The sequence below is a fragment of the Struthio camelus genome, chromosome Z (assembly GCF_040807025.1).
Source record: "Struthio camelus isolate bStrCam1 chromosome Z, bStrCam1.hap1, whole genome shotgun sequence".
In the NCBI taxonomy this organism is placed as follows: domain Eukaryota; kingdom Metazoa; phylum Chordata; class Aves; order Struthioniformes; family Struthionidae; genus Struthio; species Struthio camelus.
Genome location: NC_090982.1, coordinates 46,453,603 through 46,523,687, shown reverse-complemented (window position 1 = coordinate 46,523,687; position 70,085 = coordinate 46,453,603).

The window sequence follows — 70,085 nt, the reverse complement described above, 5'->3', positions numbered from 1 at the left end:
CCACCCGGGGGCACTTGCTCCCACCATCGGGTCCCGAAAAATCCTCTAGGGTTAGGGTTAGGCTTAGGGTTAGGCTGGAGAAATAGGGACAGCCTGGAGGCGCCATTGCAGGGGCTCTGCAAAGGGGCTGCCAAGGCAAGGGCGGCCCTGCCAACACACCAGCCCTCGCACCACTTTCTCGTCTCGACCACCCGGGGGCACTTACTCCCACCATCGGGTCCCGGAAAACCTCTAGGGTTAGGGTTAGGGTTAGGGTTAGGCTTGAGAAATAGGGACAGCCTGGAGGCACCATTGCAGGGGCTCTGCAAAGGGGCTGCCAAGGCAAGGGCGGCCCTGCCAACACACCTGCCCTCGCACCACTTTCTCGTCTCGACCACCCGGGGGCACTTACTCCCACCATCGGGCCCCAGAAAATCCTCTAGGGTTAGGGTTAGGCTTAGGGTTAGGCTGGAGAAATCGGGACAGCCTGGAGGCGCCATTGCAGGGGCTCTGCAAAGGGGCTGCCAAGGCAAGGGCGGCCCTGCCAACACACCTGCCCTCGCACCACTTTCTCGTCTCGACCACCCGGGGGCACTTATTCCCACCATCGGGTCCCGGAAAATCCTCTAGGGTTAGGGTTAGGGTTAGGGTTAGGCTTGAGAAATAGGGACAGCCTGGAGGCGCCATTGCAGGGGCTCTGCAAAGGGGCTGCCAAGGCAAGGGCGGCCCTGCCAACACACCTGCCCTCGCACCACTTTCTCGTCTCAACCACCCGGGGGCACTTACTCCCACCATCGGGTCCCGGAAAATCCTCTAGGGTTAGGGTTAGGGTTAGGGTTAGGCTGGAGAAATCGGGACAGCCTGGAGGCGCCATTGCAGGGGCTCTGCAAAGGGGCTGCCAAGGCAAGGGCGGCCCTGCCAACACACCTGCCCTCGCACCACTTTCTCGTCTCGAACACCCGGGGGCACTTACTCCCACCATCGGGCCCCGAAAAATCCTCTAGGGTTAGGGTTAGGGTTAGGCTGGAGAAATCGGGACAGCCTGGAGGCGCCATTGCAGGGGCTCTGCAAAGGGGCTGCCAAGGCAAGGGCGGCCCTGCCAACACACCTGCCCTCGCACCACTTTCTCGTCACGACCACCCGGGGGCGCTTACTCCCACCATCGGGCCCCGGAAAATCCTCTAGGGTTAGGGATAGGGTTAGGCTTGAGAAATAGGGACAGCCTGGAGGCGCCATTGCAGGGACTCTGCAAAGGGGCTGCCAAGGCAAGGGCGGCCCTGCCAACACACCTGCCCTCGCACCACTTTCTCGTCTCGAACACCCGGGGGCACTTACTCCCACCATCGGGCCCCAGAAATCCTCTAGGGTTAGGGTTAGGGTTAGGGTTAGGCTGGAGAAATAGGGACAGCCTGGAGGCGCCATTGCAGGGGCTCTGCAAAGGGGCTGCCAAGGCAAGGGCGGCCCTGCCAACACACCTGCCCTCGCACCACTTTCTCGTCTCGACCACCCGGGGGCACTTACTCCCACCATTGGGCCCCGGAAATCCTCTAGGGTTAGGGTTAGGGTTAGGGTTAGGCTGGAGAAATCGGGACAGCCTGGAGGCGCCATTGCAGGGGCTCTGCAAAGGGGCTGCCAAGGCAAGGGCGGCCCTGCCAACACACCTGCCCTCGCACCACTTTCTCGTCTCGAACACCCGGGGGCACTTACTCCCACCATCGGGCCCCGGAAAATCCTCTAGGGTTAGGGTTAGGGTTAGGCTGGAGAAATCGGGACAGCCTGGAGGCGCCATTGCAGGGGCTCTGCAAAGGGGCTGCCAAGGCAAGGGCGGCCCTGCCAACACACCTGCCCTCGCACCACTTTCTCGTCACGACCACCCGGGGGCGCTTACTCCCACCATCGGGCCCCGGAAAATCCTCTAGGGTTAGGGTTAGGGTTAGGCTTGAGAAATCGGGACAGCCTGGAGGCACCATTGCAGGGGCTCTGCAAAGGGGCTGCCAAGGCAAGGGCGGCCCTGCCAACACACCAGCCCTCGCACCACTTTCTCGTCTCGACCACCCGGGGGCACTTACTCCCACCATCGGGCCCCAGAAAATCCTCTAGGGTTAGGGTTAGGCTTAGGGTTAGGCTGGAGAAATCGGGACAGCCTGGAGGCGCCATTGCAGGGGCTCTGCAAAGGGGCTGCCAAGGCAAGGGCGGCCCTGCCAACACACCTGCCCTCGCACCACTTTCTCGTCTCGACCACCCGGGGGCACTTATTCCCACCATCGGGTCCCGGAAAATCCTCTAGGGTTAGGGTTAGGGTTAGGGTTAGGCTTGAGAAGTAGGGACAGCCTGGAGGCGCCATTGCAGGGGCTCTGCAAAGGGGCTGCCAAGGCAAGGGCGGCCCTGCCAACACACCTGCCCTCGCACCACTTTCTCGTCTCGACCACCCGGGGGCACTTACTCCCACCATCGGGCCCCAGAAAATCCTCTAGGGTTAGGGTTAGGCTTAGGGTTAGGCTGGAGAAATCGGGACAGCCTGGAGGCGCCATTGCAGGGGCTCTGCAAAGGGGCTGCCAAGGCAAGGGCGGCCCTGCCAACACACCAGCCCTCGCACCACTTTCTCGTCTCGACCACCCGGGGGCACTTACTCCCACCATCGGGCCCCAGAAAATCCTCTAGGGTTAGGGTTAGGCTTAGGGTTAGGCTGGAGAAATCGGGACAGCCTGGAGGCGCCATTGCAGGGGCTCTGCAAAGGGGCTGCCAAGGCAAGGGCGGCCCTGCCAACACACCTGCCCTCGCACCACTTTCTCGTCTCGACCACCCGGGGGCACTTATTCCCACCATCGGGTCCCGGAAAATCCTCTAGGGTTAGGGTTAGGGTTAGGGTTAGGCTTGAGAAGTAGGGACAGCCTGGAGGCGCCATTGCAGGGGCTCTGCAAAGGGGCTGCCAAGGCAAGGGCGGCCCTGCCAACACACCTGCCCTCGCACCACTTTCTCGTCTCGACCACCCGGGGGCACTTACTCCCACCATCGGGCCCCAGAAAATCCTCTAGGGTTAGGGTTAGGCTTAGGGTTAGGCTGGAGAAATCGGGACAGCCTGGAGGCGCCATTGCAGGGGCTCTGCAAAGGGGCTGCCAAGGCAAGGGCGGCCCTGCCAACACACCTGCCCTCGCACCACTTTCTCGTCTCGACCACCCGGGGGCACTTATTCCCACCATCGGGTCCCGGAAAATCCTCTAGGGTTAGGGTTAGGGTTAGGGTTAGGCTTGAGAAATAGGGACAGCCTGGAGGCGCCATTGCAGGGGCTCTGCAAAGGGGCTGCCAAGGCAAGGGCGGCCCTGCCAACACACCTGCCCTCGCACCACTTTCTCGTCTCGACCACCCGGGGGCACTTACTCCCACCATCGGGTCCCGGAAAATCCTCTAGGGTTAGGGTTAGGGTTAGGGTTAGGCTGGAGAAATCGGGACAGCCTGGAGGCGCCATTGCAGGGGCTCTGCAAAGGGGCTGCCAAGGCAAGGGCGGCCCTGCCAACACACCTGCCCTCGCACCACTTTCTCGTCTCGAACACCCGGGGGCACTTACTCCCACCATCGGGCCCCGAAAAATCCTCTAGGGTTAGGGTTAGGGTTAGGCTGGAGAAATCGGGACAGCCTGGAGGCGCCATTGCAGGGGCTCTGCAAAGGGGCTGCCAAGGCAAGGGCGGCCCTGCCAACACACCTGCCCTCGCACCACTTTCTCGTCACGACCACCCGGGGGCGCTTACTCCCACCATCGGGCCCCGGAAAATCCTCTAGGGTTAGGGATAGGGTTAGGCTTGAGAAATAGGGACAGCCTGGAGGCGCCATTGCAGGGGCTCTGCAAAGGGGCTGCCAAGGCAAGGGCGGCCCTGCCAACACACCTGCCCTCGCACCACTTTCTCGTCTCGAACACCCGGGGGCACTTACTCCCACCATCGGGCCCCAGAAATCCTCTAGGGTTAGGGTTAGGGTTAGGGTTAGGCTGGAGAAATAGGGACAGCCTGGAGGCGCCATTGCAGGGGCTCTGCAAAGGGGCTGCCAAGGCAAGGGCGGCCCTGCCAACACACCTGCCCTCGCACCACTTTCTCGTCTCGACCACCCGGGGGCACTTACTCCCACCATTGGGCCCCGGAAATCCTCTAGGGTTAGGGTTAGGGTTAGGGTTAGGCTGGAGAAATCGGGACAGCCTGGAGGCGCCATTGCAGGGGCTCTGCAAAGGGGCTGCCAAGGCAAGGGCGGCCCTGCCAACACACCTGCCCTCGCACCACTTTCTCGTCTCGACCACCCGGGGGCACTTACTCCCACCATCGGGCCCCAGAAAATCCTCTAGGGTTAGGGTTAGGCTTAGGGTTAGGCTGGAGAAATCGGGACAGCCTGGAGGCGCCATTGCAGGGGCTCTGCAAAGGGGCTGCCAAGGCAAGGGCGGCCCTGCCAACACACCTGCCCTCGCACCACTTTCTCGTCTCGACCACCCGGGGGCACTTATTCCCACCATCGGGTCCCGGAAAATCCTCTAGGGTTAGGGTTAGGGTTAGGGTTAGGCTTGAGAAGTAGGGACAGCCTGGAGGCGCCATTGCAGGGGCTCTGCAAAGGGGCTGCCAAGGCAAGGGCGGCCCTGCCAACACACCTGCCCTCGCACCACTTTCTCGTCTCGACCACCCGGGGGCACTTACTCCCACCATCGGGCCCCAGAAAATCGTCTAGGGTTAGGGTTAGGCTTAGGGTTAGGCTGGAGAAATCGGGACAGCCTGGAGGCGCCATTGCAGGGGCTCTGCAAAGGGGCTGCCAAGGCAAGGGCGGCCCTGCCAACACACCAGCCCTCGCACCACTTTCTCGTCTCGACCACCCGGGGGCACTTACTCCCACCATCGGGCCCCAGAAAATCCTCTAGGGTTAGGGTTAGGCTTAGGGTTAGGCTGGAGAAATCGGGACAGCCTGGAGGCGCCATTGCAGGGGCTCTGCAAAGGGGCTGCCAAGGCAAGGGCGGCCCTGCCAACACACCTGCCCTCGCACCACTTTCTCGTCTCGACCACCCGGGGGCACTTATTCCCACCATCGGGTCCCGGAAAATCCTCTAGGGTTAGGGTTAGGGTTAGGGTTAGGCTTGAGAAGTAGGGACAGCCTGGAGGCGCCATTGCAGGGGCTCTGCAAAGGGGCTGCCAAGGCAAGGGCGGCCCTGCCAACACACCTGCCCTCGCACCACTTTCTCGTCTCGACCACCCGGGGGCACTTACTCCCACCATCGGGCCCCAGAAAATCCTCTAGGGTTAGGGTTAGGCTTAGGGTTAGGCTGGAGAAATCGGGACAGCCTGGAGGCGCCATTGCAGGGGCTCTGCAAAGGGGCTGCCAAGGCAAGGGCGGCCCTGCCAACACACCTGCCCTCGCACCACTTTCTCGTCTCGACCACCCGGGGGCACTTATTCCCACCATCGGGTCCCGGAAAATCCTCTAGGGTTAGGGTTAGGGTTAGGGTTAGGCTTGAGAAATAGGGACAGCCTGGAGGCGCCATTGCAGGGGCTCTGCAAAGGGGCTGCCAAGGCAAGGGCGGCCCTGCCAACACACCTGCCCTCGCACCACTTTCTCGTCTCGACCACCCGGGGGCACTTACTCCCACCATCGGGTCCCGGAAAATCCTCTAGGGTTAGGGTTAGGGTTAGGGTTAGGCTGGAGAAATCGGGACAGCCTGGAGGCGCCATTGCAGGGGCTCTGTAAAGGGGCTGCCAAGGCAAGGGCGGCCCTGCCAACACACCTGCCCTCGCACCACTTTCTCGTCTCGAACACCCGGGGGCACTTACTCCCACCATCGGGCCCCGAAAAATCCTCTAGGGTTAGGGTTAGGGTTAGGCTGGAGAAATCGGGACAGCCTGGAGGCGCCATTGCAGGGGCTCTGCAAAGGGGCTGCCAAGGCAAGGGCGGCCCTGCCAACACACCTGCCCTCGCACCACTTTCTCGTCACGACCACCCGGGGGCGCTTACTCCCACCATCGGGCCCCGGAAAATCCTCTAGGGTTAGGGATAGGGTTAGGCTTGAGAAATAGGGACAGCCTGGAGGCGCCATTGCAGGGGCTCTGCAAAGGGGCTGCCAAGGCAAGGGCGGCCCTGCCAACACACCTGCCCTCGCACCACTTTCTCGTCTCGAACACCCGGGGGCACTTACTCCCACCATCGGGCCCCAGAAATCCTCTAGGGTTAGGGTTAGGGTTAGGGTTAGGCTGGAGAAATAGGGACAGCCTGGAGGCGCCATTGCAGGGGCTCTGCAAAGGGGCTGCCAAGGCAAGGGCGGCCCTGCCAACACACCTGCCCTCGCACCACTTTCTCGTCTCGACCACCCGGGGGCACTTACTCCCACCATTGGGCCCCGGAAATCCTCTAGGGTTAGGGTTAGGGTTAGGGTTAGGCTTGAGAAATCGGGACAGCCTGGAGGCGCCATTGCAGGGGCTCTGCAAAGGGGCTGCCAAGGCAAGGGCGGCCCTGCCAACACACCTGCCCTCGCACCACTTTCTCGTCTCGAACACCCGGGGGCACTTACTCCCACCATCGGGCCCCGAAAAATCCTCTAGGGTTAGGGTTAGGGTTAGGCTGGAGAAATCGGGACAGCCTGGAGGCGCCATTGCAGGGGCTCTGCAAAGGGGCTGCCAAGGCAAGGGCGGCCCTGCCAACACACCTGCCCTCGCACCACTTTCTCGTCACGACCACCCGGGGGCGCTTACTCCCACCATCGGGCCCCGGAAAATCCTCTAGGGTTAGGGTTAGGGTTAGGCTTGAGAAATCGGGACAGCCTGGAGGCACCATTGCAGGGGCTCTGCAAAGGGGCTGCCAAGGCAAGGGCGGCCCTGCCAACACACCTGCCCTCGCACCACTTTCTCGTCTCGACCACCCGGGGGCACTTACTCCCACCATCGGGTCCCGGAAAATCCTCTAGGGTTAGGGTTAGGCTTAGGGTTAGGCTGGAGAAATCGGGACAGCCTGGAGGCGCCATTGCAGGGGCTCTGCAAAGGGGCTGCCAAGGCAAGGGCGGCCCTGCCAACACACCTGCCCTCGCACCACTTTCTCGTCTCGACCACCCGGGGGCACTTACTCCCACCATCGGGTCCCGGAAAACCTCTAGGGTTAGGGTTAGGGTTAGGGTTAGGCTGGAGAAATAGGGACAGCCTGGAGGCGCCATTGCAGGGGCTCTGCAAAGGGGCTGCCAAGGCAAGGGCGGCCCTGCCAACACACCTGCCCTCGCACCACTTTCTCGTCTCGACCACCCGGGGGCGCTTACTCCCACCATCGGGCCCCAGAAATCCTCTAGGGTTAGGGTTAGGGTTAGGCTGGAGAAATAGGGACAGCCTGGAGGCGCCATTGCAGGGGCTCTGCAAAGGGGCTGCCAAGGCAAGGGCGGCCCTGCCAACACACCTGCCCTCGCACCACTTTCTCGTCTCGACCACCCGGGGCCACTTACTCCCACCATCGGGCCCCGGAAAATCCTCTAGGGTTAGGGTTAGGCTTAGGGTTAGGCTGGAGAAATCGGGACAGCCTGGAGGCGCCATTGCAGGGGCTCTGCAAAGGGGCTGCCAAGGCAAGGGCGGCCCTGCCAACACACCTGCCCTCACACCACTTTCTCGTCTCAACCACCCGGGGGCGCTTACTCCCACCATCGGGTCCCGGAAAATCCTCTAGGGTTAGGGTTAGGCTTAGGGTTAGGCTTGAGAAATCGGGACAGCCTGGAGGCGCCATTGCAGGGGCTCTGCAAAGGGGCTGCCAAGGCAAGGGCGGCCCTGCCAACACACCTGCCCTCGCACCACTTTCTCGTCTCGAACACCCGGGAGCGCTAACTCCCACCATCGGGCCCCGGAAAATCCTCTAGGGTTAGGGTTAGGGTTAGGGTTAGGCTGGAGAAATCGGGACAGCCTGGAGGCACCATTGCAGGGGCTCTGCAAAGGGGCTGCCAAGGCAAGGGCGGCCCTGCCAACACACCTGCCCTCGCACCACTTTCTCGTCTCGACCACCCGGGGGCACTTACTCCCACCATCGGGTCCCGGAAAACCTCTAGGGTTAGGGTTAGGGTTAGGGTTAGGCTGGAGAAATAGGGACAGCCTGGAGGCACCATTGCAGGGGCTCTGCAAAGGGGCTGCCAAGGCAAGGGCGGCCCTGCCAACACACCTGCCCTCGCACCACTTTCTCGTCTCGAACACCCGGGGGCACTTACTCCCACCATCGGGCCCCAGAAAATCCTCTAGGGTTAGGGTTAGGCTTAGGGTTAGGCTGGAGAAATCGGGACAGCCTGGAGGCGCCATTGCAGGGGCTCTGCAAAGGGGCTGCCAAGGCAAGGGCGGCCCTGCCAACACACCTGCCCTCGCACCACTTTCTCGTCTCGACCACCCGGGGGCACTTACTCCCACCATCGGGTCCCGGAAAATCCTCTAGGGTTAGGGTTAGGGTTAGGGTTAGGCTGGAGAAATCGGGACAGCCTGGAGGCGCCATTGCAGGGGCTCTGCAAAGGGGCTGCCAAGGCAAGGGCGGCCCTGCCAACACACCTGCCCTCGCACCACTTTCTCGTCTCGAACACCCGGGGGCACTTACTCCCACCATCGGGCCCCGAAAAATCCTCTAGGGTTAGGGTTAGGGTTAGGCTGGAGAAATCGGGACAGCCTGGAGGCGCCATTGCAGGGGCTCTGCAAAGGGGCTGCCAAGGCAAGGGCGGCCCTGCCAACACACCTGCCCTCGCACCACTTTCTCGTCACGACCACCCGGGGGCGCTTACTCCCACCATCGGGCCCCGGAAAATCCTCTAGGGTTAGGGTTAGGGTTAGGCTTGAGAAATCGGGACAGCCTGGAGGCACCATTGCAGGGGCTCTGCAAAGGGGCTGCCAAGGCAAGGGCGGCCCTGCCAACACACCAGCCCTCGCACCACTTTCTCGTCTCGACCACCCGGGGGCACTTACTCCCACCATCGGGTCCCGGAAAACCTCTAGGGTTAGGGTTAGGGTTAGGGTTAGGCTTGAGAAGTAGGGACAGCCTGGAGGCACCATTGCAGGGGCTCTGCAAAGGGGCTGCCAAGGCAAGGGCGGCCCTGCCAACACACCTGCCCTCGCACCACTTTCTCGTCTCGACCACCCGGGGGCGCTTACTCCCACCATCGGGCCCCGGAAAATCCTCTAGGGTTAGGGTTAGGCTTAGGGTTAGGCTGGAGAAATCGGGACAGCCTGGAGGCGCCATTGCAGGGGCTCTGCAAAGGGGCTGCCAAGGCAAGGGCGGCCCTGCCAACACACCTGCCCTCGCACCACTTTCTCGTCTCGACCACCCGGGGGCACTTATTCCCACCATCGGGTCCCGGAAAATCCTCTAGGGTTAGGGTTAGGGTTAGGGTTAGGCTTGAGAAATAGGGACAGCCTGGAGGCGCCATTGCAGGGGCTCTGCAAAGGGGCTGCCAAGGCAAGGGCGGCCCTGCCAACACACCTGCCCTCGCACCACTTTCTCGTCTCGACCACCCGGGGGCACTTACTCCCACCATCGGGTCCCGGAAAATCCTCTAGGGTTAGGGTTAGGCTTAGGGTTAGGCTGGAGAAATCGGGACAGCCTGGAGGCGCCATTGCAGGGGCTCTGCAAAGGGGCTGCCAAGGCAAGGGCGGCCCTGCCAACACACCTGCCCTCGCACCACTTTCTCGTCTCGAACACCCGGGGGCACTTACTCCCACCATCGGGCCCCGAAAAATCCTCTAGGGTTAGGGTTAGGGTTAGGCTGGAGAAATCGGGACAGCCTGGAGGCGCCATTGCAGGGGCTCTGCAAAGGGGCTGCCAAGGCAAGGGCGGCCCTGCCAACACACCTGCCCTCGCACCACTTTCTCGTCACGACCACCCGGGGGCGCTTACTCCCACCATCGGGCCCCGGAAAATCCTCTAGGGTTAGGGATAGGGTTAGGCTTGAGAAATAGGGACAGCCTGGAGGCGCCATTGCAGGGGCTCTGCAAAGGGGCTGCCAAGGCAAGGGCGGCCCTGCCAACACACCTGCCCTCGCACCACTTTCTCGTCTCGAACACCCGGGGGCACTTACTCCCACCATCGGGCCCCAGAAATCCTCTAGGGTTAGGGTTAGGGTTAGGGTTAGGCTGGAGAAATAGGGACAGCCTGGAGGCGCCATTGCAGGGGCTCTGCAAAGGGGCTGCCAAGGCAAGGGCGGCCCTGCCAACACACCTGCCCTCGCACCACTTTCTCGTCTCGACCACCCGGGGGCACTTACTCCCACCATTGGGCCCCGGAAATCCTCTAGGGTTAGGGTTAGGGTTAGGGTTAGGCTTGAGAAATCGGGACAGCCTGGAGGCGCCATTGCAGGGGCTCTGCAAAGGGGCTGCCAAGGCAAGGGCGGCCCTGCCAACACACCTGCCCTCGCACCACTTTCTCGTCTCGAACACCCGGGGGCACTTACTCCCACCATCGGGCCCCGAAAAATCCTCTAGGGTTAGGGTTAGGGTTAGGCTGGAGAAATCGGGACAGCCTGGAGGCGCCATTGCAGGGGCTCTGCAAAGGGGCTGCCAAGGCAAGGGCGGCCCTGCCAACACACCTGCCCTCGCACCACTTTCTCGTCACGACCACCCGGGGGCGCTTACTCCCACCATCGGGCCCCGGAAAATCCTCTAGGGTTAGGGTTAGGGTTAGGCTTGAGAAATCGGGACAGCCTGGAGGCACCATTGCAGGGGCTCTGCAAAGGGGCTGCCAAGGCAAGGGCGGCCCTGCCAACACACCTGCCCTCGCACCACTTTCTCGTCTCGACCACCCGGGGGCACTTACTCCCACCATCGGGTCCCGGAAAATCCTCTAGGGTTAGGGTTAGGCTTAGGGTTAGGCTGGAGAAATCGGGACAGCCTGGAGGCGCCATTGCAGGGGCTCTGCAAAGGGGCTGCCAAGGCAAGGGCGGCCCTGCCAACACACCTGCCCTCGCACCACTTTCTCGTCTCGACCACCCGGGGGCACTTACTCCCACCATCGGGTCCCGGAAAACCTCTAGGGTTAGGATTAGGGTTAGGGTTAGGCTGGAGAAATAGGGACAGCCTGGAGGCGCCATTGCAGGGGCTCTGCAAAGGGGCTGCCAAGGCAAGGGCGGCCCTGCCAACACACCTGCCCTCGCACCACTTTCTCGTCTCGACCACCCGGGGGTACTTACTCCCACCATCGGGCCCCAGAAATCCTCTAGGGTTAGGGTTAGGGTTAGGCTGGAGAAATAGGGACAGCCTGGAGGCGCCATTGCAGGGGCTCTGCAAAGGGGCTGCCAAGGCAAGGGCGGCCCTGCCAACACACCTGCCCTCGCACCACTTTCTCGTCTCGACCACCCGGGGCCACTTACTCCCACCATCGGGCCCCGGAAAATCCTCTAGGGTTAGGGTTAGGCTTAGGGTTAGGCTGGAGAAATCGGGACAGCCTGGAGGCGCCATTGCAGGGGCTCTGCAAAGGGGCTGCCAAGGCAAGGGCGGCCCTGCCAACACACCTGCCCTCGCACCACTTTCTCGTCTCAACCACCCGGGGGCGCTTACTCCCACCATCGGGTCCCGGAAAATCCTCTAGGGTTAGGGTTAGGCTTAGGGTTAGGCTTGAGAAATCGGGACAGCCTGGAGGCGCCATTGCAGGGGCTCTGCAAAGGGGCTGCCAAGGCAAGGGCGGCCCTGCCAACACACCTGCCCTCGCACCACTTTCTCGTCTCGAACACCCGGGAGCGCTAACTCCCACCATCGGGCCCCGGAAAATCCTCTAGGGTTAGGGTTAGGGTTAGGGTTAGGCTGGAGAAATCGGGACAGCCTGGAGGCACCATTGCAGGGGCTCTGCAAAGGGGCTGCCAAGGCAAGGGCGGCCCTGCCAACACACCTGCCCTCGCACCACTTTCTCGTCTCGACCACCCGGGGGCACTTACTCCCACCATCGGGTCCCGGAAATCCTCTAGGGTTAGGGTTAGGGTTAGGGTTAGGCTGGAGAAATAGGGACAGCCTGGAGGCACCATTGCAGGGGCTCTGCAAAGGGGCTGCCAAGGCAAGGGCGGCCCTGCCAACACACCTGCCCTCGCACCACTTTCTCGTCTCGACCACCCGGGGGCACTTACTCCCACCATCGGGCCCCAGAAAATCCTCTAGGGTTAGGGTTAGGCTTAGGGTTAGGCTGGAGAAATCGGGACAGCCTGGAGGCGCCATTGCAGGGGCTCTGCAAAGGGGCTGCCAAGGCAAGGGCGGCCCTGCCAACACACCTGCCCTCGCACCACTTTCTCGTCTCGACCACCCGGGGGCACTTACTCCCACCATTGGGCCCCGGAAATCCTCTAGGGTTAGGGTTAGGGTTAGGGTTAGGCTGGAGAAATAGGGACAGCCTGGAGGCGCCATTGCAGGGGCTCTGCAAAGGGGCTGCCAAGGCAAGGGCGGCCCTGCCAACACACCTGCCCTCGCACCACTTTCTCGTCTCGACCACCCGGGGGCACTTACTCCCACCATCGGGCCCCAGAAAATCCTCTAGGGTTAGGGTTAGGCTTAGGGTTAGGCTTGAGAAATCGGGACAGCCTGGAGGCGCCATTGCAGGGGCTCTGCAAAGGGGCTGCCAAGGCAAGGGCGGCCCTGCCAACACACCTGCCCTCGCACCACTTTCTCGTCTCGACCACCCGGGGGCACTTACTCCCACCATCGGGCCCCGGAAAATCCTCTAGGGTTAGGGTTAGGGTTAGGCTGGAGAAATAGGGACAGCCTGGAGGCGCCATTGCAGGGGCTCTGCAAAGGGGCTGCCAAGGCAAGGGCGGCCCTGCCAACACACCTGCCCTCGCACCACTTTCTCGTCTCGACCACCCGGGGGCGCTTACTCCCACCATTGGGCCCCAGAAATCCTCTAGGGTTAGGGTTAGGGTTAGGGTTAGGCTGGAGAAATAGGGACTGCCTGGAGGCACCATTGCAGGGGCTCTGCAAAGGGGCTGCCAAGGCAAGGGCGGCCCTGCCAACACACCTGCCCTCGCACCACTTTCTCGTCTCGAACACCCGGGGGCGCTTACTCCCACCATCGGGCCCCAGAAATCCTCTAGGGTTAGGGTTAGGGTTAGGGTTAGGCTTGAGAAATCGGGACAGCCTGGAGGCGCCATTGCAGGGGCTCTGCAAAGGGGCTGCCAAGGCAAGGGCGGCCCTGCCAACACACCTGCCCTCGCACCACTTTCTCGTCTCGACCACCCGGGGGCACTTACTCCCATCATTGGGCCCCGGAAATCCTCTAGGGTTAGGGTTAGGGTTAGGCTTGAGAAATAGGGACAGCCTGGAGGCGCCATTGCAGGGGCTCTGCAAAGGGGCTGCCAAGGCAAGGGCGGCCCTGCCAACACACCTGCCCTCGCACCACTTTCTCGTCTCGACCACCCGGGGGCACTTACTCCCACCATTGGGCCCCAGAAATCCTCTAGGGTTAGGGTTAGGGTTAGGGTTAGGCTTGAGAAATAGGGACAGCCTGGAGGCGCCATTGCAGGGGCTCTGCAAAGGGGCTGCCAAGGCAAGGGCGGCCCTGCCAACACACCTGCCCTCGCACCACTTTCTCGTCTCGACCACCCGGGGGCACTTGCTCCCACCATCGGGTCCCGAAAAATCCTCTAGGGTTAGGGTTAGGCTTAGGGTTAGGCTGGAGAAATAGGGACAGCCTGGAGGCGCCATTGCAGGGGCTCTGCAAAGGGGCTGCCAAGGCAAGGGCGGCCCTGCCAACACACCAGCCCTCGCACCACTTTCTCGTCTCGACCACCCGGGGGCACTTACTCCCACCATCGGGTCCCGGAAAACCTCTAGGGTTAGGGTTAGGGTTAGGGTTAGGCTTGAGAAATCGGGACAGCCTGGAGGCACCATTGCAGGGGCTCTGCAAAGGGGCTGCCAAGGCAAGGGCGGCCCTGCCAACACACCTGCCCTCGCACCACTTTCTCGTCTCGACCACCCGGGGGCACTTACTCCCACCATCGGGCCCCAGAAAATCCTCTAGGGTTAGGGTTAGGCTTAGGGTTAGGCTGGAGAAATCGGGACAGCCTGGAGGCGCCATTGCAGGGGCTCTGCAAAGGGGCTGCCAAGGCAAGGGCGGCCCTGCCAACACACCTGCCCTCGCACCACTTTCTCGTCTCGACCACCCGGGGGCACTTATTCCCACCATCGGGTCCCGGAAAATCCTCTAGGGTTAGGGTTAGGGTTAGGGTTAGGCTTGAGAAATAGGGACAGCCTGGAGGCGCCATTGCAGGGGCTCTGCAAAGGGGCTGCCAAGGCAAGGGCGGCCCTGCCAACACACCTGCCCTCGCACCACTTTCTCGTCTCGACCACCCGGGGGCACTTACTCCCACCATCGGGCCCCGGAAAATCCTCTAGGGTTAGGGTTAGGCTTAGGGTTAGGCTGGAGAAATCGGGACAGCCTGGAGGCACCATTGCAGGGGCTCTGCAAAGGGGCTGCCAAGGCAAGGGCGGCCCTGCCAACACACCTGCCCTCGCACCACTTTCTCGTCTCGAACACCCGGGGGCACTTACTCCCACCATCGGGCCCCGAAAAATCCTCTAGGGTTAGGGTTAGGGTTAGGCTGGAGAAATCGGGACAGCCTGGAGGCGCCATTGCAGGGGCTCTGCAAAGGGGCTGCCAAGGCAAGGGCGGCCCTGCCAACACACCTGCCCTCGCACCACTTTCTCGTCACGACCACCCGGGGGCGCTTACTCCCACCATCGGGCCCCGGAAAATCCTCTAGGGTTAGGGATAGGGTTAGGCTTGAGAAATCGGGACAGCCTGGAGGCGCCATTGCAGGGGCTCTGCAAAGGGGCTGCCAAGGCAAGGGCGGCCCTGCCAACACACCTGCCCTCGCACCACTTTCTCGTCTCGAACACCCGGGGGCACTTACTCCCACCATCGGGCCCCAGAAATCCTCTAGGGTTAGGGTTAGGGTTAGGGTTAGGCTGGAGAAATAGGGACAGCCTGGAGGCGCCATTGCAGGGGCTCTGCAAAGGGGCTGCCAAGGCAAGGGCGGCCCTGCCAACACACCTGCCCTCGCACCACTTTCTCGTCTCGACCACCCGGGGGCGCTTACTCCCACCATTGGGCCCCAGAAATCCTCTAGGGTTAGGGTTAGGGTTAGGGTTAGGCTGGAGAAATAGGGACTGCCTGGAGGCACCATTGCAGGGGCTCTGCAAAGGGGCTGCCAAGGCAAGGGCGGCCCTGCCAACACACCTGCCCTCGCACCACTTTCTCGTCTCGAACACCCGGGGGCGCTTACTCCCACCATCGGGCCCCAGAAATCCTCTAGGGTTAGGGTTAGGGTTAGGGTTAGGCTTGAGAAATCGGGACAGCCTGGAGGCGCCATTGCAGGGGCTCTGCAAAGGGGCTGCCAAGGCAAGGGCGGCCCTGCCAACACACCTGCCCTCGCACCACTTTCTCGTCTCGACCACCCGGGGGCACTTACTCCCATCATTGGGCCCCGGAAATCCTCTAGGGTTAGGCTTAGGGTTAGGCTTGAGAAATAGGGACAGCCTGGAGGCGCCATTGCAGGGGCTCTGCAAAGGGGCTGCCAAGGCAAGGGCGGCCCTGCCAACACACCTGCCCTCGCACCACTTTCTCGTCTCGACCACCCGGGGGCACTTACTCCCACCATTGGGCCCCAGAAATCCTCTAGGGTTAGGGTTAGGGTTAGGGTTAGGCTTGAGAAATAGGGACTGCCTGGAGGCGCCATTGCAGGGGCTCTGCAAAGGGGCTGCCAAGGCAAGGGCGGCCCTGCCAACACACCTGCCCTCGCACCACTTTCTCGTCTCGACCACCCGGGGGCACTTACTCCCACCATCGGGCCCCAGAAAATCCTCTAGGGTTAGGGTTAGGGTTAGGGTTAGGCTTGAGAAATCGGGACAGCCTGGAGGCGCCATTGCAGGGGCTCTGCAAAGGGGCTGCCAAGGCAAGGGCGGCCCTGCCAACACACCTGCCCTCGCACCACTTTCTCGTCTCGAACACCCGGGGGCACTTACTCCCACCATCGGGCCCCGAAAAATCCTCTAGGGTTAGGGTTAGGGTTAGGCTGGAGAAATCGGGACAGCCTGGAGGCGCCATTGCAGGGGCTCTGCAAAGGGGCTGCCAAGGCAAGGGCGGCCCTGCCAACACACCTGCCCTCGCACCACTTTCTCGTCACGACCACCCGGGGGCGCTTACTCCCACCATCGGGCCCCGGAAAATCCTCTAGGGTTAGGGTTAGGGTTAGGCTTGAGAAATAGGGACAGCCTGGAGGCGCCATTGCAGGGGCTCTGCAAAGGGGCTGCCAAGGCAAGGGCGGCCCTGCCAACACACCTGCCCTCGCACCACTTTCTCGTCTCGACCACCCGGGGGCACTTGCTCCCACCATCGGGTCCCGAAAAATCCTCTAGGGTTAGGGTTAGGCTTAGGGTTAGGCTGGAGAAATAGGGACAGCCTGGAGGCGCCATTGCAGGGGCTCTGCAAAGGGGCTGCCAAGGCAAGGGCGGCCCTGCCAACACACCTGCCCTCGCACCACTTTCTCGTCTCGACCACCCGGGGGCACTTACTCCCACCATTGGGCCCCGGAAAACCTCTAGGGTTAGGGTTAGGGTTAGGGTTAGGCTTGAGAAATCGGGACAGCCTGGAGGCGCCATTGCAGGGGCTCTGCAAAGGGGCTGCCAAGGCAAGGGCGGCCCTGCCAACACACCTGCCCTCGCACCACTTTCTCGTCTCGACCACCCGGGGGCACTTACTCCCACCATCGGGCCCCAGAAAATCCTCTAGGGTTAGGGTTAGGCTTAGGGTTAGGCTGGAGAAATCGGGACGGCCTGGAGGCGCCATTGCAGGGGCTCTGCAAAGGGGCTGCCAAGGCAAGGGCGGCCCTGCCAACACACCTGCCCTCGCACCACTTTCTCGTCTCGACCACCCGGGGGCACTTATTCCCACCATCGGGTCCCGGAAAATCCTCTAGGGTTAGGGTTAGGGTTAGGGTTAGGCTGGAGAAATAGGGACAGCCTGGAGGCGCCATTGCAGGGGCTCTGCAAAGGGGCTGCCAAGGCAAGGGCGGCCCTGCCAACACACCTGCCCTCGCACCACTTTCTCGTCTCGACCACCCGGGGGCACTTACTCCCACCATCGGGCCCCAGAAAATCCTCTAGGGTTAGGGTTAGGCTTAGGGTTAGGCTGGAGAAATCGGGACAGCCTGGAGGCGCCATTGCAGGGGCTCTGCAAAGGGGCTGCCAAGGCAAGGGCGGCCCTGCCAACACACCTGCCCTCGCACCACTTTCTCGTCTCGAACACCCGGGGGCACTTACTCCCACCATCGGGCCCCGAAAAATCCTCTAGGGTTAGGGTTAGGGTTAGGCTGGAGAAATCGGGACAGCCTGGAGGCGCCATTGCAGGGGCTCTGCAAAGGGGCTGCCAAGGCAAGGGCGGCCCTGCCAACACACCTGCCCTCGCACCACTTTCTCGTCACGACCACCCGGGGGCGCTTACTCCCACCATCGGGCCCCAGAAAATCCTCTAGGGTTAGGGATAGGGTTAGGCTTGAGAAATAGGGACAGCCTGGAGGCGCCATTGCAGGGGCTCTGCAAAGGGGCTGCCAAGGCAAGGGCGGCCCTGCCAACACACCAGCCCTCGCACCACTTTCTCGTCTCGACCACCCGGGGGCACTTACTCCCACCATCGGGTCCCGGAAAACCTCTAGGGTTAGGGTTAGGGTTAGGGTTAGGCTTGAGAAATCGGGACAGCCTGGAGGCACCATTGCAGGGGCTCTGCAAAGGGGCTGCCAAGGCAAGGGCGGCCCTGCCAACACACCTGCCCTCGCACCACTTTCTCGTCTCGACCACCCGGGGGCACTTACTCCCACCATCGGGCCCCAGAAAATCCTCTAGGGTTAGGGTTAGGCTTAGGGTTAGGCTGGAGAAATAGGGACAGCCTGGAGGCGCCATTGCAGGGGCTCTGCAAAGGGGCTGCCAAGGCAAGGGCGGCCCTGCCAACACACCTGCCCTCGCACCACTTTCTCGTCTCGACCACCCGGGGGCACTTATTCCCACCATCGGGTCCCGGAAAATCCTCTAGGGTTAGGGTTAGGGTTAGGGTTAGGCTGGAGAAATAGGGACAGCCTGGAGGCGCCATTGCAGGGGCTCTGCAAAGGGGCTGCCAAGGCAAGGGCGGCCCTGCCAACACACCTGCCCTCGCACCACTTTCTCGTCTCGACCACCCGGGGGCACTTACTCCCACCATCGGGCCCCAGAAAATCCTCTAGGGTTAGGGTTAGGGTTAGGGTTAGGCTTGAGAAATCGGGACAGCCTGGAGGCGCCATTGCAGGGGCTCTGCAAAGGGGCTGCCAAGGCAAGGGCGGCCCTGCCAACACACCTGCCCTCGCACCACTTTCTCGTCTCGAACACCCGGGGGCACTTACTCCCACCATCGGGCCCCGAAAAATCCTCTAGGGTTAGGGTTAGGGTTAGGCTGGAGAAATCGGGACAGCCTGGAGGCGCCATTGCAGGGGCTCTGCAAAGGGGCTGCCAAGGCAAGGGCGGCCCTGCCAACACACCTGCCCTCGCACCACTTTCTCGTCACGACCACCCGGGGGCGCTTACTCCCACCATCGGGCCCCAGAAAATCCTCTAGGGTTAGGGATAGGGTTAGGCTTGAGAAATAGGGACAGCCTGGAGGCGCCATTGCAGGGGCTCTGCAAAGGGGCTGCCAAGGCAAGGGCGGCCCTGCCAACACACCTGCCCTCGCACCACTTTCTCGTCTCGAACACCCGGGGGCACTTACTCCCACCATCGGGCCCCAGAAATCCTCTAGGGTTAGGGTTAGGGTTAGGGTTAGGCTGGAGAAATAGGGACAGCCTGGAGGCGCCATTGCAGGGGCTCTGCAAAGGGGCTGCCAAGGCAAGGGCGGCCCTGCCAACACACCTGCCCTCGCACCACTTTCTCGTCTCGAACACCCGGGGGCACTTGCTCCCACCATCGGGTCCCGAAAAATCCTCTAGGGTTAGGGTTAGGCTTAGGGTTAGGCTGGAGAAATAGGGACAGCCTGGAGGCGCCATTGCAGGGGCTCTGCAAAGGGGCTGCCAAGGCAAGGGCGGCCCTGCCAACACACCTGCCCTCGCACCACTTTCTCGTCTCGACCACCCGGGGGCACTTACTCCCACCATCGGGCCCCGGAAAATCCTCTAGGGTTAGGGTTAGGGTTAGGGTTAGGCTGGAGAAATCGGGACAGCCTGGAGGCACCATTGCAGGGGCTCTGCAAAGGGGCTGCCAAGGCAAGGGCGGCCCTGCCAACACACCTGCCCTCGCACCACTTTCTCGTCTCGACCACCCGGGGGCACTTACTCCCACCATCGGGTCCCGGAAATCCTCTAGGGTTAGGGTTAGGGTTAGGGTTAGGCTGGAGAAATTGGGACAGCCTGGAGGCGCCATTGCAGGGGCTCTGAAAAGGGGCTGCCAAGGCAAGGGCGGCCCTGCCAACACACCTGCCCTCGCACCACTTTCTCGTCTCGACCACCCGGGGGTACTTACTCCCACCATCGGGCCCCAGAAATCCTCTAGGGTTAGGGTTAGGCTTAGGGTTAGGCTTGAGAAATAGGGACAGCCTGGAGGCGCCATTGCAGGGGCTCTGCAAAGGGGCTGCCAAGGCAAGGGCGGCCCTGCCAACACACCTGCCCTCGCACCACTTTCTCGTCTCGAACACCCGGGAGCGCTTACTCCCACCATTGGGCCCCGGAAAATCCTCTAGGGTTAGGGTTAGGGTTAGGGTTAGGCTTGAGAAATAGGGACTGCCTGGAGGCGCCATTGCAGGGGCTCTGCAAAGGGGCTGCCAAGGCAAGGGCGGCCCTGCCAACACACCTGCCCTCGCACCACTTTCTCGTCTCGACCACCCGGGGGCGCTTACTCCCACCATCGGGTCCCGGAAAATCCTCTAGGGTTAGGGTTAGGGTTAGGGTTAGGCTGGAGAAATAGGGACAGCCTGGAGGCGCCATTGCAGGGGCTCTGCAAAGGGGCTGCCAAGGCAAGGGCGGCCCTGCCAACACACCTGCCCTCGCACCACTTTCTCGTCTCGAACACCCGGGAGCGCTTACTCCCACCATCGGGCCCCGGAAAATCCTCTAGGGTTAGGGTTAGGGTTAGGGTTAGGCTGGAGAAATCGGGACAGCCTGGAGGCACCATTGCAGGGGCTCTGCAAAGGGGCTGCCAAGGCAAGGGCGGCCCTGCCAACACACCTGCCCTCGCACCACTTTCTCGTCTCGACCACCCGGGGGCACTTGCTCCCACCATCGGGCCCCGGAAATCCTCTAGGGTTAGGGTTAGGGTTAGAGTTAGGCTGGAGAAATAGGGACAGCCTGGAGGCACCATTGCAGGGGCTCTGCAAAGGGGCTGCCAAGGCAAGGGCGGCCCTGCCAACACACCTGCCCTCGCACCACTTTCTCGTCTCGACCACCCGGGGGCGCTTACTCCCACCATCGGGCCCCGGAAAATCCTCTAGGGTTAGGGTTAGGGTTAGGGTTAGGCTTGAGAAATAGGGACAGCCTGGAGGCGCCATTGCAGGGGCTCTGCAAAGGGGCTGCCAAGGCAAGGGCGGCCCTGCCAACACACCTGCCCTCGCACCACTTTCTCGTCTCGACCACCTGGGGGCACTTACTCCCACCATCGGGCCCCGGAAAATCCTCTAGGGTTAGGGTTAGGGTTAGGGTTAGGCTGGAGAAATAGGGACAGCCTGGAGGCGCCATTGCAGGGGCTCTGCAAAGGGGCTGCCAAGGCAAGGGCGGCCCTGCCAACACACCTGCCCTCGCACCACTTTCTCGTCTCGACCACCCGGGGGCGCTTACTCCCACCATTGGGCCCCAGAAATCTTCTAGGGTTAGGGTTAGGGTTAGGGTTAGGCTGGAGAAATAGGGACAGCCTGGAGGCACCATTGCAGGGGCTCTGCAAAGGGGCTGCCAAGGCAAGGGCGGCCCTGCCAACACACCTGCCCTCGCACCACTTTCTCGTCTCGACCACCCGGGGGCACTTGCTCCCACCATCGGGCCCCGGAAAATCCTCTAGGGTTAGGGTTAGGGTTAGGGTTAGGCTGGAGAAATCGGGACAGCCTGGAGGCGCCATTGCAGGGGCTCTGCAAAGGGGCTGCCAAGGCAAGGGCGGCCCTGCCAACACACCTGCCCTCGCACCACTTTCTCGTCTCGACCACCCGGGGGCACTTACTCCCACCATCGGGTCCCGGAAATCCTCTAGGGTTAGGGTTAGGGTTAGGGTTAGGCTGGAGAAATAGGGACAGCCTGGAGGCGCCATTGCAGGGGCTCTGCAAAGGGGCTGCCAAGGCAAGGGCGGCCCTGCCAACACACCTGCCCTCGCACCACTTTCTCGTCTCGACCACCCGGGGGCGCTTACTCCCACCATCGGGCCCCAGAAATCCTCTAGGGTTAGGGTTAGGGTTAGGGTTAGGCTGGAGAAATAGGGACAGCCTGGAGGCGCCATTGCAGGGGCTCTGCAAAGGGGCTGCCAAGGCAAGGGCGGCCCTGCCAACACACCTGCCCTCGCACCACTTTCTCGTCTCGACCACCCAGGGGCGCTTACTCCCACCATCGGGCCCCAGAAAATCCTCTAGGGTTAGGGTTAGGCTTAGGGTTAGGCTTGAGAAATAGGGACTGCCTGGAGGCGCCATTGCAGGGGCTCTGCAAAGGGGCTGCCAAGGCAAGGGCGGCCCTGCCAACACACCTGCCCTCGCACCACTTTCTCGTCTCGACCACCCGGGGGCGCTTACTCCCACCATCGGGTCCCGGAAAATCCTCTAGGGTTAGGGTTAGGGTTAGGGTTAGGCTGGAGAAATAGGGACTGCCTGGAGGCGCCATTGCAGGGGCTCTGCAAAGGGGCTGCCAAGGCAAGGGCGGCCCTGCCAACACACCTGCCCTCGCACCACTTTCTCGTCTCGAACACCCGGGAGCGCTTACTCCCACCATCGGGCCCCGGAAAATCCTCTAGGGTTAGGGTTAGGGTTAGGGTTAGGCTGGAGAAATCGGGACAGCCTGGAGGCACCATTGCAGGGGCTCTGCAAAGGGGCTGCCAAGGCAAGGGCGGCCCTGCCAACACACCTGCCCTCGCACCACTTTCTCGTCTCGACCACCCGGGGGCACTTACTCCCACCATCGGGCCCCGGAAATCCTCTAGGGTTAAGGTTAGGGTTAGAGTTAGGCTGGAGAAATAGGGACAGCCTGGAGGCACCATTGCAGGGGCTCTGCAAAGGGGCTGCCAAGGCAAGGGCGGCCCTGCCAACACACCTGCCCTCGCACCACTTTCTCGTCTCGACCACCCGGGGGCGCTTACTCCCACCATCGGGCCCCGGAAAATCCTCTAGGGTTAGGGTTAGGGTTAGGGTTAGGCTTGAGAAATCGGGACAGCCTGGAGGCGCCATTGCAGGGGCTCTGCAAAGGGGCTGCCAAGGCAAGGGCGGCCCTGCCAACACACCTGCCCTCGCACCACTTTCTCGTCTCGACCACCCGGGGGCACTTACTCCCACAATCGGGCCCCGGAAAATCCTCTAGGGTTAGGGTTAGGGTTAGGGTTAGGCTGGAGAAATAGGGACAGCCTGGAGGCGCCATTGCAGGGGCTCTGCAAAGGGGCTGCCAAGGCAAGGGCGGCCCTGCCAACACACCTGCCCTCGCACCACTTTCTCGTCTCGACCACCCGGGGGCGCTTACTCCCACCATTGGGCCCCAGAAATCCTCTAGGGTTAGGGTTAGGGTTAGGGTTAGGCTGGAGAAATAGGGACTGCCTGGAGGCACCATTGCAGGGGCTCTGCAAAGGGGCTGCCAAGGCAAGGGCGGCCCTGCCAACACACCTGCCCTCGCACCACTTTCTCGTCTCGACCACCCGGGGGCACTTACTCCCACCATCGGGCCCCAGAAAATCCTCTAGGGTTAGGGTTAGGGTTAGGGTTAGGCTGGAGAAATAGGGACAGCCTGGAGGCGCCATTGCAGGGGCTCTGCAAAGGGGCTGCCAAGGCAAGGGCGGCCCTGCCAACACACCTGCCCTCGCACCACTTTCTCGTCTCGACCACCCGGGGGTACTTACTCCCACCATCGGGCCCCGGAAAATCCTCTAGGGTTAGGGTTAGGGTTAGGGTTAGGCTGGAGAAATAGGGACAGCCTGGAGGCGCCATTGCAGGGGCTCTGCAAAGGGGCTGCCAAGGCAAGGGCGGCCCTGCCAACACACCTGCCCTCGCACCACTTTCTCGTCTCGACCACCCGGGGGCGCTTACTCCCACCATTGGGCCCCAGAAATCCTCTAGGGTTAGGGTTAGGGTTAGGGTTAGGCTGGAGAAATAGGGACAGCCTGGAGGCACCATTGCAGGGGCTCTGCAAAGGGGCTGCCATGGCAAGGGCGGCCCTGCCAACACACCTGCCCTCGCACCACTTTCTCGTCTCGACCACCCGGGGGCACTTGCTCCCACCATCGGGCCCCAGAAATCCTCTAGGGTTAGGGTTAGTGTTAGGGTTAGGCTTGAGAAATCGGGACAGCCTGGAGGCGCCATTGCAGGGGCTCTGCAAAGGGGCTGCCAAGGCAAGGGCGGCCCTGCCAACACACCTGCCCTCGCACCACTTTCTCGTCTCGACCACCCGGGGGCACTTACTCCCATCATTGGGCCCCGGAAATCCTCTAGGGTTAGGGTTAGGGTTAGGGTTAGGCTTGAGAAATAGGGACAGCCTGGAGGCACCATTGCAGGGGCTCTGCAAAGGGGCTGCCAAGGCAAGGGCGGCCCTGCCAACACACCTGCCCTCGCACCACTTTCTCGTCTCGACCACCCGGGGGCACTTACTCCCACCATCGGGTCCCGGAAAACCTCTAGGGTTAGGGTTAGGGTTAGGGTTAGGCTGGAGAAATTGGGACAGCCTGGAGGCGCCATTGCAGGGGCTCTGCAAAGGGGCTGCCAAGGCAAGGGCGGCCCTGCCAACACACCTGCCCTTGCACCACTTTCTCGTCTCGACCACCCGGGGGTACTTACTCCCACCATCGGGCCCCAGAAATCCTCTAGGGTTAGGGTTAGGGTTAGGGTTAGGCTGGAGAAATAGGGACAGCCTGGAGGCGCCATTGCAGGGGCTCTGCAAAGGGGCTGCCAAGGCAAGGGCGGCCCTGCCAACACACCTGCCCTCGCACCACTTTCTCGTCTCGACCACCCGGGGGCGCTTACTCCCACCATTGGGCCCCAGAAATCCTCTAGGGTTAGGGTTAGGCTTAGGGTTAGGCTGGAGAAATAGGGACTGCCTGGAGGCGCCATTGCAGGGGCTCTGCAAAGGGGCTGCCAAGGCAAGGGCGGCCCTGCCAACACACCTGCCCTCGCACCACTTTCTCGTCTCGACCACCCGGGGGCACTTGCTCCCACCATCGGGCCCCAGAAATCCTCTAGGGTTAGGGTTAGTGTTAGGGTTAGGCTTGAGAAATCGGGACAGCCTGGAGGCGCCATTGCAGGGGCTCTGCAAAGGGGCTGCCAAGGCAAGGGCGGCCCTGCCAACACACCTGCCCTCGCACCACTTTCTCGTCTCGACCACCCGGGGGCACTTACTCCCATCATTGGGCCCCGGAAATCCTCTAGGGTTAGGGTTAGGGTTAGGGTTAGGCTTGAGAAATAGGGACAGCCTGGAGGCACCATTGCAGGGGCTCTGCAAAGGGGCTGCCAAGGCAAGGGCGGCCCTGCCAACACACCTGCCCTCGCACCACTTTCTCGTCTCGACCACCCGGGGGCACTTACTCCCACCATCGGGTCCCGGAAAACCTCTAGGGTTAGGGTTAGGGTTAGGGTTAGGCTGGAGAAATTGGGACAGCCTGGAGGCGCCATTGCAGGGGCTCTGCAAAGGGGCTGCCAAGGCAAGGGCGGCCCTGCCAACACACCTGCCCTTGCACCACTTTCTCGTCTCGACCACCCGGGGGTACTTACTCCCACCATCGGGCCCCAGAAATCCTCTAGGGTTAGGGTTAGGGTTAGGGTTAGGCTGGAGAAAGAGGGACAGCCTGGAGGCGCCATTGCAGGGGCTCTGCAAAGGGGCTGCCAAGGCAAGGGCGGCCCTGCCAACACACCTGCCCTCGCACCACTTTCTCGTCTCGACCACCCGGGGGCGCTTACTCCCACCATTGGGCCCCAGAAATCCTCTAGGGTTAGGGTTAGGCTTAGGGTTAGGCTGGAGAAATAGGGACTGCCTGGAGGCGCCATTGCAGGGGCTCTGCAAAGGGGCTGCCAAGGCAAGGGCGGCCCTGCCAACACACCTGCCCTCGCACCACTTTCTCGTCTCGACCACCCGGGGGCACTTACTCCCACAATCGGGCCCCGGAAAATCCTCTAGGGTTAGGGTTAGGGTTAGGGTTAGGCTGGAGAAATCGGGACAGCCTGGAGGCGCCATTGCAGGGGCTCTGCAAAGGGGCTGCCAAGGCAAGGGCGGCCCTGCCAACACACCTGCCCTCGCACCACTTTCTCGTCTCGACCACCCGGGGGCGCTTACTCCCACCATTGGGCCCCAGAAATCCTCTAGGGTTAGGGTTAGGGTTAGGGTTAGGCTGGAGAAATAGGGACTGCCTGGAGGCACCATTGCAGGGGCTCTGCAAAGGGGCTGCCAAGGCAAGGGCGGCCCTGCCAACACACCTGCCCTCGCACCACTTTCTCGTCTCGACCACCCGGGGGCACTTACTCCCACCATCGGGCCCCAGAAAATCCTCTAGGGTTAGGGTTAGGGTTAGGGTTAGGCTGGAGAAATAGGGACAGCCTGGAGGCGCCATTGCAGGGGCTCTGCAAAGGGGCTGCCAAGGCAAGGGCGGCCCTGCCAACACACCTGCCCTCGCACCACTTTCTCGTCTCGACCACCCGGGGGCACTTACTCCCACCATCGGGCTCCGGAAAATCCTCTAGGGTTAGGGTTAGGGTTAGGGTTAGGCTGGAGAAATCGGGACAGCCTGGAGGCGCCATTGCAGGGGCTCTGCAAAGGGGCTGCCAAGGCAAGGGCGGCCCTGCCAACACACCTGCCCTCGCACCACTTGCTCGTCTCGACCACCCGGGGGCGCTTACTCCCACCATTGGGCCCCAGAAATCCTCTAGGGTTAGGGTTAGGGTTAGGGTTAGGCTGGAGAAATAGGGACAGCCTGGAGGCACCATTGCAGGGGCTCTGCAAAGGGGCTGCCATGGCAAGGGCGGCCCTGCCAACACACCTGCCCTCGCACCACTTTCTCGTCTCGACCACCCGGGGGCACTTGCTCCCACCATCGGGCCCCAGAAATCCTCTAGGGTTAGGGTTAGGGTTAGGGTTAGGCTTGAGAAATCGGGACAGCCTGGAGGCGCCATTGCAGGGGCTCTGCAAAGGGGCTGCCAAGGCAAGGGCGGCCCTGCCAACACACCTGCCCTCGCACCACTTTCTCGTCTCGACCACCCGGGGGCACTTACTCCCATCATTGGGCCCCGGAAATCCTCTAGGGTTAGGGTTAGGGTTAGGGTTAGGCTTGAGAAATAGGGACAGCCTGGAGGCACCATTGCAGGGGCTCTGCAAAGGGGCTGCCAAGGCAAGGGCGGCCCTGCCAACACACCTGCCCTCGCACCACTTTCTCGTCTCGACCACCCGGGGGCACTTACTCCCACCATCGGGTCCCGGAAAACCTCTAGGGTTAGGGTTAGGGTTAGGGTTAGGCTGGAGAAATTGGGACAGCCTGGAGGCGCCATTGCAGGGGCTCTGCAAAGGGGCTGCCAAGGCAAGGGCGGCCCTGCCAACACACCTGCCCTTGCACCACTTTCTCGTCTCGACCACCCGGGGGTACTTACTCCCACCATCGGGCCCCAGAAATCCTCTAGGGTTAGGGTTAGGGTTAGGGTTAGGCTGGAGAAATTGGGACAGCCTGGAGGCGCCATTGCAGGGGCTCTGCAAAGGGGCTGCCAAGGCAAGGGCGGCCCTGCCAACACACCTGCCCTCGCACCACTTTCTCGTCTCGACCACCCGGGGGCGCTTACTCCCACCATTGGGCCCCAGAAATCCTCTAGGGTTAGGGTTAGGCTTAGGGTTAGGCTGGAGAAATAGGGACTGCCTGGAGGCGCCATTGCAGGGGCTCTGCAAAGGGGCTGCCAAGGCAAGGGCGGCCCTGCCAACACACCTGCCCTCGCACCACTTTCTCGTCACGACCACCCGGGGGCGCTTACTCCCACCATCGGGTCCCGGAAAATCCTCTAGGGTTAGGGTTAGGGTTAGGGTTAGGCTTGAGAAATCGGGACAGCCTGGAGGCACCATTGCAGGGGCTCTGCAAAGGGGCTGCCAAGGCAAGGGCGGCCCTGCCAACACACCTGCCCTCGCACCACTTTCTCGTCTCGAACACCCGGGAGCGCTTACTCCCACCATCGGGCCCCGGAAAATCCTCTAGGGTTAGGGTTAGGGTTAGGCTTGAGAAATCGGGACAGCCTGGAGGCACCATTGCAGGGGCTCTGCAAAGGGGCTGCCAAGGCAAGGGCGGCCCTGCCAACACACCTGCCCTCGCACCACTTTCTCGTCTCGACCACCCGGGGGCGCTTACTCCCACCATCGGGCCCCAGAAAATCCTCTAGGGTTAGGGTTAGGGTTAGGGTTAGGCTGGAGAAATAGGGACAGCCTGGAGGCGCCATTGCAGGGGCTCTGCAAAGGGGCTGCCAAGGCAAGGGCGGCCCTGCCAACACACCTGCCCTCGCACCACTTTCTCGTCTCGACCACCCGGGGGCACTTACTCCCACCATCGGGCCCCAGAAAATCCTCTAGGGTTAGGGTTAGGGTTAGGGTTAGGCTGGAGAAATAGGGACAGCCTGGAGGCACCATTGCAGGGGCTCTGCAAAGGGGCTGCCAAGGCAAGGGTGGCCCTGCCAACACACCTGCCCTCGCACCACTTTCTCGTCTCGACCACCCGGGGGCGCTTACTCCCACCATCGGGCCCCGGAAAATCCTCTAGGGTTAGGGTTAGGGTTAGGGTTAGGCTGGAGAAATAGGGACAGCCTGGAGGCGCCATTGCAGGGGCTCTGCAAAGGGGCTGCCAAGGCAAGGGCGGCCCTGCCAACACACCTGCCCTCGCACCACTTTCTCGTCTCGACCACCAGGGGGCGCTTACTCCCACCATCGGGCCCCGGAAAATCCTCTAGGGTTAGGGTTAGGGTTAGGGTTAGGCTGGAGAAATAGGGACAGCCTGGAGGCGCCATTGCAGGGGCTCTGCAAAGGGGCTGCCAAGGCAAGGGCGGCCCTGCCAACACACCTGCCCTCGCACCACTTTCTCGTCTCGACCACCCGGGGGCGCTTACTCCCACCATTGGGCCCCAGAAATCCTCTAGGGTTAGGGTTAGGGTTAGGGTTAGGCTGGAGAAATAGGGACTGCCTGGAGGCACCATTGCAGGGGCTCTGCAAAGGGGCTGCCAAGGCAAGGGCGGCCCTGCCAACACACCTGCCCTCGCACCACTTTCTCGTCTCGACCACCCGGGGGCACTTACTCCCACCATCGGGCCCCAGAAAATCCTCTAGGGTTAGGGTTAGGCTTAGGGTTAGGCTGGAGAAATAGGGACAGCCTGGAGGCGCCATTGCAGGGGCTCTGCAAAGGGGCTGCCAAGGCAAGGGCGGCCCTGCCAACACACCTGCCCTCGCACCACTTTCTCGTCTCGACCACCCGGGGGTACTTACTCCCACCATCGGGTCCCGGAAAATCCTCTAGGGTTAGGGTTAGGGTTAGGGTTAGGCTGGAGAAATAGGGACAGCCTGGAGGCACCATTGCAGGGGCTCTGCAAAAGGGCTGCCAAGGCAAGGGCGGCCCTGCCAACACACCTGCCCTCGCACCACTTTCTCGTCTCGACCACCCGGGGGCACTTACTCCCACCATCGGGCCCCAGAAATCCTCTAGGGTTAGGGTTAGGGTTAGGGTTAGGCTGGAGAAATTGGGACAGCCTGGAGGCGCCATTGCAGGGGCTCTGCAAAGGGGCTGCCAAGGCAAGGGCGGCCCTGCCAACACACCTGCCCTCGCACCACTTTCTCGTCTCGACCACCCGGGGGCACTTACTCCCACCATCAGGTCCCGGAAAATCCTCTAGGGTTAGGGTTAGGGTTAGAGTTAGGCTGGAGAAATCGGGACAGCCTGGAGGCGCCATTGCAGGGGCTCTGCAAAGGGGCTGCCAAGGCAAGGGCGGCCCTGCCAACACACCTGCCCTCGCACCACTTTCTCGTCTCGACCACCCGGGGGCACTTACTCCCACCATCGGGTCCCGGAAAACCTCTAGGGTTAGGGTTAGGCTTAGGGTTAGGCTTGAGAAATAGGGACAGCCTGGAGGCGCCATTGCAGGGGCTCTGCAAAGGGGCTGCCAAGGCAAGGGCGGCCCTGCCAACACACCTGCCCTCGCACCACTTTCTCGTCTCGACCACCCAGGGGCGCTTACTCCCACCATTGGGCCCCAGAAAATCCTCTAGGGTTAGGGTTAGGCTTAGGGTTAGGCTTGAGAAATAGGGACTGCCTGGAGGCGCCATTGCAGGGGCTCTGCAAAGGGGCTGCCAAGGCAAGGGCGGCCCTGCCAACACACCTGCCCTCGCACCACTTTCTCGTCTCGACCACCCGGGGGCGCTTACTCCCACCATCGGGTCCCGGAAAATCCTCTAGGGTTAGGGTTAGGGTTAGGGTTAGGCTTGAGAAATAGGGACAGCCTGGAGGCGCCATTGCAGGGGCTCTGCAAAGGGGCTGCCAAGGCAAGGGCGGCCCTGCCAACACACCTGCCCTCGCACCACTTTCTCGTCTCGAACACCCGGGAGCGCTTACTCCCACCATCGGGCCCCGGAAAATCCTCTAGGGTTAGGGTTAGGGTTAGGGTTAGGCTGGAGAAATCGGGACAGCCTGGAGGCACCATTGCAGGGGCTCTGCAAAGGGGCTGCCAAGGCAAGGGCGGCCCTGCCAACACACCTGCCCTCGCACCACTTTCTCGTCTCGACCACCCGGGGGCACTTACTCCCACCATCGGGCCCCGGAAATCCTCTAGGGTTAAGGTTAGGGTTAGAGTTAGGCTGGAGAAATAGGGACAGCCTGGAGGCACCATTGCAGGGGCTCTGCAAAGGGGCTGCCAAGGCAAGGGCGGCCCTGCCAACACACCTGCCCTCGCACCACTTTCTCGTCTCGACCACCCGGGGCCACTTACTCCCACCATCGGGCCCCGGAAAATCCTCTAGGGTTAGGGTTAGGGTTAGGGTTAGGCTGGAGAAATAGGGACAGCCTGGAGGCGCCATTGCAGGGGCTCTGCAAAGGGGCTGCCAAGGCAAGGGCGGCCCTGCCAACACACCTGCCCTCGCACCACTTTCTCGTCTCGACCACCCGGGGGCACTTACTCCCACCATCGGGTCCCGGAAAACCTCTATGGTTAGGGTTAGGCTTAGGGTTAGGCTGGAGAAATAGGGACAGCCTGGAGGCGCCATTGCAGGGGCTCTGCAAAGGGGCTGCCAAGGCAAGGGCGGCCCTGCCAACACACCTGCCCTCGCACCACTTTCTCGTCTCGACCACCCGGGGGCGCTTACTCCCACCATTGGGCCCCAGAAATCCTCTAGGGTTAGGGTTAGGGTTAGGGTTAGGCTGGAGAAATAGGGACTGCCTGGAGGCACCATTGCAGGGGCTCTGCAAAGGGGCTGCCAAGGCAAGGGCGGCCCTGCCAACACACCTGCCCTCGCACCACTTTCTCGTCTCGACCACCCGGGGGCACTTACTCCCACCATCGGGCCCCAGAAAATCCTCTAGGGTTAGGGTTAGGGTTAGGGTTAGGCTGGAGAAATAGGGACAGCCTGGAGGCACCATTGCAGGGGCTCTGCAAAGGGGCTGCCAAGGCAAGGGCGGCCCTGCCAACACACCTGCCCTCGCACCACTTTCTCGTCTCGACCACCCGGGGGTACTTACTCCCACCATCGGGCCCCGGAAAATCCTCTAGGGTTAGGGTTAGGGTTAGGGTTAGGCTGGAGAAATAGGGACAGCCTGGAGGCGCCATTGCAGGGGCTCTGCAAAGGGGCTGCCAAGGCAAGGGCGGCCCTGCCAACACACCTGCCCTCGCACCACTTTCTCGTCTCGACCACCCGGGGGCGCTTACTCCCACCATTGGGCCCCAGAAATCCTCTAGGGTTAGGGTTAGGGTTAGGGTTAGGCTGGAGAAATAGGGACAGCCTGGAGGCACCATTGCAGGGGCTCTGCAAAGGGGCTGCCAAGGCAAGGGCGGCCCTGCCAACACACCTGCCCTCGCACCACTTTCTCGTCTCGACCACCCGGGGGCACTTGCTCCCACCATCGGGCCCCAGAAATCCTCTAGGGTTAGGGTTAGGGTTAGGGTTAGGCTTGAGAAATCGGGACAGCCTGGAGGCGCCATTGCAGGGGCTCTGCAAAGGGGCTGCCAAGGCAAGGGCGGCCCTGCCAACACACCTGCCCTCGCACCACTTTCTCGTCTCGACCACCCGGGGGCACTTACTCCCACCATCGGGCCCCAGAAAATCCTCTAGGGTTAGGGTTAGGGTTAGGCTGGAGAAATAGGGACAGCCTGGAGGCGCCATTGCAGGGGCTCTGCAAAGGGGCTGCCAAGGCAAGGGCGGCCCTGCCAACACACCTGCCCTCGCACCACTTTCTCGTCTCGACCACCCGGGGGCACTTACTCCCACCATCGGGTCCCGGAAAACCTCTAGGGTTAGGGTTAGGGTTAGGGTTAGGCTGGAGAAATTGGGACAGCCTGGAGGCGCCATTGCAGGGGCTCTGCAAAGGGGCTGCCAAGGCAAGGGCGGCCCTGCCAACACACCTGCCCTCGCACCACTTTCTCGTCTCGACCACCCGGGGGCGCTTACTCCCACCATCGGGTCCCGGAAAACCTCTAGGGTTAGGGTTAGGGTTAGGGTTAGGCTTGAGAAATAGGGACAGCCTGGAGGCGCCATTGCAGGGGCTCTGCAAAGGGGCTGCCAAGGCAAGGGCGGCCCTGCCAACACACCTGCCCTCGCACCACTTTCTCGTCTCGAACACCCGGGAGCGCTTACTCCCACCATCGGGTCCCGGAAAATCCTCTAGGGTTAGGGTTAGGGTTAGGGTTAGGCTTGAGAAATAGGGACAGCCTGGAGGCGCCATTGCAGGGGCTCTGCAAAGGGGCTGCCAAGGCAAGGGCGGCCCTGCCAACACACCTGCCCTCGCACCACTTTCTCGTCTCGAACACCCGGGAGCGCTTACTCCCACCATCGGGCCCCGGAAAATCCTCTAGGGTTAGGGTTAGGGTTAGGGTTAGGCTGGAGAAATCGGGACAGCCTGGAGGCACCATTGCAGGGGCTCTGCAAAGGGGCTGCCAAGGCAAGGGCGGCCCTGCCAACACACCTGCCCTCGCACCACTTTCTCGTCTCGACCACCCGGGGGCACTTACTCCCACCATCGGGCCCCGGAAATCCTCTAGGGTTAAGGTTAGGGTTAGAGTTAGGCTGGAGAAATAGGGACAGCCTGGAGGCACCATTGCAGGGGCTCTGCAAAGGGGCTGCCAAGGCAAGGGCGGCCCTGCCAACACACCTGCCCTCGCACCACTTTCTCGTCTCGACCACCCGGGGCCACTTACTCCCACCATCGGGCCCCGGAAAATCCTCTAGGGTTAGGGTTAGGGTTAGGGTTAGGCTGGAGAAATAGGGACAGCCTGGAGGCGCCATTGCAGGGGCTCTGCAAAGGGGCTGCCAAGGCAAGGGCGGCCCTGCCAACACACCTGCCCTCGCACCACTTTCTCGTCTCGACCACCCGGGGGCACTTACTCCCACAATCGGGTCCCGGAAAATCCTCTAGGGTTAGGGTTAGGGTTACGGTTAGGCTGGAGAAATAGGGACAGCCTGGAGGCGCCATTGCAGGGGCTCTGCAAAGGGGCTGCCAAGGCAAGGGCGGCCCTGCCAACACACCTGCCCTCGCACCACTTTCTCGTCTCGACCACCCGGGGGCGCTTACTCCCACCATTGGGCCCCAGAAATCCTCTAGGGTTAGGGTTAGGGTTAGGGTTAGGCTGGAGAAATAGGGACTGCCTGGAGGCACCATTGCAGGGGCTCTGCAAAGGGGCTGCCAAGGCAAGGGCGGCCCTGCCAACACACCTGCCCTCGCACCACTTTCTCGTCTCGACCACCCGGGGGCACTTACTCCCACCATCGGGCCCCAGAAAATCCTCTAGGGTTAGGGTTAGGGTTAGGGTTAGGCTGGAGAAATAGGGACAGCCTGGAGGCGCCATTGCAGGGGCTCTGCAAAGGGGCTGCCAAGGCAAGGGCGGCCCTGCCAACACACCTGCCCTCGCACCACTTTCTCGTCTCGACCACCCGGGGGTACTTACTCCCACCATCGGGCCCCGGAAAATCCTCTAGGGTTAGGGTTAGGGTTAGGGTTAGGCTGGAGAAATAGGGACAGCCTGGAGGCGCCATTGCAGGGGCTCTGCAAAGGGGCTGCCAAGGCAAGGGCGGCCCTGCCAACACACCTGCCCTCGCACCACTTTCTCGTCTCGACCACCCGGGGGCGCTTACTCCCACCATTGGGCCCCAGAAATCCTCTAGGGTTAGGGTTAGGGTTAGGGTTAGGCTGGAGAAATAGGGACAGCCTGGAGGCACCATTGCAGGGGCTCTGCAAAGGGGCTGCCAAGGCAAGGGCGGCCCTGCCAACACACCTGCCCTCGCACCACTTTCTCGTCTCGACCACCCGGGGGCACTTGCTCCCACCATTGGGCCCCAGAAATCCTCTAGGGTTAGGGTTAGGGTTAGGGTTAGGCTTGAGAAATCGGGACAGCCTGGAGGCGCCATTGCAGGGGCTCTGCAAAGGGGCTGCCAAGGCAAGGGCGGCCCTGCCAACACACCTGCCCTCGCACCACTTTCTCGTCTCGACCACCCGGGGGCACTTACTCCCACCATCGGGCCCCAGAAAATCCTCTAGGGTTAGGGTTAGGGTTAGGCTGGAGAAATAGGGACAGCCTGGAGGCGCCATTGCAGGGGCTCTGCAAAGGGGCTGCCAAGGCAAGGGCGGCCCTGCCAACACACCTGCCCTCGCACCACTTTCTCGTCTCGACCACCCGGGGGCACTTACTCCCACCATCGGGTCCCGGAAAACCTCTAGGGTTAGGGTTAGGGTTAGGGTTAGGCTGGAGAAATTGGGACAGCCTGGAGGCGCCATTGCAGGGGCTCTGCAAAGGGGCTGCCAAGGCAAGGGCGGCCCTGCCAACACACCTGCCCTCGCACCACTTTCTCGTCTCGACCACCCGGGGGTACTTACTCCCACCATCGGGCCCCAGAAATCCTCTAGGGTTAGGGTTAGGGTTAGGGTTAGGCTGGAGAAAGAGGGACAGCCTGGAGGCGCCATTGCAGGGGCTCTGCAAAGGGGCTGCCAAGGCAAGGGCGGCCCTGCCAACACACCTGCCCTCGCACCACTTTCTCGTCTCGACCACCCGGGGGCGCTTACTCCCACCATTGGGCCCCAGAAATCCTCTAGGGTTAGGGTTAGGGTTAGGGTTAGGCTGGAGAAATAGGGACTGCCTGGAGGCGCCATTGCAGGGGCTCTGCAAAGGGGCTGCCAAGGCAAGGGCGGCCCTGCCAACACACCTGCCCTCGCACCACTTTCTCGTCACGACCACCCGGGGGCGCTTACTCCCACCATCGGGTCCCGGAAAATCCTCTAGGGTTAGGGTTAGGGTTAGGGTTAGGCTGGAGAAATCGGGACAGCCTGGAGGCACCATTGCAGGGGCTCTGCAAAGGGGCTGCCAAGGCAAGGGCGGCCCTGCCAACACACCTGCCCTCGCACCACTTTCTCGTCTCGAACACCCGGGAGCGCTTACTCCCACCATCGGGCCCCGGAAAATCCTCTAGGGTTAGGGTTAGGGTTAGGGTTAGGCTGGAGAAATCGGGACAGCCTGGAGGCACCATTGCAGGGGCTCTGCAAAGGGGCTGCCAAGGCAAGGGCGGCCCTGCCAACACACCTGCCCTCGCACCACTTTCTCGTCTCGACCACCCGGGGGCGCTTACTCCCACCATCGGGCCCCAGAAAATCCTCTAGGGTTAGGGTTAGGGTTAGGCTGGAGAAATAGGGACAGCCTGGAGGCGCCATTGCAGGGGCTCTGCAAAGGGGCTGCCAAGGCAAGGGCGGCCCTGCCAACACACCTGCCCTCGCACCACTTTCTCGTCTCGACCACCCGGGGGCACTTACTCCCACCATCGTGTCCCGGAAAACCTCTAGGGTTAGGGTTAGGGTTAGGGTTAGGCTGGAGAAATCGGGACAGCCTGGAGGCGCCATTGCAGGGGCTCTGCAAAGGGGCTGCCAAGGCAAGGGCGGCCCTGCCAACACACCTGCCCTCGCACCACTTTCTCGTCTCGACCACCCGGGGGCACTTACTCCCACCATCGGGCCCCGGAAAATCCTCTAGGGTTAGGGTTAGGGTTAGGGTTAGGCTTGAGAAATCGGGACAGCCTGGAGGCACCATTGCAGGGGCTCTGCAAAGGGGCTGCCAAGGCAAGGGCGGCCCTGCCAACACACCTGCCCTCGCACCACTTTCTCGTCTCGACCACCCGGGGGCGCTTACTCCCACCATCGGGCCCCGGAAAATCCTCTAGGGTTAGGGTTAGGGTTAGGGTTAGGCTGGAGAAATAGGGACAGCCTGGAGGCGCCATTGCAGGGGCTCTGCAAAGGGGCTGCCAAGGCAAGGGCGGCCCTGCCAACACACCTGCCCTCGCACCACTTTCTCGTCTCGACCACCCGGGGGCGCTTACTCCCACCATCGGGCCCCAGAAATCCTCTAGGGTTAGGGTTAGGGTTAGGGTTAGGCTGGAGAAATAGGGACAGCCTGGAGGCGCCATTGCAGGGGCTCTGCAAAGGGGCTGCCAAGGCAAGGGCGGCCCTGCCAACACACCTGCCCTCGCACCACTTTCTCGTCTCGACCACCCGGGGGCGCTTACTCCCACCATTGGGCCCCAGAAATCCTCTAGGGTTAGGGTTAGGGTTAGGGTTAGGCTGGAGAAATAGGGACTGCCTGGAGGCACCATTGCAGGGGCTCTGCAAAGGGGCTGCCAAGGCAAGGGCGGCCCTGCCAACACACCTGCCCTCGCACCACTTTCTCGTCTCGACCACCCGGGGCCACTTACTCCCACCATCGGGCCCCAGAAAATCCTCTAGGGTTAGGGTTAGGGTTAGGGTTAGGCTGGAGAAATAGGGACAGCCTGGAGGCGCCATTGCAGGGGCTCTGCAAAGGGGCTGCCAAGGCAAGGGCGGCCCTGCCAACACACCTGCCCTCGCACCACTTTCTCGTCTCGAACACCCGGGGGTACTTACTCCCACCATCGGGTCCCGGAAAATCCTCTAGGGTTAGGGTTAGGGTTAGGGTTAGGCTGGAGAAATAGGGACAGCCTGGAGGCACCATTGCAGGGGCTCTGCAAAGGGGCTGCCAAGGCAAGGGCGGCCCTGCCAACACACCTGCCCTCGCACCACTTGCTCGTCTCGACCACCCGGGGGTACTTACTCCCACCATCGGGCCCCAGAAATCCTCTAGGGTTAGGGTTAGGGTTAGGGTTAGGCTGGAGAAATAGGGACAGCCTGGAGGCGCCATTGCAGGGGCTCTGCAAAGGGGCTGCCAAGGCAAGGGCGGCCCTGCCAACACACCTGCCCTCGCACCACTTTCTCGTCTCGACCACCCGGGGGCGCTTACTCCCACCATTGGGCCCCAGAAAACCTCTAGGGTTAGGGTTAGGGTTAGGGTTAGGCTGGAGAAATAGGGACAGCCTGGAGGCACCATTGCAGGGGCTCTGCAAAGGGGCTGCCAAGGCAAGGGCGGCCCTGCCAACACACCTGCCCTCGCACCACTTTCTCGTCTCGACCACCCGGGGGTACTTACTCCCACCATCGGGCCCCAGAAATCCTCTAGGGTTAGGGTTAGGGTTAGGGTTAGGCTGGAGAAATAGGGACAGCCTGGAGGCGCCATTGCAGGGGCTCTGCAAAGGGGCTGCCAAGGCAAGGGCGGCCCTGCCAACACACCTGCCCTCGCACCACTTTCTCGTCTCGACCACCCGGGGGCACTTACTCCCACCATCGTGTCCCGGAAAATCCTCTAGGGTTAGGGTTAGGGTTAGGGTTAGGCTGGAGAAATCGGGACAGCCTGGAGGCGCCATTGCAGGGGCTCTGCAAAGGGGCTGCCAAGGCAAGGGCGGCCCTGCCAACACACCTGCCCTCGCACCACTTTCTCGTCTCGACCACCCGGGGGCACTTACTCCCACCATCGGGCCCCGGAAAATCCTCTAGGGTTAGGGTTAGGGTTAGGGTTAGGCTTGAGAAATCGGGACAGCCTGGAGGCGCCATTGCAGGGGCTCTGCAAAGGGGCTGCCAAGGCAAGGGTGGCCCTGCCAACACACCTGCCCTCGCACCACTTTCTCGTCTCGACCACCCGGGGGCGCTTACTCCCACCATCGGGTCCCGGAAAATCCTCTAGGGTTAGGGTTAGTGTTAGGGTTAGGCTGGAGAAATAGGGACAGCCTGGAGGCGCCATTGCAGGGGCTCTGCAAAGGGGCTGCCAAGGCAAGGGCGGCCCTGCCAACACACCTGCCCTCGCACCACTTTCTCGTCTCGACCACCCGGGGGCGCTTACTCCCACCATCGGGCCCCGGAAAATCCTCTAGGGTTAGGGTTAGGGTTAGGGTTAGGCTGGAGAAATAGGGACAGCCTGGAGGCGCCATTGCAGGGGCTCTGCAAAGGGGCTGCCAAGGCAAGGGCGGCCCTGCCAACACACCTGCCCTCGCACCACTTTCTCGTCTCGAACACCCGGGGGCGCTTACTCCCACCATTGGGCCCCAGAAATCCTCTAGGGTTAGGGTTAGGGTTAGGGTTAGGCTGGAGAAATAGGGACAGCCTGGAGGCACCATTGCAGGGGCTCTGCAAAGGGGCTGCCAAGGCAAGGGCGGCCCTGCCAACACACCTGCCCTCGCACCACTTTCTCGTCTCGACCACCCGGGGGCACTTACTCCCACCATCGGGCCCCAGAAAATCCTCTAGGGTTAGGGTTAGGCTTAGGGTTAGGCTGGAGAAATAGGGACAGCCTGGAGGCGCCATTGCAGGGGCTCTGCAAAGGGGTTGCCAAGGCAAGGGCGGCCCTGCCAACACACCTGCCCTCGCACCCCTTTCTCGTCTCGACCACCCGGGGGTACTTACTCCCACCATCGGGTCCCGGAAAATCCTCTAGGGTTAGGGTTAGGGTTAGGGTTAGGCTGGAGAAATAGGGACAGCCTGGAGGCGCCATTGCAGGGGCTCTGCAAAGGGGCTGCCAAGGCAAGGGCGGCCCTGCCAACACACCTGCCCTCGCACCACTTTCTCGTCTCGACCACCCGGGGGTACTTACTCCCACCATCGGGCCCCAGAAATCCTCTAGGGTTAGGGTTAGGGTTAGGGTTAGGCTGGAGAAATAGGGACAGCCTGGAGGCGCCATTGCAGGGGCTCTGCAAAGGGGCTGCCAAGGCAAGGGCGGCCCTGCCAACACACCTGCCCTCGCACCACTTTCTCGTCTCGACCACCCGGGGGCACTTACTCCCACCATCAGGTCCCGGAAAATCCTCTAGGGTTAGGGTTAGGGTTAGAGTTAGGCTGGAGAAATCGGGACAGCCTGGAGGCGCCATTGCAGGGGCTCTGCAAAGGGGCTGCCAAGGCAAGGGCGGCCCTGCCAACACACCTGCCCTCGCACCACTTTCTCGTCTCGACCACCCGGGGGCACTTACTCCCACCATCGGGTCCCGGAAAACCTCTAGGGTTAGGGTTAGGCTTAGGGTTAGGCTTGAGAAATAGGGACAGCCTGGAGGCGCCATTGCAGGGGCTCTGCAAAGGGGCTGCCAAGGCAAGGGCGGCCCTGCCAACACACCTGCCCTCGCACCACTTTCTCGTCTCGACCACCCGGGGGCACTTACTCCCACCATCGGGCCCCAGAAATCCTCTAGGGTTAGGGTTAGGGTTAGGCTGGAGAAATAGGGACAGCCTGGAGGCGCCATTGCAGGGGCTCTGCAAAGGGGCTGCCAAGGCAAGGGCGGCCCTGCCAACACACCTGCCCTCGCACCACTTTCTCGTCTCGAACACCCAGGGGCGCTTACTCCCACCATTGGGCCCCAGAAAATCCTCTAGGGTTAGGGTTAGGCTTAGGGTTAGGCTTGAGAAATCGGGACTGCCTGGAGGCGCCATTGCAGGGGCTCTGCAAAGGGGCTGCCAAGGCAAGGGCGGCCCTGCCAACACACCTGCCCTCGCACCACTTTCTCGTCTCGACCACCCGGGGGCGCTTACTCCCACCATCGGGTCCCGGAAAATCCTCTAGGGTTAGGGTTAGGGTTAGGGTTAGGCTGGAGAAATAGGGACAGCCTGGAGGCGCCATTGCAGGGGCTCTGCAAAGGGGCTGCCAAGGCAAGGGCGGCCCTGCCAACACACCTGCCCTCGCACCACTTTCTCGTCTCGAACACCCGGGAGCGCTTACTCCCACCATCGGGCCCCGGAAAATCCTCTAGGGTTAGGGTTAGGGTTAGGGTTAGGCTGGAGAAATCGGGACAGCCTGGAGGCACCATTGCAGGGGCTCTGCAAAGGGGCTGCCAAGGCAAGGGCGGCCCTGCCAACACACCTGCCCTCGCACCACTTTCTCATCTCGACCACCCGGGGGCACTTACTCCCACCATCGGGCCCCGGAAATCCTCTAGGGTTAAGGTTAGGGTTAGAGTTAGGCTGGAGAAATAGGGACAGCCTGGAGGCACCATTGCAGGGGCTCTGCAAAGGGGCTGCCAAGGCAAGGGCGGCCCTGCCAACACACCTGCCCTCGCACCACTTTCTCGTCTCGACCACCCGGGGGCGCTTACTCCAACCATCGGGCCCCGGAAAATCCTCTAGGGTTAGGGTTAGGGTTAGGGTTAGGCTTGAGAAATCGGGACAGCCTGGAGGCGCCATTGCAGGGGCTCTGCAAAGGGGCTGCCAAGGCAAGGGCGGCCCTGCCAACACACCTGCCCTCGCACCACTTTCTCGTCTCGACCACCCGGGGGCACTTACTCCCACCATCGGGCCCCGGAAAATCCTCTAGGGTTAGGGTTAGGGTTACGGTTAGGCTGGAGAAATAGGGACAGCCTGGAGGCGCCATTGCAGGGGCTCTGCAAAGGGGCTGCCAAGGCAAGGGCGGCCCTGCCAACACACCTGCCCTCGCACCACTTTCTCGTCTCGACCACCCGGGGGCGCTTACTCCCACCATTGGGCCCCAGAAATCCTCTAGGGTTAGGGTTAGGGTTAGGGTTAGGCTGGAGAAATAGGGACAGCCTGGAGGCGCCATTGCAGGGGCTCTGCAAAGGGGCTGCCAAGGCAAGGGCGGCCCTGCCAACACACCTGCCCTCGCACCACTTTCTCGTCTCGAACACCCGGGGGTACTTACTCCCACCATCGGGCCCCGGAAAATCCTCTAGGGTTAGGGTTAGGGTTAGGGTTAGGCTGGAGAAATAGGGACAGCCTGGAGGCGCCATTGCAGGGGCTCTGCAAAGGGGCTGCCAAGGCAAGGGCGGCCCTGCCAACACACCTGCCCTCGCACCACTTTCTCGTCTCGACCACCCGGGGCCACTTACTCCCACCATCGGGCCCCAGAAATCCTCTAGGGTTAGGGTTAGGGTTAGGGTTAGGCTGGAGAAATAGGGACAGCCTGGAGGCACCATTGCAGGGGCTCTGCAAAGGGGCTGCCAAGGCAAGGGCGGCCCTGCCAACACACCTGCCCTCGCACCACTTTCTCGTCTCGACCACCCGGGGGCACTTGCTCCCACCATCGGGCCCCAGAAATCCTCTAGGGTTAGGGTTAGGGTTAGGGTTAGGCTTGAGAAATCGGGACAGCCTGGAGGCGCCATTGCAGGGGCTCTGCAAAGGGGCTGCCAAGGCAAGGGCGGCCCTGCCAACACACCTGCCCTCGCACCACTTTCTCGTCTCGACCACCCGGGGGCACTTACTCCCATCATTGGGCCCCAGAAAATCCTCTAGGGTTAGGGTTAGGGTTAGGGTTAGGCTGGAGAAATAGGGACAGCCTGGAGGCGCCATTGCAGGGGCTCTGCAAAGGGGCTGCCAAGGCAAGGGCGGCCCTGCCAACACACCTGCCCTCGCACCACTTTCTCGTCTCGACCACCCGGGGGCACTTACTCCCACCATCGGGTCCCGGAAAACCTCTAGGGTTAGGGTTAGGCTTAGGGTTAGGCTGGAGAAATTGGGACAGCCTGGAGGCGCCATTGCAGGGGCTCTGCAAAGGGGCTGCCAAGGCAAGGGCGGCCCTGCCAACACACCTGCCCTCGCACCACTTTCTCGTCTCGACCACCCGGGGGTACTTACTCCCACCATCGGGCCCCAGAAATCCTCTAGGGTTAGGGTTAGGGTTAGGGTTAGGCTGGAGAAAGAGGGACAGCCTGGAGGCGCCATTGCAGGGGCTCTGCAAAGGGGCTGCCAAGGCAAGGGCGGCCCTGCCAACACACCTGCCCTCGCACCACTTTCTCGTCTCGACCACCCGGGGGCGCTTACTCCCACCATTGGGCCCCAGAAATCCTCTAGGGTTAGGGTTAGGGTTAGGGTTAGGCTGGAGAAATAGGGACAGCCTGGAGGCGCCATTGCAGGGGCTCTGCAAAGGGGCTGCCAAGGCAAGGGCGGCCCTGCCAACACACCTGCCCTCGCACCACTTTCTCGTCACGACCACCCGGGGGCGCTTACTCCCACCATCGGGCCCCAGAAATCCTCTAGGGTTAGGGTTAGGGTTAGGGTTAGGCTTGAGAAATCGGGACAGCCTGGAGGCACCATTGCAGGGGCTCTGCAAAGGGGCTGCCAAGGCAAGGGCGGCCCTGCCAACACACCTGCCCTCGCACCACTTTCTCGTCTCGAACACCCGGGAGCGCTTACTCCCACCATCGGGTCCCGGAAAATCCTCTAGGGTTAGGGTTAGGGTTAGGGTTAGGCTGGAGAAATCGGGACAGCCTGGAGGCACCATTGCAGGGGCTCTGCAAAGGGGCTGCCAAGGCAAGGGCGGCCCTGCCAACACACCTGCCCTCGCACCACTTTCTCGTCTCGACCACCCGGGGGCGCTTACTCCCACCATCGGGCCCCAGAAAATCCTCTAGGGTTAGGGTTAGGGTTAGGGTTAGGCTGGAGAAATAGGGACAGCCTGGAGGCGCCATTGCAGGGGCTCTGCAAAGGGGCTGCCAAGGCAAGGGCGGCCCTGCCAACACACCTGCCCTCGCACCACTTTCTCGTCTCGACCACCCGGGGGCACTTACTCCCACCATCGTGTCCCGGAAAACCTCTAGGGTTAGGGTTAGGGTTAGGGTTAGGCTGGAGAAATCGGGACAGCCTGGAGGCGCCATTGCAGGGGCTCTGCAAAGGGGCTGCCAAGGCAAGGGCGGCCCTGCCAACACACCTGCCCTCGCACCACTTTCTCGTCTCGACCACCCGGGGGCACTTACTCCCACCATCGGGCCCCGGAAAATCCTCTAGGGTTAGGGTTAGGGTTAGGGTTAGGCTTGAGAAATCGGGACAGCCTGGAGGCACCATTGCAGGGGCTCTGCAAAGGGGCTGCCAAGGCAAGGGCGGCCCTGCCAACACACCTGCCCTCGCACCACTTTCTCGTCTCGACCACCCGGGGGCGCTTACTCCCACCATCGGGCCCCGGAAAATCCTCTAGGGTTAGGGTTAGGGTTAGGGTTAGGCTGGAGAAATAGGGACAGCCTGGAGGCGCCATTGCAGGGGCTCTGCAAAGGGGCTGCCAAGGCAAGGGCGGCCCTGCCAACACACCTGCCCTCGCACCACTTTCTCGTCTCGACCACCCGGGGGCGCTTACTCCCACCATCGGGCCCCAGAAATCCTCTAGGGTTAGGGTTAGGGTTAGGGTTAGGCTGGAGAAATAGGGACAGCCTGGAGGCGCCATTGCAGGGGCTCTGCAAAGGGGCTGCCAAGGCAAGGGCGGCCCTGCCAACACACCTGCCCTCGCACCACTTTCTCGTCTCGACCACCCGGGGGCGCTTACTCCCACCATTGGGCCCCAGAAATCCTCTAGGGTTAGGGTTAGGCTTAGGGTTAGGCTGGAGAAATAGGGACTGCCTGGAGGCACCATTGCAGGGGCTCTGCAAAGGGGCTGCCAAGGCAAGGGCGGCCCTGCCAACACACCTGCCCTCGCACCACTTTCTCGTCTCGACCACCCGGGGCCACTTACTCCCACCATCGGGCCCCAGAAAATCCTCTAGGGTTAGGGTTAGGGTTAGGGTTAGGCTGGAGAAATCGGGACAGCCTGGAGGCGCCATTGCAGGGGCTCTGCAAAGGGGCTGCCAAGGCAAGGGCGGCCCTGCCAACACACCTGCCCTCGCACCACTTTCTCGTCTCGACCACCCGGGGGTACTTACTCCCACCATCGGGTCCCGGAAAATCCTCTAGGGTTAGGGTTAGGGTTAGGGTTAGGCTGGAGAAATAGGGACAGCCTGGAGGCACCATTGCAGGGGCTCTGCAAAGGGGCTGCCAAGGCAAGGGCGGCCCTGCCAACACACCTGCCCTCGCACCACTTGCTCGTCTCGACCACCCGGGGGTACTTACTCCCACCATCGGGCCCCAGAAATCCTCTAGGGTTAGGGTTAGGGTTAGGGTTAGGCTGGAGAAATCGGGACAGCCTGGAGGCGCCATTGCAGGGGCTCTGCAAAGGGGCTGCCAAGGCAAGGGCGGCCCTGCCAACACACCTGCCCTCGCACCACTTTCTCGTCTCGACCACCCGGGGGCGCTTACTCCCACCATTGGGCCCCAGAAAACCTCTAGGGTTAGGGTTAGGGTTAGGGTTAGGCTGGAGAAATAGGGACTGCCTGGAGGCACCATTGCAGGGGCTCTGCAAAGGGGCTGCCAAGGCAAGGGCGGCCCTGCCAACACACCTGCCCTCGCACCACTTTCTCGTCTCGACCACCCGGGGGTACTTACTCCCACCATCGGGCCCCAGAAATCCTCTAGGGTTAGGGTTAGGGTTAGGGTTAGGCTGGAGAAATAGGGACAGCCTGGAGGCGCCATTGCAGGGGCTCTGCAAAGGGGCTGCCAAGGCAAGGGCGGCCCTGCCAACACACCTGCCCTCGCACCACTTTCTCGTCTCGACCACCCGGGGGCGCTTACTCCCACCATTGGGCCCCAGAAAACCTCTAGGGTTAGGGTTAGGCTTAGGGTTAGGCTGGAGAAATAGGGACTGCCTGGAGGCGCCATTGCAGGGGCTCTGCAAAGGGGCTGCCAAGGCAAGGGCGGCCCTGCCAACACACCTGCCCTCGCACCACTTTCTCGTCTCGACCACCCGGGGGCGCTTACTCCCACCATCGGGCCCCAGAAAATCCTCTAGGGTTAGGGTTAGGGTTAGGGTTAGGCTGGAGAAATAGGGACAGCCTGGAGGCACCATTGCAGGGGCTCTGCAAAGGGGCTGCCAAGGCAAGGGCGGCCCTGCCAACACACCTGCCCTCGCACCACTTTCTCGTCTCGACCACCCGGGGGCGCTTACTCCCACCATCGGGCCCCGGAAAATCCTCTAGGGTTAGGGTTAGGGTTAGGGTTAGGCTGGAGAAATAGGGACAGCCTGGAGGCGCCATTGCAGGGGCTCTGCAAAGGGGCTGCCAAGGCAAGGGCGGCCCTGCCAACACACCTGCCCTCGCACCACTTTCTCGTCTCGACCACCCGGGGGCGCTTACTCCCACCATCGGGCCCCAGAAATCCTCTAGGGTTAGGGTTAGGGTTAGGGTTAGGCTTGAGAAATAGGGACAGCCTGGAGGCGCCATTGCAGGGGCTCTGCAAAGGGGCTGCCAAGGCAAGGGCGGCCCTGCCAACACACCTGCCCTCGCACCACTTTCTCGTCTCGACCACCCGGGGGCGCTTACTCCCACCATTGGGCCCCAGAAATCCTCTAGGGTTAGGGTTAGGGTTAGGGTTAGGCTGGAGAAATAGGGACTGCCTGGAGGCACCATTGCAGGGGCTCTGCAAAGGGGCTGCCAAGGCAAGGGCGGCCCTGCCAACACACCTGCCCTCGCACCACTTTCTCGTCTCGACCACCCGGGGCCACTTACTCCCACCATCGGGCCCCAGAAAATCCTCTAGGGTTAGGGTTAGGGTTAGCGTTAGGCTGGAGAAATAGGGACAGCCTGGAGGCGCCATTGCAGGGGCTCTGCAAAGGGGCTGCCAAGGCAAGGGCGGCCCTGCCAACACACCTGCCCTCGCACCACTTTCTCGTCTCGACCACCCGGGGGTACTTACTCCCACCATCGGGTCCCGGAAAATCCTCTAGGGTTAGGGTTAGGGTTAGGGTTAGGCTGGAGAAATAGGGACAGCCTGGAGGCACCATTGCAGGGGCTCTGCAAAGGGGCTGCCAAGGCAAGGGCGGCCCTGCCAACACACCTGCCCTCGCACCACTTGCTCGTCTCGACCACCCGGGGGTACTTACTCCCACCATCGGGCCCCAGAAATCCTCTAGGGTTAGGGTTAGGGTTAGGGTTAGGCTGGAGAAATAGGGACAGCCTGGAGGCGCCATTGCAGGGGCTCTGCAAAGGGGCTGCCAAGGCAAGGGCGGCCCTGCCAACACACCTGCCCTCGCACCACTTTCTCGTCTCGACCACCCGGGGGCGCTTACTCCCACCATTGGGCCCCAGAAAACCTCTAGGGTTAGGGTTAGGGTTAGGGTTAGGCTGGAGAAATAGGGACAGCCTGGAGGCACCATTGCAGGGGCTCTGCAAAGGGGCTGCCAAGGCAAGGGCGGCCCTGCCAACACACCTGCCCTCGCACCACTTTCTCGTCTCGACCACCCGGGGGTACTTACTCCCACCATCAGGCCCCAGAAATCCTCTAGGGTTAGGGTTAGGGTTAGGCTGGAGAAATAGGGACAGCCTGGAGGCGCCATTGCAGGGGCTCTGCAAAGGGGCTGCCAAGGCAAGGGCGGCCCTGCCAACACACCTGCCCTCGCACCACTTTCTCGTCTCGACCACCCGGGGGCGCTTACTCCCACCATTGGGCCCCAGAAAACCTCTAGGGTTAGGGTTAGGCTTAGGGTTAGGCTGGAGAAATAGGGACTGCCTGGAGGCGCCATTGCAGGGGCTCTGCAAAGGGGCTGCCAAGGCAAGGGCGGCCCTGCCAACACACCTGCCCTCGCACCACTTTCTCGTCTCGACCACCCGGGGGCGCTTACTCCCACCATCGGGCCCCGGAAAATCCTCTAGGGTTAGGGTTAGGGTTAGGGTTAGGCTGGAGAAATAGGGACAGCCTGGAGGCACCATTGCAGGGGCTCTGCAAAGGGGCTGCCAAGGCAAGGGCGGCCCTGCCAACACACCTGCCCTCGCACCACTTTCTCGTCTCGACCACCCGGGGGCGCTTACTCCCACCATCGGGCCCCGGAAAATCCTCTAGGGTTAGGGTTAGGGTTAGGGTTAGGCTTGAGAAATAGGGACAGCCTGGAGGCGCCATTGCAGGGGCTCTGCAAAGGGGCTGCCAAGGCAAGGGCGGCCCTGCCAACACACCTGCCCTCGCACCACTTTCTCGTCTCGACCACCCGGGGGCGCTTACTCCCACCATCGGGCCCCGGAAAATCCTCTAGGGTTAGGGTTAGGGTTAGGGTTAGGCTGGAGAAATAGGGACAGCCTGGAGGCACCATTGCAGGGGCTCTGCAAAGGGGCTGCCAAGGCAAGGGCGGCCCTGCCAACACACCTGCCCTCGCACCACTTTCTCGTCTCGACCACCCGGGGGCACTTACTCCCACCATTGGGCCCCAGAAATCCTCTAGGGTTAGGGTTAGGGTTAGGGTTAGGCTGGAGAAATCGGGACAGCCTGGAGGCGCCATTGCAGGGGCTCTGCAAAGGGGCTGCCAAGGCAAGGGCGGCCCTGCCAACACACCTGCCCTCGCACCACTTTCTCGTCTCGACCACCCGGGGGCGCTTACTCCCACCATTGGGCCCCAGAAAACCTCTAGGGTTAGGGTTAGGGTTAGGGTTAGGCTGGAGAAATAGGGACAGCCTGGAGGCACCATTGCAGGGGCTCTGCAAAGGGGCTGCCAAGGCAAGGGCGGCCCTGCCAACACACCTGCCCTCGCACCACTTTCTCGTCTCGACCACCCGGGGGTACTTACTCCCACCATCGGGCCCCAGAAATCCTCTAGGGTTAGGGTTAGGGTTAGGGTTAGGCTGGAGAAATAGGGACAGCCTGGAGGCGCCATTGCAGGGGCTCTGCAAAGGGGCTGCCAAGGCAAGGGCGGCCCTGCCAACACACCTGCCCTCGCACCACTTTCTCGTCTCGACCACCCGGGGGCGCTTACTCCCACCATTGGGCCCCAGAAAACCTCTAGGGTTAGGGTTAGGCTTAGGGTTAGGCTGGAGAAATAGGGACTGCCTGGAGGCGCCATTGCAGGGGCTCTGCAAAGGGGCTGCCAAGGCAAGGGCGGCCCTGCCAACACACCTGCCCTCGCACCACTTTCTCGTCTCGACCACCCGGGGGCGCTTACTCCCACCATCGGGCCCCGGAAAATCCTCTAGGGTTAGGGTTAGGGTTAGGGTTAGGCTGGAGAAATAGGGACAGCCTGGAGGCACCATTGCAGGGGCTCTGCAAAGGGGCTGCCAAGGCAAGGGCGGCCCTGCCAACACACCTGCCCTCGCACCACTTTCTCGTCTCGACCACCCGGGGGCGCTTACTCCCACCATCGGGCCCCGGAAAATCCTCTAGGGTTAGGGTTAGGGTTAGGGTTAGGCTTGAGAAATAGGGACAGCCTGGAGGCGCCATTGCAGGGGCTCTGCAAAGGGGCTGCCAAGGCAAGGGCGGCCCTGCCAACACACCTGCCCTCGCACCACTTTCTCGTCTCGACCACCCGGGGGCGCTTACTCCCACCATCGGGCCCCGGAAAATCCTCTAGGGTTAGGGTTAGGGTTAGGGTTAGGCTGGAGAAATAGGGACAGCCTGGAGGCACCATTGCAGGGGCTCTGCAAAGGGGCTGCCAAGGCAAGGGCGGCCCTGCCAACACACCTGCCCTCGCACCACTTTCTCGTCTCGACCACCCGGGGGCACTTACTCCCACCATTGGGCCCCAGAAATCCTCTAGGGTTAGGGTTAGGGTTAGGGTTAGGCTGGAGAAATCGGGACAGCCTGGAGGCGCCATTGCAGGGGCTCTGCAAAGGGGCTGCCAAGGCAAGGGCGGCCCTGCCAACACACCTGCCCTCGCACCACTTTCTCGTCTCGACCACCCAGGGGCACTTACTCCCATCATTGGGCCCCGGAAATCCTCTAGGGTTAGGGTTAGGGTTAGGGTTAGGGTGGAGAAATAGGGACAGCCTGGAGGCACCATTGCAGGGGCTCTGCAAAGGGGCTGCCAAGGCAAGGGCGGCCCTGCCAACACACCTGCCCTCGCACCACTTTCTCGTCTCGACCACCCGGGGGCACTTACTCCCACCATCGGGTCCCGGAAAACCTCTAGGGTTAGGGTTAGGGTTAGGGTTAGGCTGGAGAAATTGGGACAGCCTGGAGGCGCCATTGCAGGGGCTCTGCAAAGGGGCTGCCAAGGCAAGGGCGGCCCTGCCAACACACCTGCCCTCGCACCACTTTCTCGTCTCGACCACCCGGGGGTACTTACTCCCACCATCGGGCCCCAGAAATCCTCTAGGGTTAGGGTTAGGGTTAGGGTTAGGCTGGAGAAATCGGGACAGCCTGGAGGCGCCATTGCAGGGGCTCTGCAAAGGGGCTGCCAAGGCAAGGGCGGCCCTGCCAACACACCTGCCCTCGCACCACTTTCTCGTCTCGACCACCCGGGGGCACTTACTCCCACCATCGTGTCCCGGAAAACCTCTAGGGTTAGGGTTAGGGTTAGGGTTAGGCTGGAGAAATAGGGACAGCCTGGAGGCGCCATTGCAGGGGCTCTGCAAAGGGGCTGCCAAGGCAAGGGCGGCCCTGCCAACACACCTGCCCTCGCACCACTTTCTCGTCTCGACCACCCGGGGGCACTTACTCCCACCATCGGGCCCCGGAAAATCCTCTAGGGTTCGGGTTAGGGTTAGGGTTAGGCTTGAGAAATCGGGACAGCCTGGAGGCACCATTGCAGGGGCTCTGCAAAGGGGCTGCCAAGGCAAGGGCGGCCCTGCCAACACACCTGCCCTCGCACCACTTTCTCGTCTCGACCACCCGGGGGCACTTACTCCCACCATCGGGCCCCGGAAAATCCTCTAGGGTTAGGGTTAGGGTTAGGGTTAGGCTGGAGAAATAGGGACAGCCTGGAGGCACCATTGCAGGGGCTCTGCAAAGGGGCTGCCAAGGCAAGGGCGGCCCTGCCAACACACCTGCCCTCGCACCACTTTCTCGTCTCGACCACCCGGGGGCGCTTACTCCCACCATCGGGCCCCGGAAAATCCTCTAGGGTTAGGGTTAGGGTTAGGGTTAGGCTTGAGAAATAGGGACAGCCTGGAGGCGCCATTGCAGGGGCTCTGCAAAGGGGCTGCCAAGGCAAGGGCGGCCCTGCCAACACACCTGCCCTCGCACCACTTTCTCGTCTCGACCACCCGGGGGCACTTACTCCCACCATTGGGCCCCAGAAATCCTCTAGGGTTAGGGTTAGGCTTAGGGTTAGGCTGGAGAAATAGGGACAGCCTGGAGGCGCCATTGCAGGGGCTCTGCAAAGGGGCTGCCAAGGCAAGGGCGGCCCTGCCAACACACCTGCCCTCGCACCACTTTCTCGTCTCGACCACCCGGGGGCACTTACTCCCACCATCGGGCCCCGGAAATCCTCTAGGGTTAGGGTTAGGGTTAGGGTTAGGCTGGAGAAATAGGGACAGCCTGGAGGCGCCATTGCAGGGGCTCTGCAAAGGGGCTGCCAAGGCAAGGGCGGCCCTGCCAACACACCTGCCCTCGCACCACTTTCTCGTCTCGACCACCCGGGGGCGCTTACTCCCACCATTGGGCCCCAGAAAACCTCTAGGGTTAGGGTTAGGGTTAGGGTTAGGCTGGAGAAATAGGGACAGCCTGGAGGCACCATTGCAGGGGCTCTGCAAAGGGGCTGCCAAGGCAAGGGCGGCCCTGCCAACACACCTGCCCTCGCACCACTTTCTCGTCTCGACCACCCGGGGGTACTTACTCCCACCATCAGGCCCCAGAAATCCTCTAGGGTTAGGGTTAGGGTTAGGCTGGAGAAATAGGGACAGCCTGGAGGCGCCATTGCAGGGGCTCTGCAAAGGGGCTGCCAAGGCAAGGGCGGCCCTGCCAACACACCTGCCCTCGCACCACTTTCTCGTCTCGACCACCCGGGGGTACTTACTCCCACCATCGGGCCCCAGAAATCCTCTAGGGTTAGGGTTAGGGTTAGGCTGGAGAAATAGGGACAGCCTGGAGGCGCCATTGCAGGGGCTCTGCAAAGGGGCTGCCAAGGCAAGGGCGGCCCTGCCAACACACCTGCCCTCGCACCACTTTCTCGTCTCGACCACCCGGGGGCGCTTACTCCCACCATTGGGCCCCAGAAAATCCTCTAGGGTTAGGGTTAGGGTTAGGGTTAGGCTGGAGAAATAGGGACAGCCTGGAGGCGCCATTGCAGGGGCTCTGCAAAGGGGCTGCCAAGGCAAGGGCGGCCCTGCCAACACACCTGCCCTCGCACCACTTTCTCGTCTCGACCACCCGGGGGCGCTTACTCCCACCATCGGGCCCCGGAAAATCCTCTAGGGTTAGGGTTAGGGTTAGGGTTAGGCTGGAGAAATCGGGACAGCCTGGAGGCACCATTGCAGGGGCTCTGCAAAGGGGCTGCCAAGGCAAGGGCGGCCCTGCCAACACACCTGCCCTCGCACCACTTTCTCGTCTCGACCACCCGGGGGCGCTTACTCCCACCATCGGGCCCCGGAAATCCTCTAGGGTTAGGGTTAGGGTTAGGGTTAGGCTGGAGAAATAGGGACAGCCTGGAGGCGCCATTGCAGGGGCTCTGCAAAGGGGCTGCCAAGGCAAGGGCGGCCCTGCCAACACACCTGCCCTCGCACCACTTTCTCGTCTCGACCACCCGGGGGCACTTACTCCCACCATCGGGTCCCGGAAAATCCTCTAGGGTTAGGGTTAGGCTTAGGGTTAGGCTGGAGAAATAGGGACAGCCTGGAGGCGCCATTGCAGGGGCTCTGCAAAGGGGCTGCCAAGGCAAGGGCGGCCCTGCCAACACACCTGCCCTCGCACCACTTTCTCGTCTCGACCACCCGGGGCCACTTACTCCCACCATCGGGCCCCGGAAAATCCTCTAGGGTTAAGGTTAGGGTTAGGGTTAGGCTGGAGAAATCGGGACAGCCTGGAGGCGCCATTGCAGGGGCTCTGCAAAGGGGCTGCCAAGGCAAGGGCGGCCCTGCCAACACACCTGCCCTCGCACCACTTTCTCGTCTCGACCACCCGGGGGCACTTACTCCCACCATCAGGTCCCGGAAAATCCTCTAGGGTTAGGGTTAGGGTTAGAGTTAGGCTGGAGAAATCGGGACAGCCTGGAGGCGCCATTGCAGGGGCTCTGCAAAGGGGCTGCCAAGGCAAGGGCGGCCCTGCCAACACACCTGCCCTCGCACCACTTTCTCGTCTCGACCACCCGGGGGCACTTACTCCCACCATCGGGTCCCGGAAAACCTCTAGGGTTAGGGTTAGGCTTAGGGTTAGGCTGGAGAAATAGGGACAGCCTGGAGGCGCCATTGCAGGGGCTCTGCAAAGGGGCTGCCAAGGCAAGGGCGGCCCTGCCAACACACCTGCCCTCGCACCACTTTCTCGTCTCGACCACCCGGGGGCACTTACTCCCACCATCGGGCCCCAGAAATCCTCTAGGGTTAGGGTTAGGGTTAGGCTGGAGAAATAGGGACAGCCTGGAGGCACCATTGCAGGGGCTCTGCAAAGGGGCTGCCAAGGCAAGGGCGGCCCTGCCAACACACCTGCCCTCGCACCACTTTCTCGTCTCGACCACCCGGGGGCGCTTACTCCCACCATTGGGCCCCAGAAAATCCTCTAGGGTTAGGGTTAGGCTTAGGGTTAGGCTGGAGAAATCGGGACAGCCTGGAGGCGCCATTGCAGGGGCTCTGCAAAGGGGCTGCCAAGGCAAGGGCGGCCCTGCCAACACACCTGCCCTCGCACCACTTTCTCGTCTCGACCACCCGGGGGCGCTTACTCCCACCATCGGGTCCCGGAAAATCCTCTAGGGTTAGGGTTAGGGTTAGGGTTAGGCTGGAGAAATCGGGACAGCCTGGAGGCACCATTGCAGGGGCTCTGCAAAGGGGCTGCCAAGGCAAGGGCGGCCCTGCCAACACACCTGCCCTCGCACCACTTTCTCGTCTCGAACACCCGGGAGCGCTTACTCCCACCATCGGGCCCCGGAAAATCCTCTAGGGTTAGGGTTAGGGTTAGGGTTAGGCTGGAGAAATCGGGACAGCCTGGAGGCGCCATTGCAGGGGCTCTGCAAAGGGGCTGCCAAGGCAAGGGCGGCCCTGCCAACACACCTGCCCTCGCACCACTTTCTCGTCTCGACCACCCGGGGGCACTTACTCCCACAATCGGGTCCCGGAAAATCCTCTAGGGTTAGGGTTAGGGCTGGGTTAGGCTTGAGAAATCGGGACAGCCTGGAGTCACCATTGCAGGGGCTCTGCAAAGGGGCTGCCAAGGCAAGGGCGGCCCTGCCAACACACCTGCCCTCGCACCACTTTCTCGTCTCGACCACCCGGGGGCACTTACTCCCACCATCGGGTCCCGGAAAATCCTCTAGGGTTAGGGTTAGGGTTAGGGTTAGGCTGGAGAAATCGGGACAGCCTGGAGGCGCCATTGCAGGGGCTCTGCAAAGGGGCTGCCAAGGCAAGGGCGGCCCTGCCAACACACCTGCCCTCGCACCACTTTCTCGTCTCGACCACCCGGGGCCACTTACTCCCACCATCGGGCCCCGGAAAATCCTCTAGGGTTAGGGTTAGGGTTAGGGTTAGGCTGGAGAAATCGGGACAGCCTGGAGGCGCCATTGCAGGGGCTCTGCAAAGGGGCTGCCAAGGCAAGGGCGGCCCTGCCAACACACCTGCCCTCGCACCACTTTCTCGTCTCGACCACCCGGGGGCACTTACTCCCACCATCAGGTCCCGGAAAATCCTCTAGGGTTAGGGTTAGGGTTAGAGTTAGGCTGGAGAAATCGGGACAGCCTGGAGGCGCCATTGCAGGGGCTCTGCAAAGGGGCTGCCAAGGCAAGGGCGGCCCTGCCAACACACCTGCCCTCGCACCACTTTCTCGTCTCGACCACCCGGGGGCACTTACTCCCACCATCGGGTCCCGGAAAACCTCTAGGGTTAGGGTTAGGCTTAGGGTTAGGCTGGAGAAATAGGGACAGCCTGGAGGCGCCATTGCAGGGGCTCTGCAAAGGGGCTGCCAAGGCAAGGGCGGCCCTGCCAACACACCTGCCCTCGCACCACTTTCTCGTCTCGACCACCCGGGGGTACTTACTCCCACCATCGGGCCCCAGAAATCCTCTAGGGTTAGGGTTAGGGTTAGGCTGGAGAAATAGGGACAGCCTGGAGGCGCCATTGCAGGGGCTCTGCAAAGGGGCTGCCAAGGCAAGGGCGGCCCTGCCAACACACCTGCCCTCGCACCACTTTCTCGTCTCGAACACCCGGGAGCGCTTACTCCCACCATCGGGCCCCGGAAAATCCTCTAGGGTTAGGGTTAGGGTTAGGGTTAGGCTGGAGAAATTGGGACAGCCTGGAGGCACCATTGCAGGGGCTCTGCAAAGGGGCTGCCAAGGCAAGGGCGGCCCTGCCAACACACCTGCCCTCGCACCACTTTCTCATCTCGACCACCCGGGGGCACTTACTCCCACCATCGGGTCCCGGAAAACCTCTAGGGTTAGGGTTAGGGTTAGGGTTAGGCTGGAGAAATCGGGACTGCCTGGAGGCGCCATTGCAGGGGCTCTGCAAAGGGGCTGCCAAGGCAAGGGCGGCCCTGCCAACACACCTGCCCTCGCACCACTTTCTCGTCTCGACCACCCGGGGGCGCTTACTCCCACCATCGGGTCCCGGAAAACCTCTAGGGTTAGGGTTAGGGTTAGGGTTAGGCTTGAGAAATCGGGACAGCCTGGAGGCGCCATTGCAGGGGCTCTGCAAAGGGGCTGCCAAGGCAAGGGCGGCCCTGCCAACACACCTGCCCTCGCACCACTTTCTCGTCTCGACCACCCGGGGGCACTTACTCCCACCATCGGGCCCCAGAAAATCCTCTAGGGTTAGGGTTAGGGTTAGGGTTAGGCTGGAGAAATCGGGACAGCCTGGAGGCGCCATTGCAGGGGCTCTGCAAAGGGGCTGCCAAGGCAAGGGCGGCCCTGCCAACACACCTGCCCTCGCACCACTTTCTCGTCTCGACCACCCGGGGGCACTTACTCCCACCATCGGGCCCCGGAAAATCCTCTAGGGTTAGGGTTAGGGTTAGGGTTAGGCTGGAGAAATCGGGACAGCCTGGAGGCGCCATTGCAGGGGCTCTGCAAAGGGGCTGCCAAGGCAAGGGCGGCCCTGCCAACACACCTGCCCTCGCACCACTTTCTCGTCTCGACCACCCGGGGGCACTTACTCCCACCATCGGGTCCCGGAAAACCTCTAGGGTTAGGGTTAGGGTTAGGGTTAGGCTTGAGAAATAGGGACAGCCTGGAGGCGCCATTGCAGGGGCTCTGCAAAGGGGCTGCCAAGGCAAGGGCGGCCCTGCCAACACACCTGCCCTCGCACCACTTTCTCGTCTCGACCACCCGGGGGCACTTACTCCCATCATTGGGCCCTGGAAATCCTCTAGGGTTAGGGTTAGGGTTAGGGTTAGGCTTGAGAAATAGGGACAGCCTGGAGGCGCCATTGCAGGGGCTCTGCAAAGGGGCTGCCAAGGCAAGGGCGGCCCTGCCAACACACCTGCCCTCGCACCACTTTCTCGTCTCGACCACCCGGGGGCACTTACTCCCACCATTGGGCCCCAGAAATCCTCTAGGGTTAGGGTTAGGGTTAGGGTTAGGCTGGAGAAATAGGGACAGCCTGGAGGCGCCATTGCAGGGGCTCTGCAAAGGGGCTGCCAAGGCAAGGGCGGCCCTGCCAACACACCTGCCCTCGCACCACTTTCTCGTCTCGAACACCCGGGAGCGCTTACTCCCACCATCGGGCCCCGGAAAATCCTCTAGGGTTAGGGTTAGGGTTAGGGTTAGGCTGGAGAAATAGGGACAGCCTGGAGGCGCCATTGCAGGGGCTCTGCAAAGGGGCTGCCAAGGCAAGGGCGGCCCTGCCAACACACCTGCCCTCGCACCACTTTCTCGTCTCGACCACCCGGGGGCACTTACTCCCACCATCGGGCCCCAGAAAATCCTCTAGGGTTAGGGTTAGGGTTAGGGTTAGGCTGGAGAAATAGGGACTGCCTGGAGGCACCATTGCAGGGGCTCTGCAAAGGGGCTGCCAAGGCAAGGGCGGCCCTGCCAACACACCTGCCCTCGCACCACTTTCTCGTCTCGACCACCCGGGGGCACTTACTCCCACCATCGGGTCCCGGAAAACCTCTAGGGTTAGGGTTAGGGTTAGGGTTAGGCTGGAGAAATCGGGACTGCCTGGAGGCGCCATTGCAGGGGCTCTGCAAAGGGGCTGCCAAGGCAAGGGCGGCCCTGCCAACACACCTGCCCTCGCACCACTTTCTCGTCTCGACCACCCGGGGGCACTTACTCCCACCATCGGGCCCCAGAAAATCCTCTAGGGTTAGGGTTAGGGTTAGGGTTAGGCTTGAGAAATCGGGACAGCCTGGAGGCGCCATTGCAGGGGCTCTGCAAAGGGGCTGCCAAGGCAAGGGCGGCCCTGCCAACACACCTGCCCTCGCACCACTTTCTCGTCTCGACCACCCGGGGGTACTTACTCCCACCATCGGGCCCCAGAAATCCTCTAGGGTTAGGGTTAGGGTTAGGCTGGAGAAATCGGGACAGCCTGGAGGCGCCATTGCAGGGGCTCTGCAAAGGGGCTGCCAAGGCAAGGGCGGCCCTGCCAACACACCTGCCCTCGCACCACTTGCTCGTCTCGACCACCCGGGGGCGCTTACTCCCACCATTGGGCCCCAGAAAATCCTCTAGGGTTAGGGTTAGGGTTAGGGTTAGGCTGGAGAAATAGGGACAGCCTGGAGGCGCCATTGCAGGGGCTCTGCAAAGGGGCTGCCAAGGCAAGGGCGGCCCTGCCAACACACCTGCCCTCGCACCACTTTCTCGTCTCGACCACCCGGGGGCGCTTACTCCCACCATCGGGCCCCGGAAAATCCTCTAGGGTTAGGGTTAGGGTTAGGGTTAGGCTGGAGAAATCGGGACAGCCTGGAGGCACCATTGCAGGGGCTCTGCAAAGGGGCTGCCAAGGCAAGGGCGGCCCTGCCAACACACCTGCCCTCGCACCACTTTCTCGTCTCGACCACCCGGGGGCACTTACTCCCACCATCGGGCCCCGGAAATCCTCTAGGGTTAGGGTTAGGGTTAGGGTTAGGCTGGAGAAATCGGGACAGCCTGGAGGCGCCATTGCAGGGGCTCTGCAAAGGGGCTGCCAAGGCAAGGGCGGCCCTGCCAACACACCTGCCCTCGCACCACTTTCTCGTCTCGACCACCCGGGGGCACTTACTCCCACCATCGGGTCCCGGAAAATCCTCTAGGGTTAGGGTTAGGCTTAGGGTTAGGCTGGAGAAATCGGGACAGCCTGGAGGCGCCATTGCAGGGGCTCTGCAAAGGGGCTGCCAAGGCAAGGGCGGCCCTGCCAACACACCTGCCCTCGCACCACTTTCTCGTCTCGACCACCCGGGGGCACTTACTCCCACCATCGGGCCCCGGAAATCCTCTAGGGTTAGGGTTAGGGTTAGGGTTAGGCTGGAGAAATAGGGACAGCCTGGAGGCGCCATTGCAGGGGCTCTGCAAAGGGGCTGCCAAGGCAAGGGCGGCCCTGCCAACACACCTGCCCTCGCACCACTTTCTCGTCTCGACCACCCGGGGGCACTTACTCCCACCATCGGGCCCCGGAAAATCCTCTAGGGTTAGGGTTAGGGTTAGGGTTAGGCTGGAGAAATCGGGACAGCCTGGAGGCGCCATTGCAGGGGCTCTGCAAAGGGGCTGCCAAGGCAAGGGCGGCCCTGCCAACACACCTGCCCTCGCACCACTTTCTCGTCTCGACCACCCGGGGGCACTTACTCCCACCATCGGGTCCCGGAAAACCTCTAGGGTTAGGGTTAGGCTTAGGGTTAGGCTTGAGAAATAGGGACAGCCTGGAGGCGCCATTGCAGGGGCTCTGCAAAGGGGCTGCCAAGGCAAGGGCGGCCCTGCCAACACACCTGCCCTCGCACCACTTTCTCGTCTCGACCACCCGGGGGTACTTACTCCCACCATCGGGCCCCAGAAATCCTCTAGGGTTAGGGTTAGGGTTAGGCTGGAGAAATAGGGACAGCCTGGAGGCGCCATTGCAGGGGCTCTGCAAAGGGGCTGCCAAGGCAAGGGCGGCCCTGCCAACACACCTGCCCTCGCACCACTTTCTCGTCTCGACCACCCGGGGGCGCTTACTCCCACCATTGGGCCCCAGAAAATCCTCTAGGGTTAGGGTTAGGGTTAGGGTTAGGCTGGAGAAATAGGGACTGCCTGGAGGCGCCATTGCAGGGGCTCTGCAAAGGGGCTGCCAAGGCAAGGGCGGCCCTGCCAACACACCTGCCCTCGCACCACTTTCTCGTCTCGACCACCCGGGGGCGCTTACTCCCACCATCGGGCCCCGGAAAATCCTCTAGGGTTAGGGTTAGGGTTAGGGTTAGGCTGGAGAAATCGGGACAGCCTGGAGGCACCATTGCAGGGGCTCTGCAAAGGGGCTGCCAAGGCAAGGGCGGCCCTGCCAACACACCTGCCCTCGCACCACTTTCTCGTCTCGACCACCCGGGGGCGCTTACTCCCACCATCGGGCCCCGGAAATCCTCTAGGGTTAGGGTTAGGGTTAGGGTTAGGCTGGAGAAATAGGGACAGCCTGGAGGCGCCATTGCAGGGGCTCTGCAAAGGGGCTGCCAAGGCAAGGGCGGCCCTGCCAACACACCTGCCCTCGCACCACTTTCTCGTCTCGACCACCCGGGGGCACTTACTCCCACCATCGGGTCCCGGAAAATCCTCTAGGGTTAGGGTTAGGCTTAGGGTTAGGCTGGAGAAATAGGGACAGCCTGGAGGCGCCATTGCAGGGGCTCTGCAAAGGGGCTGCCAAGGCAAGGGCGGCCCTGCCAACACACCTGCCCTCGCACCACTTTCTCGTCTCGACCACCCGGGGCCACTTACTCCCACCATCGGGCCCCGGAAAATCCTCTAGGGTTAAGGTTAGGTTTAGGGTTAGGCTGGAGAAATCGGGACAGCCTGGAGGCGCCATTGCAGGGGCTCTGCAAAGGGGCTGCCAAGGCAAGGGCGGCCCTGCCAACACACCTGCCCTCGCACCACTTTCTCGTCTCGACCACCCGGGGGCACTTACTCCCACCATCAGGTCCCGGAAAATCCTCTAGGGTTAGGGTTAGGGTTAGAGTTAGGCTGGAGAAATCGGGACAGCCTGGAGGCGCCATTGCAGGGGCTCTGCAAAGGGGCTGCCAAGGCAAGGGCGGCCCTGCCAACACACCTGCCCTCGCACCACTTTCTCGTCTCGACCACCCGGGGGCACTTACTCCCACCATCGGGTCCCGGAAAACCTCTAGGGTTAGGGTTAGGCTTAGGGTTAGGCTGGAGAAATAGGGACAGCCTGGAGGCGCCATTGCAGGGGCTCTGCAAAGGGGCTGCCAAGGCAAGGGCGGCCCTGCCAACACACCTGCCCTCGCACCACTTTCTCGTCTCGACCACCCGGGGGTACTTACTCCCACCATCGGGCCCCAGAAATCCTCTAGGGTTAGGGTTAGGGTTAGGCTGGAGAAATAGGGACAGCCTGGAGGCACCATTGCAGGGGCTCTGCAAAGGGGCTGCCAAGGCAAGGGCGGCCCTGCCAACACACCTGCCCTCGCACCACTTTCTCGTCTCGACCACCCGGGGGCGCTTACTCCCACCATTGGGCCCCAGAAAATCCTCTAGGGTTAGGGTTAGGCTTAGGGTTAGGCTGGAGAAATCGGGACAGCCTGGAGGCGCCATTGCAGGGGCTCTGCAAAGGGGCTGCCAAGGCAAGGGCGGCCCTGCCAACACACCTGCCCTCGCACCACTTTCTCGTCTCGACCACCCGGGGGCGCTTACTCCCACCATCGGGTCCCGGAAAATCCTCTAGGGTTAGGGTTAGGGTTAGGGTTAGGCTGGAGAAATCGGGACAGCCTGGAGGCACCATTGCAGGGGCTCTGCAAAGGGGCTGCCAAGGCAAGGGCGGCCCTGCCAACACACCTGCCCTCGCACCACTTTCTCGTCTCGAACACCCGGGAGCGCTTACTCCCACCATCGGGCCCCGGAAAATCCTCTAGGGTTAGGGTTAGGGTTAGGGTTAGGCTGGAGAAATCGGGACAGCCTGGAGGCGCCATTGCAGGGGCTCTGCAAAGGGGCTGCCAAGGCAAGGGCGGCCCTGCCAACACACCTGCCCTCGCACCACTTTCTAGTCTCGACCACCCGGGGGCACTTACTCCCACAATCGGGTCCCGGAAAATCCTCTAGGGTTAGGGTTAGGGCTGGGTTAGGCTTGAGAAATCGGGACAGCCTGGAGTCACCATTGCAGGGGCTCTGCAAAGGGGCTGCCAAGGCAAGGGCGGCCCTGCCAACACACCTGCCCTCGCACCACTTTCTCGTCTCGACCACCCGGGGGCACTTACTCCCACCATCGGGTCCCGGAAAATCCTCTAGGGTTAGGGTTAGGGTTAGGGTTAGGCTGGAGAAATCGGGACAGCCTGGAGGCGCCATTGCAGGGGCTCTGCAAAGGGGCTGCCAAGGCAAGGGCGGCCCTGCCAACACACCTGCCCTCGCACCACTTTCTCGTCTCGACCACCCGGGGGCACTTACTCCCACCATCGGGCCCCGGAAAATCCTCTAGGGTTAGGGTTAGGGTTAGGGTTAGGCTGGAGAAATCGGGACAGCCTGGAGGCGCCATTGCAGGGGCTCTGCAAAGGGGCTGCCAAGGCAAGGGCGGCCCTGCCAACACACCTGCCCTCGCACCACTTTCTCGTCTCGACCACCCGGGGGCACTTACTCCCACCATCAGGTCCCGGAAAATCCTCTAGGGTTAGGGTTAGGGTTAGAGTTAGGCTGGAGAAATCGGGACAGCCTGGAGGCGCCATTGCAGGGGCTCTGCAAAGGGGCTGCCAAGGCAAGGGCGGCCCTGCCAACACACCTGCCCTCGCACCACTTTCTCGTCTCGACCACCCGGGGGCACTTACTCCCACCATCGGGTCCCGGAAAACCTCTAGGGTTAGGGTTAGGCTTAGGGTTAGGCTGGAGAAATAGGGACAGCCTGGAGGCGCCATTGCAGGGGCTCTGCAAAGGGGCTGCCAAGGCAAGGGCGGCCCTGCCAACACACCTGCCCTCGCACCACTTTCTCGTCTCGACCACCCGGGGGTACTTACTCCCACCATCGGGCCCCAGAAATCCTCTAGGGTTAGGGTTAGGGTTAGGCTGGAGAAATAGGGACAGCCTGGAGGCGCCATTGCAGGGGCTCTGCAAAGGGGCTGCCAAGGCAAGGGCGGCCCTGCCAACACACCTGCCCTCGCACCACTTTCTCGTCTCGAACACCCGGGAGCGCTTACTCCCACCATCGGGCCCCGGAAAATCCTCTAGGGTTAGGGTTAGGGTTAGGGTTAGGCTGGAGAAATTGGGACAGCCTGGAGGCACCATTGCAGGGGCTCTGCAAAGGGGCTGCCAAGGCAAGGGCGGCCCTGCCAACACACCTGCCCTCGCACCACTTTCTCATCTCGACCACCCGGGGGCACTTACTCCCACCATCGGGTCCCGGAAAACCTCTAGGGTTAGGGTTAGGGTTAGGGTTAGGCTGGAGAAATCGGGACTGCCTGGAGGCGCCATTGCAGGGGCTCTGCAAAGGGGCTGCCAAGGCAAGGGCGGCCCTGCCAACACACCTGCCCTCGCACCACTTTCTCGTCTCGACCACCCGGGGGCGCTTACTCCCACCATCGGGTCCCGGAAAACCTCTAGGGTTAGGGTTAGGGTTAGGGTTAGGCTGGAGAAATCGGGACAGCCTGGAGGCGCCATTGCAGGGGCTCTGCAAAGGGGCTGCCAAGGCAAGGGCGGCCCTGCCAACACACCTGCCCTCGCACCACTTTCTCGTCTCGACCACCCGGGGGCACTTACTCCCACCATCGGGCCCCAGAAAATCCTCTAGGGTTAGGGTTAGGGTTAGGGTTAGGCTGGAGAAATCGGGACAGCCTGGAGGCGCCATTGCAGGGGCTCTGCAAAGGGGCTGCCAAGGCAAGGGCGGCCCTGCCAACACACCTGCCCTCGCACCACTTTCTCGTCTCGACCACCCGGGGGCACTTACTCCCACCATCGGGCCCCGGAAAATCCTCTAGGGTTAGGGTTAGGGTTAGGGTTAGGCTGGAGAAATCGGGACAGCCTGGAGGCGCCATTGCAGGGGCTCTGCAAAGGGGCTGCCAAGGCAAGGGCGGCCCTGCCAACACACCTGCCCTCGCACCACTTTCTCGTCTCGACCACCCGGGGGCACTTACTCCCACCATCGGGTCCCGGAAAACCTCTAGGGTTAGGGTTAGGGTTAGGGTTAGGCTGGAGAAATAGGGACAGCCTGGAGGCGCCATTGCAGGGGCTCTGCAAAGGGGCTGCCAAGGCAAGGGCGGCCCTGCCAACACACCTGCCCTCGCACCACTTTCTCGTCTCGACCACCCGGGGGCACTTACTCCCATCATTGGGCCCTGGAAATCCTCTAGGGTTAGGGTTAGGGTTAGGGTTAGGCTTGAGAAATAGGGACAGCCTGGAGGCGCCATTGCAGGGGCTCTGCAAAGGGGCTGCCAAGGCAAGGGCGGCCCTGCCAACACACCTGCCCTCGCACCACTTTCTCGTCTCGACCACCCGGGGGCACTTACTCCCACCATTGGGCCCCAGAAATCCTCTAGGGTTAGGGTTAGGCTTAGGGTTAGGCTGGAGAAATAGGGACAGCCTGGAGGCGCCATTGCAGGGGCTCTGCAAAGGGGCTGCCAAGGCAAGGGCGGCCCTGCCAACACACCTGCCCTCGCACCACTTTCTCGTCTCGAACACCCGGGAGCGCTTACTCCCACCATCGGGCCCCAGAAAATCCTCTAGGGTTAGGGTTAGGGTTAGGGTTAGGCTGGAGAAATAGGGACAGCCTGGAGGCGCCATTGCAGGGGCTCTGCAAAGGGGCTGCCAAGGCAAGGGCGGCCCTGCCAACACACCTGCCCTCGCACCACTTTCTCGTCTCGACCACCCGGGGGCACTTACTCCCACCATCGGGCCCCAGAAAATCCTCTAGGGTTAGGGTTAGGGTTAGGGTTAGGCTGGAGAAATAGGGACTGCCTGGAGGCACCATTGCAGGGGCTCTGCAAAGGGGCTGCCAAGGCAAGGGCGGCCCTGCCAACACACCTGCCCTCGCACCACTTTCTCGTCTCGACCACCCGGGGGCACTTACTCCCACCATCGGGTCCCGGAAAACCTCTAGGGTTAGGGTTAGGGTTAGGGTTAGGCTGGAGAAATCGGGACTGCCTGGAGGCGCCATTGCAGGGGCTCTGCAAAGGGGCTGCCAAGGCAAGGGCGGCCCTGCCAACACACCTGCCCTCGCACCACTTTCTCGTCTCGACCACCCGGGGGCACTTACTCCCACCATCGGGCCCCAGAAAATCCTCTAGGGTTAGGGTTAGGGTTAGGGTTAGGCTTGAGAAATCGGGACAGCCTGGAGGCGCCATTGCAGGGGCTCTGCAAAGGGGCTGCCAAGGCAAGGGCGGCCCTGCCAACACACCTGCCCTCGCACCACTTTCTCGTCTCGACCACCCGGGGGTACTTACTCCCACCATCGGGCCCCAGAAATCCTCTAGGGTTAGGGTTAGGGTTAGGCTGGAGAAATCGGGACAGCCTGGAGGCGCCATTGCAGGGGCTCTGCAAAGGGGCTGCCAAGGCAAGGGCGGCCCTGCCAACACACCTGCCCTCGCACCACTTGCTCGTCTCGACCACCCGGGGGCGCTTACTCCCACCATTGGGCCCCAGAAAATCCTCTAGGGTTAGGGTTAGGGTTAGGGTTAGGCTGGAGAAATAGGGACAGCCTGGAGGCGCCATTGCAGGGGCTCTGCAAAGGGGCTGCCAAGGCAAGGGCGGCCCTGCCAACACACCTGCCCTCGCACCACTTTCTCGTCTCGACCACCCGGGGGCGCTTACTCCCACCATCGGGCCCCGGAAAATCCTCTAGGGTTAGGGTTAGGGTTAGGGTTAGGCTGGAGAAATCGGGACAGCCTGGAGGCACCATTGCAGGGGCTCTGCAAAGGGGCTGCCAAGGCAAGGGCGGCCCTGCCAACACACCTGCCCTCGCACCACTTTCTCGTCTCGACCACCCGGGGGCACTTACTCCCACCATCGGGCCCCGGAAATCCTCTAGGGTTAGGGTTAGGGTTAGGGTTAGGCTGGAGAAATAGGGACAGCCTGGAGGCGCCATTGCAGGGGCTCTGCAAAGGGGCTGCCAAGGCAAGGGCGGCCCTGCCAACACACCTGCCCTCGCACCACTTTCTCGTCTCGACCACCCGGGGGCACTTACTCCCACCATCGGGTCCCGGAAAATCCTCTAGGGTTAGGGTTAGGCTTAGGGTTAGGCTGGAGAAATCGGGACAGCCTGGAGGCGCCATTGCAGGGGCTCTGCAAAGGGGCTGCCAAGGCAAGGGCGGCCCTGCCAACACACCTGCCCTCGCACCACTTTCTCGTCTCGACCACCCGGGGCCACTTACTCCCACCATCGGGCCCCGGAAAATCCTCTAGGGTTAAGGTTAGGGTTAGGGTTAGGCTTGAGAAATCGGGACAGCCTGGAGGCGCCATTGCAGGGGCTCTGCAAAGGGGCTGCCAAGGCAAGGGCGGCCCTGCCAACACACCTGCCCTCGCACCACTTTCTCGTCTCGACCACCCGGGGGCACTTACTCCCACCATCAGGTCCCGGAAAATCCTCTAGGGTTAGGGTTAGGGTTAGAGTTAGGCTGGAGAAATCGGGACAGCCTGGAGGCGCCATTGCAGGGGCTCTGCAAAGGGGCTGCCAAGGCAAGGGCGGCCCTGCCAACACACCTGCCCTCGCACCACTTTCTCGTCTCGACCACCCGGGGGCACTTACTCCCACCATCGGGTCCCGGAAAACCTCTAGGGTTAGGGTTAGGCTTAGGGTTAGGCTGGAGAAATAGGGACAGCCTGGAGGCGCCATTGCAGGGGCTCTGCAAAGGGGCTGCCAAGGCAAGGGCGGCCCTGCCAACACACCTGCCCTCGCACCACTTTCTCGTCTCGACCACCCGGGGGTACTTACTCCCACCATCGGGCCCCAGAAATCCTCTAGGATTAGGGTTAGGGTTAGGCTGGAGAAATAGGGACAGCCTGGAGGCACCATTGCAGGGGCTCTGCAAAGGGGCTGCCAAGGCAAGGGCGGCCCTGCCAACACACCTGCCCTCGCACCACTTTCTCGTCTCGACCACCCGGGGGCACTTACTCCCACCATTGGGCCCCAAAAAATCCTCTAGGGTTAGGGTTAGGCTTAGGGTTAGGCTGGAGAAATCGGGACAGCCTGGAGGCGCCATTGCAGGGGCTCTGCAAAGGGGCTGCCAAGGCAAGGGCGGCCCTGCCAACACACCTGCCCTCGCACCACTTTCTCGTCTCGACCACCCGGGGGCGCTTACTCCCACCATCGGGTCCCGGAAAATCCTCTAGGGTTAGGGTTAGGGTTAGGGTTAGGCTGGAGAAATCGGGACAGCCTGGAGGCGCCATTGCAGGGGCTCTGCAAAGGGGCTGCCAAGGCAAGGGCGGCCCTGCCAACACACCTGCCCTCGCACCACTTTCTCGTCTCGAACACCCGGGAGCGCTTACTCCCACCATCGGGCCCCGGAAAATCCTCTAGGGTTAGGGTTAGGGTTAGGGTTAGGCTGGAGAAATCGGGACAGCCTGGAGGCGCCATTGCAGGGGCTCTGCAAAGGGGCTGCCAAGGCAAGGGCGGCCCTGCCAACACACCTGCCCTCGCACCACTTTCTCGTCTCGACCACCCGGGGGCACTTACTCCCACAATCGGGTCCCGGAAAATCCTCTAGGGTTAGGGTTAGGGCTGGGTTAGGCTTGAGAAATCGGGACAGCCTGGAGTCACCATTGCAGGGGCTCTGCAAAGGGGCTGCCAAGGCAAGGGCGGCCCTGCCAACACACCTGCCCTCGCACCACTTTCTCGTCTCGACCACCCGGGGCCACTTACTCCCACCATCGGGTCCCGGAAAATCCTCTAGGGTTAGGGTTAGGGTTAGGGTTAGGCTGGAGAAATAGGGACAGCCTGGAGGCGCCATTGCAGGGGCTCTGCAAAGGGGCTGCCAAGGCAAGGGCGGCCCTGCCAACACACCTGCCCTCGCACCACTTTCTCGTCTCGACCACCCGGGGCCACTTACTCCCACCATCGGGCCCCGGAAAATCCTCTAGGGTTAAGGTTAGGGTTAGGGTTAGGCTGGAGAAATCGGGACAGCCTGGAGGCGCCATTGCAGGGGCTCTGCAAAGGGGCTGCCAAGGCAAGGGCGGCCCTGCCAACACACCTGCCCTCGCACCACTTTCTCGTCTCGACCACCCGGGGCCACTTACTCCCACCATCAGGTCCCGGAAAATCCTCTAGGGTTAGGGTTAGGGTTAGAGTTAGGCTGGAGAAATCGGGACAGCCTGGAGGCGCCATTGCAGGGGCTCTGCAAAGGGGCTGCCAAGGCAAGGGCGGCCCTGCCAACACACCTGCCCTCGCACCACTTTCTCGTCTCGACCACCCGGGGGCACTTACTCCCACCATCGGGTCCCGGAAAACCTCTAGGGTTAGGGTTAGGCTTAGGGTTAGGCTGGAGAAATAGGGACAGCCTGGAGGCGCCATTGCAGGGGCTCTGCAAAGGGGCTGCCAAGGCAAGGGCGGCCCTGCCAACACACCTGCCCTCGCACCACTTTCTCGTCTCGACCACCCGGGGGTACTTACTCCCACCATCGGGCCCCAGAAATCCTCTAGGGTTAGGGTTAGGGTTAGGCTGGAGAAATCGGGACAGCCTGGAGGCGCCATTGCAGGGGCTCTGCAAAGGGGCTGCCAAGGCAAGGGCGGCCCTGCCAACACACCTGCCCTCGCACCACTTTCTCGTCTCGAACACCCGGGAGCGCTTACTCCCACCATCGGGCCCCGGAAAATCCTCTAGGGTTAGGGTTAGGGTTAGGGTTAGGCTGGAGAAATTGGGACAGCCTGGAGGCACCATTGCAGGGGCTCTGCAAAGGGGCTGCCAAGGCAAGGGCGGCCCTGCCAACACACCTGCCCTCGCACCACTTTCTCATCTCGACCACCCGGGGGCACTTACTCCCACCATCGGGTCCCGGAAAACCTCTAGGGTTAGGGTTAGGGTTAGGGTTAGGCTGGAGAAATCGGGACAGCCTGGAGGCGCCATTGCAGGGGCTCTGCAAAGGGGCTGCCAAGGCAAGGGCGGCCCTGCCAACACACCTGCCCTCGCACCACTTTCTCGTCTCGACCACCCGGGGGCGCTTACTCCCACCATCGGGCCCCAGAAAATCCTCTAGGGTTAGGGTTAGTGTTAGGGTTAGGCTGGAGAAATTGGGACAGCCTGGAGGCACCATTGCAGGGGCTCTGCAAAGGGGCTGCCAAGGCAAGGGCGGCCCTGCCAACACACCTGCCCTCGCACCACTTTCTCGTCTCGACCACCCGGGGGCACTTACTCCCACCATCGGGTCCCGGAAAACCTCTAGGGTTAGGGTTAGGGTTAGGGTTAGGCTTGAGAAATCGGGACAGCCTGGAGGCGCCATTGCAGGGGCTCTGCAAAGGGGCTGCCAAGGCAAGGGCGGCCCTGCCAACACACCTGCCCTCGCACCACTTTCTCGTCTCGACCACCCGGGGGCACTTACTCCCACCATCGGGCCCCAGAAAATCCTCTAGGGTTAGGGTTAGGGTTAGGGTTAGGCTGGAGAAATCGGGACAGCCTGGAGGCGCCATTGCAGGGGCTCTGCAAAGGGGCTGCCAAGGCAAGGGCGGCCCTGCCAACACACCTGCCCTCGCACCACTTTCTCGTCTCGACCACCCGGGGGCACTTACTCCCACCATCGGGCCCCGGAAAATCCTCTAGGGTTAGGGTTAGGGTTAGGGTTAGGCTGGAGAAATCGGGACAGCCTGGAGGCGCCATTGCAGGGGCTCTGCAAAGGGGCTGCCAAGGCAAGGGCGGCCCTGCCAACACACCTGCCCTCGCACCACTTTCTCGTCTCGACCACCCGGGGGCACTTACTCCCACCATCGGGTCCCGGAAAACCTCTAGGGTTAGGGTTAGGGTTAGGGTTAGGCTGGAGAAATAGGGACAGCCTGGAGGCGCCATTGCAGGGGCTCTGCAAAGGGGCTGCCAAGGCAAGGGCGGCCCTGCCAACACACCTGCCCTCGCACCACTTTCTCGTCTCGACCACCCGGGGGCACTTACTCCCATCATTGGGCCCTGGAAATCCTCTAGGGTTAGGGTTAGGGTTAGGGTTAGGCTTGAGAAATAGGGACAGCCTGGAGGCGCCATTGCAGGGGCTCTGCAAAGGGGCTGCCAAGGCAAGGGCGGCCCTGCCAACACACCTGCCCTTGCACCACTTTCTCGTCTCGACCACCCGGGGGCACTTACTCCCACCATCGGGCCCCAGAAAATCCTCTAGGGTTAGGGTTAGGGTTAGGGTTAGGCTGGAGAAATCGGGACAGCCTGGAGGCGCCATTGCAGGGACTCTGCAAAGGGGCTGCCAAGGCAAGGGCGGCCCTGCCAACACACCTGCCCTCGCACCACTTTCTCGTCTCGAACACCCGGGAGCGCTTACTCCCACCATCGGGCCCCGGAAAATCCTCTAGGGTTAGGGTTAGGGTTAGGGTTAGGCTGGAGAAATAGGGACAGCCTGGAGGCACCATTGCAGGGGCTCTGCAAAGGGGCTGCCAAGGCAAGGGCGGCCCTGCCAACACACCTGCCCTCGCACCACTTTCTCGTCTCGACCACCCGGGGGCACTTACTCCCACCATCGGGTCCCGGAAAACCTCTAGGGTTAGGGTTAGGGTTAGGGTTAGGCTTGAGAAATAGGGACAGCCTGGAGGCGCCATTGCAGGGGCTCTGCAAAGGGGCTGCCAAGGCAAGGGCGGCCCTGCCAACACACCTGCCCTCGCACCACTTTCTCGTCTCGACCACCCGGGGGCACTTACTCCCACCATCGGGCCCCAGAAAATCCTCTAGGGTTAGGGTTAGGGTTAGGGTTAGGCTGGAGAAATAGGGACTGCCTGGAGGCACCATTGCAGGGGCTCTGCAAAGGGGCTGCCAAGGCAAGGGCGGCCCTGCCAACACACCTGCCCTCGCACCACTTTCTCGTCTCGACCACCCGGGGGCACTTACTCCCACCATCGGGTCCCGGAAAACCTCTAGGGTTAGGGTTAGGGTTAGGGTTAGGCTGGAGAAATAGGGACTGCCTGGAGGCGCCATTGCAGGGGCTCTGCAAAGGGGCTGCCAAGGCAAGGGCGGCCCTGCCAACACACCTGCCCTCGCACCACTTTCTCGTCTCGACCACCCGGGGGCACTTACTCCCACCATCGGGCCCCAGAAAATCCTCTAGGGTTAGGGTTAGGGTTAGGGTTAGGCTTGAGAAATCGGGACAGCCTGGAGGCGCCATTGCAGGGGCTCTGCAAAGGGGCTGCCAAGGCAAGGGCGGCCCTGCCAACACACCTGCCCTCGCACCACTTTCTCGTCTCGACCACCCGGGGGCGCTTACTCCCACCATTGGGCCCCAGAAAACCTCTAGGGTTAGGGTTAGGGTTAGGCTTGAGAAATCGGGACAGCCTGGAGGCACCATTGCAGGGGCTCTGCAAAGGGGCTGCCAAGGCAAGGGCGGCCCTGCCAACACACCTGCCCTCGCACCACTTTCTCGTCTCGACCACCCGGGGGCACTTACTCCCACCATCGGGCCCCAGAAATCCTCTAGGGTTAGGGTTAGGGTTAGGGTTAGGCTGGAGAAATCGGGACAGCCTGGAGGCGCCATTGCAGGGGCTCTGCAAAGGGGCTGCCAAGGCAAGGGCGGCCCTGCCAACACACCTGCCCTCGCACCACTTTCTCGTCTCGACCACCCGGGGGCGCTTACTCCCACCATCGGGTCCCGGAAAATCCTCTAAGGTTAGGGTTAGGGTTAGGGTTAGGGTTAGGCTTGAGAAATCGGGACAGCCTGGAGGCACCATTGCAGGGGCTCTGCAAAGGGGCTGCCAAGGCAAGGGCGGCCCTGCCAACACACCTGCCCTCGCACCACTTTCTCGTCTCGACCACCCGGGGGCACTTACTCCCACCATCGGGTCCCGGAAAATCCTCTAGGGTTAGGGTTAGGCTTAGGGTTAGGCTGGAGAAATAGGGACAGCCTGGAGGCGCCATTGCAGGGGCTCTGCAAAGGGGCTGCCAAGGCAAGGGCGGCCCTGCCAACACACCTGCCCTCGCACCACTTTCTCGTCTCGACCACCCGGGGGCACTTACTCCCACCATCGGGCCCCGGAAAATCCTCTAGGGTTAGGGTTAGGGTTAGGGTTAGGCTTGAGAAATCGGGACAGCCTGGAGGCGCCATTGCAGGGGCTCTGCAAAGGGGCTGCCAAGGCAAGGGCGGCCCTGCCAACACACCTGCCCTCGCACCACTTTCTCGTCTCGACCACCCGGGGGCGCTTACTCCCACCATCGGGCCCCGGAAATCCTCTAGGGTTAGGGTTAGGGTTAGGGTTAGGCTGGAGAAATAGGGACAGCCTGGAGGCGCCATTGCAGGGGCTCTGCAAAGGGGCTGCCAAGGCAAGGGCGGCCCTGCCAACACACCTGCCCTCGCACCACTTTCTCGTCTCGACCACCCGGGGGCACTTACTCCCACCATCGGGTCCCGGAAAACCTCTAGGGTTAGGGTTAGGGTTAGGGTTAGGCTGGAGAAATCGGGACAGCCTGGAGGCGCCATTGCAGGGGCTCTGCAAAGGGGCTGCCAAGGCAAGGGCGGCCCTGCCAACACACCTGCCCTCGCACCACTTTCTCGTCTCGACCACCCGGGGGTACTTACTCCCACCA